The sequence below is a fragment of the Brachypodium distachyon genome, chromosome 1 (assembly GCF_000005505.3).
Source record: "Brachypodium distachyon strain Bd21 chromosome 1, Brachypodium_distachyon_v3.0, whole genome shotgun sequence".
NCBI classification, from domain to species: Eukaryota; Viridiplantae; Streptophyta; class Magnoliopsida; order Poales; family Poaceae; genus Brachypodium; species Brachypodium distachyon.
In genome coordinates this window covers 68,586,744-68,642,531 of record NC_016131.3, presented here as the reverse complement: position 1 = coordinate 68,642,531, position 55,788 = coordinate 68,586,744, and the positions used below count along the sequence as shown (strand labels likewise).

The window sequence follows — 55,788 nt, the reverse complement described above, 5'->3', positions numbered from 1 at the left end:
ATTCTCGTACGACGTGAATCCAATGGACTTCCTTGCTCTATGCTGCTCCATCGAAAGCTGCTATGCAGCGTCGTACGAGAATCGTACAGAATTGATCGTACGTATAGCAGCGAGGGAGCGACGCCATATATTGTCGAGGTACGTAGTATGATGCTGATGTGCAGTACTGTTCTGTCCGGTGCTCTGTTCGCCGCGGCTCATATTCAGGGGCACGAGGAGAATGAGGAAGAGGGCTCCACCATTTTCTGCTTTTTGGCAGCGTGAAGGGTATCTAGGCATAGCGGGCACACGACGTCCAGCTGGCCGGCTGGACACATGTCGCAGCAACCGGAACGCGTGGTGTGGCTGCCGAGACACCTCGGCGGTGCCGAGAGGCTAGTAGCAACGCTCGCTCGGGCTGGAGTTTCCTTGGGCGCTGTCCTGTTTGGTTGGGTTTAAAACTGATTTCTCAATTTTGGCTTATAAATCACAAAAGCACCAAATTAGGTGCTTTCGGCTTTGACTTTTGACATTTGACTTGATATTGTTAGATGATGGTATAAACAAAAAGCCAAAGTCAAAAGCAACTATTTAGGTGCTTTTGTGGCTTATAAGCCAAAAGTCAAAAAGCAGTTTTAAGCCCAACCAAACAGGACCGTAAAAAGATTGAAAACGCTATGCATGGAATTTGCACAACCCCTATTCAACAAAAAATTAGATTGTCCAGAAACTTACCTTCTTTGATGAAAGTATCATACTCCCTTCATCCAACAAAGGATGTCTCAAATTTTACTAAATTTGAATGCATCTATACACTAAGTCATATCTAGATACATCCAAATTTTGACAAACTTGATACATTTTTTGTTGGACGGAGGGAGTAGAAGATATTGTTTATAATCTATTCTCCTCTTTGGTCCGTCTTATGATTTGTTTTCTGCTGTTTCTACAACAGAAGACAGACAAAAGTAAATGTATAATCTTCTGGAAATAATAATAGTTTGAACATAAAAACATAGTTAAAAGGGACATAAACTTATGACTTTTTGAAGCATCAATTTCAGAAATTACATTGCTTCTCTTTTTTGAGATATGAGGCAGTATATGTACTCTTCATATTGAAGTTCATTAAAAAGACACATGAGCTATGACAAAAGCAAACCATATAAGCACTAGTGCAATTGGAATCAAAATATAGAGCACTTTTAAAAAGAAACCCAACCCTACCACTACTGCATAAACCACTAGTGGCGGTTCTAAATCGGGATTAGTGGCAGGTATATGACCCGTCACTAATCACGTGCCACTCGTACATTGAAACAACAGTGGCGGTGCTATGAACAACCAGGCTTTCCGTCAATAATAAAAAAAGAGGCGCTACCCACAAGCTCATACCCAAACCCATGGACCACACGGGCGGCAGGGGCAGGGGCAGGGGCCAGCAGAGAGAGAGAGAGAGAGAGAGAGAGAGAGAGAGAGAGAGAGGGAGAAGATACCGATAGATGGCCGGTGGCGGCGGGGGCAGTGGATGTCAGATCTATCGGATGCGGGCCCGTGGCGGTGGGAACCACTGGCTGCAGGCCTGTGGCCGGGGAGCCAGGTTTAGGAGGAGGAGGAGGGTCCGGGGCAGCCGGATCGAGGGAGGGGAAGCGTGGTGGTGGCTAGCTAGCACCGGCGGCACGAAGGAGGAGGGCCGGTGGTAGCGCGGGGCAAGGAGGACAAGGAGGAGAGAAAGGGAGAGGAAGGAGGAGGAAGAGAGAAAGAAAGGAGAAGGGAGGGAGTTGGCGGCGGCAGGGAGGAAAGAAAGAGAGGAGATAGAGAGAACTGGGAGGGGTTAGGTTTTGCTTCCTTTTATAGAAGGAAGGGGTGGGTTGGGCTTAGGTTGGCCCAAACTAGCTTTTGTGGTGGGTTTAGCTGTAAAATCCGCCATTGATGGGCCCAAACATGAATTTTTTGTGTTTAAAAAATAAATGGAAAAGCACCTTTTAAAACCTAATTATCATGAACCTCTTTGGCAATATTGTTTGCCATGAACAGACTCTATGCCAATGAATGAACTTTCTTGACATTTGCTTCATATTTTTTTGACTTTTCTCACTATGGGGTAGAAATTGACGTCTCATCTTTCCATAGGAAGGTTTTAAATAATTCAACACCCATTGTGAGTCGGATATAATTCTTACTTGATTACCTTAAAATGATATTTTGTATTTTTTTGACCGAACTATCACAAACTTGTAGTTCAAATTTGAATTACTTTTGGAAAATAGCTAGAAATTCTTTTAAATGGGGAAAAGTAGCTATAAAGCTAGAAAATTCAAAAACATTAGACACTATCAATTAAATATATTTTCTACTTTGTATGAAAATTGGATAGGCGTCATTTGAAGCATAAAAAATTGTACTTGCTTTAGAAAATACTCCATTTTTGCATTTAGAAAATGGAAAATCATTATTGTGGGAAACACAATGTCATATTATTGTTCCAACATGTTAAGCAATAGAAATGAAGACTTCAACAAAAATAATAATATTTTTTATTTTTTCTATGAATTAATTATGATTTTTTTCAAGTTTCAGTGGTCTTCGGGGAGTCATTAGTGGCGGGTCTTGGCTTCAAAACAATCTATTGATGGGTTGTCAATTATGACCCCCTTGGAGATTGCTGAAACTTGAAAAAACCATAACTAATTAATAAAAAAAATGATTCTTTTTGCTAAAGTCTTCATTTGTATTGGTTAACATGGTGGAAGTACAAATAACATGGTGTTTGTCACGAAAATGATTTAGAACCAAGATAATCATCATAGATGAAATAAATAAAAACTAATCATTTTATACCCCGTTATATCACTGATATTATTGCTCTAAAATGTTAACCATTAAAAAAATCGAGAATTTACAAAAGAGAATCATATTTTCTCATTTTTTAAATAAATTTTTTATGGATTTTACAATTTTCATGGGTCTCAAGTGACGGTTTTGTACCTAGAACAACTACTAGGGGGTAGGGATCACCAGTGGTGGTTTTCAACTCAAAACGACCACTTATAGGTGTCAGGGAATAATTGTTTTTTTCACAAAACGGCGGCCATTGAAGGGGAGCCAATAGAAAACGACCAGTAAAGGGGTACATGAGGGGTATTTTGTAGAAGTGGTAGACAAACCGAGTAAGCACAATACAACAAAAAATGGAGTTATTTGTAAGTGAATCGCAACTATAAAAAATGGAGAGAAGAAGGAATAAAGCAAGGATCGTAAAAACACTATGATTTTAAAAGGCAGTGACAATTTCAACAGATTACATGGAGTAAAACACTCAACCTAGTGCAACCCCAAATTATTTTAAAACACACTATAAAAATTAAAACAAAATTTTCTAATAAAGTATGGGTCATATTGTCACATACAACTTAGAAAAGGGCACATTTGCTTGATTGGATGCTCCATTAGGTAGAAATAAATAGAAAATTATTGATGAAGTAAAGTGTGAACTGAATTAGTTACGGTTGATACATCTGTGAACTAGATGAAATGAAAATTATACAGTGAGTACATAACTAGGGGCAGATCCACATGATATAATCTACAAACACTAGCATCAGGGATCGCGAACAACATGTCGCACCAGTGGCACCCGGGGTACCACCGTTGCGCGACGCGTGGGCTTCATCTCTGAGTTCTCGGGAGGGTCTCATCCCGGGCTGCAGCCACGAGCAGCCCGGCAAGCTACCAGCCTGGAAGGGCTAGCGGGGCTTCGGGGAATATTCCCGCCGGGACACCTCCCGGAAGCCACTTGCCGGGAGGGGGTTCCCGGATGTGGTCAGGCCTGCGCGCCTCCTGGGAAGCCACTTGCCGGGAGGAGGGGTTCCCGGGCACAGACTCCCGCCACAAGGGTGGGGCCCAGCAGGCAGAGCAGCGGCGCCACGCGGGCGCGTGCCAGGCGTCGAGTGTGCAGTCTCGTCAGGGCAAGGAGTGAGGTGCACGGCGCATTAAATGAGCCAACAGGAGGGGCGTTACCCGTCTAAGTCAGGTGAATAGTGGCTGTCCAATCCTACCTTTAGGGTTTTAGACCCCTAGCAGCGGAGTTGGCGCTCATGCACGCCCACCAGCGCACCGAGGGGGAGTTGCCATGTCTTCCTGCTCGACGCTTGTAATGCATGCACCGTGGCACCTGTGGTATCCCCTTCAGTATAAAAGGAGGACCGCCGCCGACGGTCAAGGGTGGGTGGTTCGTTCGTTGGGTTTTGGTTGGTTAGTCCGAGCCGGGCTCAGTCAGATCAGCTCACAGCTAGCTCCTAGCGATAGCAGAGAGTAGCAAGGAACACTTAGCCGAAAGGGAGATAGTGTCCGGGAATCCACCCGGCAACCTGTAAACACCTGGTTTTGTGGTAATACAAGCTCAGACAAGCAAGACGTAGGGTTTTACACCTCCGGGTGACCTGAACCTGGGTAAAAACGTGCATGCATGTGTCCTTAGCTTGCATGTATTCTGGGTACATTACTTTGCAGTTTGTGTACGCCATCGGCCACGCCGGCGATCGCCGGAGCGATCCCCGACGCAGCTGCCGAACCTAAAAGGGGGTGTGCCCGCACGCCCCCGGTGTCGGAGCCCCGTGCGACGACACAACAACAACCAAATCATAATTTAGTCAACAATCAACTCTGATGTTGATATGAAACACATAACCCGCACCAAACCTACTTCAACCCTAACACTGCGCATCCACTACAATTGCGGAGTCTGTGGGCACCGGACGTGGAGGCGCCATCCTCCTCATCTCCATGCCGGCGCGATGGGGACGGGTCCACGGAGCAGAGCCAGTCTCCATGGTGGCTGCAACACGGATCTGCAAGAGAGTGAGAAAGTGATAGGAAATTGATAGGGGGTGGGGATGAGAGAACCAAGAGAGCGAGTCGATCGACGGGCCGATTCACCGCCATCATACGCACCGTCTTCTAGCAATAGGGAAAGGTGAGGCTTCCCTCATCGCAGATGACTCGTGGGAGCAGGCCGGGAAGGAGAACTCGGTGGAGATGAGACCTAAGGAGGGAGAAGGGGAATCGTGTCCAGGGAGTTCGGTGGAGAGGGATATGGATAGATAAGGAGAGGGAGAAGTCACAAGTGGATTGGAAAAGGAAAGAGAGGCGGAGATGGAGAAAAGGAAAGGAAAATTAGAATCGGCCACCTCTCATCAATCCATATCTACATGCCTTGGCTAATCAGGGAGGAGCGCAGGGATTATGTTTTCTCTCGTGTCACCTCCAGTGGATGGTTAAATTGCAAAACTTTCACCGGAGGTTCCGACCTTTTTCTCTTTCTTCATTTTCTTTGTATCTATCATTTAAATGGAAAAAATGTATTTAGAAAGCTAGAAAACTCAAAATCTCGTGACGGTAGCTAGCCATTACACATGATTCATTTTGTGTGTAAATTGGATAGGTGCCATTTTGAACCATATTAATTCTAAACAAAATATCCCATCTTTGCATTTTAGAAAATGAAAATAGTTTTTTAACCAAAAAATTGTAAACCTCTTTGGCAGTATGGTTTTGCATGGCAAGATGCACCTTTGTGGAAAAAATGGATAAACACGTTAACATGATCTTAACAAATTATAAATAATTTATAAACAGTTGAAGACTTTTAGTCAAGATGTGACATACAATACATTGAAGCGACATGAGCTGTTTGATTTTGATGGTTTGATTTTGCCTCAGCCGTCAGCTAGTTGCCACACTGACGACGGACCTGGTCTCAGACCTAGCTAGGAGTGGGAGTTGTTAAAAGCCCTCAACAAGTGAGTTTCAGTCGCTAAAAAAAATGGTTCATCCTTGGGCAATAAGAAAGCAGCAGGAACAATAAGGATGACCAGAATAATTAATCCAACAATGATCAATCAATATATTATGAGCAGGAGCTATCTCCCACCATTTCCCCAGGTCTCTGGACAATAAGCCACTACAACTCAAGTCTGTAACATAATTCGCCCCTCTAAAACAAAGTCTGACATAAAGGCAAACACGATGGTGAGTTTCTCCTCTGGAGCTAAGATCAAGTCTCAAGTTCACGGTGCGCGCAGGTCTAGAACTATGGGGCGGCGGGTTTCATCACGATATGCTGCATCGCGTTCTCGACGTTGACAGCTCCAGCATGCTTCACAAAACCCTCCGGACTCTGGAACAAACCATGGCACAAGCAGACGATCACCACGTCGCCTGTCTTGTACTTGTACAGGAAGCCTTCGACCCTCCTGGGGAGCCCCGCTGTGCACACTCCGGGCATCTCCTCCGTCAGCATGGTCTGCACATCGACCATGTTCCTTGCTCTAGCTGCGAGACAGGGTTAGTAATTAGACAAGGAGATCTGAATACAACTTAATAAACCACTTTTGCTGCAGATCAAAACATTGTGCTGCTCGCAGCAAGAAATTTGCTACACTTCCTAACTTAAACAATGCAGCGGAGCAGCCAAATACCTTGTGCGGCTGAGTTCATCATCTCCATCTTCTTCTTGACCTCCTTGAGCCTCTTCAGAATCATCTGGGTTTTCTCTCTCTTCCTCATCTCCTGAGAAACTCGAGCAGGCCAGACTGAAATTGTCCTCATGGTGATCGTCGGGCTGTCCCTTGTATTCACTACACAATGAATATTCTTATTAGACCATTCTTGAAGTTAATGCGTGCTCACTTAACCAGAATACATATAGTAAATGACAAGACAATGTGTTAGACTACATTTGCTCTCCTGTGTAAAAATCTGAAAAAAAGTGTTTACTTAGTGAAATATTCAATGAAGTCCCACTGGACATTTTAAAAGTAACTGAAATTTTGAAACGAATAGATGGGGGAAATAACAAAAGACAAACTGGCATGCTTCAATGAGTAATGAGGTGGGCAACATATAACAAACTGGGAGACACCCCAGGAGTGACTCATGAATGCAAAAGACATATATAAGTGCTTTACTTGTAATTGTAAATTGGTAAAAAAGAACTTGACATACGAAAGGGATCGGATGTAAATAATCATGACATAACCTATTGGTTAATTTGTTCTCAAAACATTCATTATATATCTTCTACAATGTATCAAATTAAGAACAACGACCAACGGATGGGCATGCGGCCTAGTGGTAAGAGCGAGGTTATTTGTTTTAATTCGCACACACCCGGTTCAGCCCATAGGATTGATATTGTGTGCGGTACTCCCTCGGTTTTTAATGTAAGGCGCGCTCGGGTGCGCCTTACATTTTAAAAAATACAGAAATTTTGTATACACCTTACGTAAAAAACGGAGGGAGTATATAATCGGAGTATGTGCATGCATGTGTTCTAAGTGGGACAACACTGACGTGCTAAGTGAGGATGGTGATGCCTTCTGTATCTCCTAGCATACGTCTAGGAGATGCGAGGTCGTTTAATTTTGTGACATGAGTTATGTGTGTCTTCCTTGTACTCTCACATTATTAAATAATCATATGCTATGTAAAGTTCAAAGTGATTTGTTACAGCACAGACCATTTTTTAAAAGGTCACTAACCCTAAAGCAAAACATTTAGTTTAGCTTGCACGAAATGTGTTGACGCAAATATTGATGCCAAAGAAACAAAGGGAATAACGATTTGGAATCACCTAGTTGGTTAGTGTATACTGGTGCATGATCGATATGGATGCATGTGTCGGGGAAATCTCGTCAGTAATTAAAAATGCGGAGGATAGCCATTTGTTCCTCAAGTTTTTATGGTCAATCAATTAAGTAGGCCATTTCATCACTTGCCCACAGCGACCGATGGTGACAATTGGGTTTCGAAAGTCCTTCCTAGGCATGGTCTAGCTTCTCGGTGTGTGGCAGATTCATGGGAGCAGGGTGCAACGAACATTTGTAGCGTTGCTTGGCACCCTTCTTCTGACTTCAATTAGCTGCCATATTGGGCATCTCAAATCGGTCACAGGTCACGGAGTTATATTTGGCATCACCTGGTTTGTTTATTTAAGCACAGCGTCTCCATCATATGAATGCATCTTTTGCGAAACTCTGCCACGAAAAAAAGGATTGTTGCTTGTTCACTACATCTTCTAAAAAAAAAGTGATTTCATCACTTGGCCGCAACGATCGATAGTGGCAATTGGGTTGTGGAAGGCCGTATCAAGCATGGCTTTCTTAGCGTGTGAACAATCACGTGCACAATACCAATTTATGATGACCATTCTAGTTTTGCTCGGACAACTGTGCCTAGCTTTGGTTGCTGCATAGAAATTTATGATGTTCTAGTTTTGCTCAGACAACTACGCCTAACTTTGGTTGCCCGTATCGAAGGCATTATGTTGAACTGGCATGGATTCAGGTGTGTGATTAAGGATTGTGTGCATCACATGGGTGCATGTTTTGGAAATCTTGCCAAGGGAAAGGAGGATTCTGTTATGTTTTTTGGCAACCAATACCAGGAGATCGATCGATTTCTTCTATTGCCTACAACAGCTAACAATGATAATTTGGTTGCGAAAGCTCGTGTTGGGCATGGTTTTCTAGTTATGTGAGGCAATCACGATGCCAACATATGAAGAACATTTGTAGTGTTGCCGAACACTCATTGCCGAGTTTGGCTGCCGTTGTTGCTCGAACACTCATTGCCGAGTTTGTCTGCCGCATCAGATGCCTTAAATCTTCCATGGATTAAGATTTGACATCGCTTAATTTGTTTTTTTTTCAGAATAATGTGCATCGTATGGATGCATCATGCACGTTTTGAAAATTTGTTGCGTAGAAAGGGACGATAATCGTTTGTTTGCTATGTCTTGGCAAACAATTAAGTAGGGGATGTTATCGCTTGCGAAGTCGACCAATAGTTGCAATTGGGCTGCGGAAGCCTATGCTAAGCATGGCTTTATTAGTGCCTGAGACAATCCCAGTGCCAACATTGCTAGTGTTACCCAGACATTTATAACTGTGACCAAATTTTGTTGCCAAATCGGACACATTGATCCGGCACGGATTCATGGGTTATCTGTACGGTGTACAGAAATATTACTTCCAAGTTGGGCAACAAAATCTAAGTCAAAATTCAATACTACGTCACACACATCATGTTAATTGGGTAAGCGAGCACAAGGGCACTGCAAGGTACGGCAAAATAGCAATCGTCGACATGATGGTGTTCTCCACATTCATGATCACCAATCACCATACGCCTCACATTTTTGGATACAATGAAGGCGTTGTTTACTTTAACGTCGAGCACAAGGCTATGTCAGATGATCCAAAATGGCCAACACATTTGTGGCATACGGCTCACCGTGGCACTTGAGCTGCATTGTCGTGGCGAAGTACCTAGGTCTCAAGGGCATCAAACTTTCTTTGAGTTAATCTTCCAGGATAGGCTTCGAAAGATATCCACGAGTGCATCGATGGTGACAATCGTGCTTTTGTCATCATAGTTTATGTTTTTCCCTTCTTTTCTCAAAAAGGAAGTTGAAACCTCCCGGCCTCCGGATCCACGAATGCACACATCCATACTTTATTGAAGTTGATACAAAACAACAATACTACCAAATAACCAACAACTGAGTACATGAAAGAGATAGAAATGACAGATCAAAAGATATGACAATTAAACTCACTGGCACCGACATTGCAAATGTCCGGTATGTGTCGGTGAAGACAAGAGGATCTTCATTCTGGATGCCGCATCCAACCAATGAAAAACATTGGCATGACGACGACACCACGCAAGTCGTTGCTGGATTTGACCAGTAAAGGCCAGAGCGTGCGCTAGCACCGATAAAGTAGCAGTATTCTAGTCATCATCTTGACCACGAATCTAGCTTCCGAGAGCTGCACCACCAGTACTTTGTACGAAACCACTAGGGTGTCCTCCAAAGAACGCCATAGCAGGACACCACCGTAACTCCTTGCAAACATGCACCAAGTGGCCCCATATCAAGGATTGGGATCGATTGGTAGTCCGCTTCATGAGACGAGTCGCCGCTTGTCGGTGAAGGGACGACGCTACGCCAGGCCACCGCCGCATTATCACCATGAGATCACGCATGCTGGAAAGAGCCACCAAGCTGACCACTTCCAAGGTGACACTTATTTTTATGTATATATATCCAAAACATATCCAATAGGGAGTAATAAAGCTCCAATTTGTAGTTCAACCGAGAGGCAAATCTGCAGGCATCTATTTTTTAGGCTGAACAAAGTTGTCGAGATGATTAGACGGAAATTAGATGAGAAGTGAAAATCCATATAGACAAGCCAAAGTGTCGCATATATGAAGCGCTCAACCCATCTATCATCGTCAACATCTATCGCACTCAGCCCAATGACTCTGAGTTCACCACCAAGACCAACCACTACAATTGTCGCATATATGAAGCCCATGAGGACCAAAGCAAATAGCCGGCCAACTCCTAAAGAGAAAGGAGGCTCTAATTTTTCTAATAAGCCTCACAGGAGAAAGTTGCAAGCCTTTGCAACGAAGGCCACACTGCGAGTCTAGGACCCTACTTTTCTTGCCACCGTCGTTGCTGCTGCATGAGTTTAAATACCAAAGGATCAAGCGCACCTGAACCTAGAAGAACAAGCCACCAAACAACCAGTCCCTCCATCTGTAGTCGGCTTTGAGATGATGCTTCCAAGGAGTAGAAGCATCACTATTATCGATCTAAGAAGACCGGAATATGTGGTGTCCCCCAAAACCGGACCTTAAGAAGAGCCGAAGAGGAGGAGAATGCAACACCACAATGAGGAGGGAAATTTCGCTAGCAGGTTGCATACTATCTACATATTGTACGAGACAACATGCTTGTTGTGGCCACACAGCTTGATCAAATACTAGGAGTTGCATCAACCTCTTGTTGCACGCAACATCCAGTCATACCCACAGTCTGCCGCCTCCACAACGGCTAGATCCAGCCTGCATGCACCACTCCACCAGCCGTCGACACCCGCATCATCGCTCACCGAAAAGGCACCATTAAGCACTGGCTGGGAGGGCCTAATCCCTGAACTGCCACACTTTACAAGGACTCGATTGAACGATACATAAACCATCCGGACCGATGAAAACCACGCCGGACGGTGCATTAGACTAAACTTAGTTCAACGTGACTTTTCCATACTTCTTTCGGAGTCCGACAGTTTGAAGATTCAATAGCTCAATGCCGAAGCAACAGGTCTGCCAATTTCAAACCTTGTCGTGAAATGGGTGCTAATGGCCGATACCGCTGACTCAAATCTTGACCCCACCTGCTTTCACGAGGCTAATGCCTAAAGTATGACAAATAGTGAACGCCATTACTAAATTAAGAAAAAACACGCATGCAACACCTAACGAACCCAATCGAGCTACCAAAGTATGACAAATAAACATCTTTGAAATAAAGATCGATCGTCCTGTATGAAAACTAAGGTAACTAAAAAAATCGAAAAGACTTGGCTACACCCGAGCGCACTGCAACCCCTATCCCCACCGTTCCAATCCAAGCCTGGAAATTCGTGCAAAGAGAGATAAAACCAGTGCTCCGCCCGTCCGCCGCCGCCCGCAGTGCTCCGCTGCCGCTCGCCGTGCCCCGCCGCCACCCGCAGTACGCCCGCAGTGACTCCGCCGCCGCGCCGCGCCGCACCTCCGCCGGCGCCGAACTGCTCCGCAGCCGCTCCGCCGCCGCCCGCAGTCGTCCCGCGCCCGCCGCCGCCCGCAGTGCTCTCTGCCGCCGCTCGCCGTGCCCCGCCGGCACCCGCAATGCGCCCGCAGTGACTCCTCCGGGCTCCGGCGCCGCTCGCACTCCTGTCCCGCTGCCGCGGGGGCCGAGGAGATATGTGCGAGTGCGTGAAGCGTGATCTGTGGGGAGAAGGTGGAAGAGAACGGACTGATGCATACACGCGTTGTGGGAGCGCGAATCTAGATGCACAACTACCAACGCAAAACGAGAGAGAATCACCGGCGCCGTCCGCGCCGCCGGATCCGCTACCGGGATTCGCGCCGCCGGCTTCTTCCCCCACACCTGTCCCCTCCGCCGCACGGATCCCAGCGCCAACGGGCGGCCGATCTGTCGCCGGTATATACCGGCGCCGGTAAACAAAAAGAGATCGATTGCGCGGAGGAGAAGAAGACAACAGAAAAAAAAAATCCTTTGGAAGCTCCTGCCACGGCCGCCGCCGTTAGTCTCGCTCGCGCCCCCGAGGCAAAACCACTCGTGGGACCGGATCCAGTACCGGAACGGGGGATCGACCGAGGGCAGATAGAGATCGAGAGAGAGGAGAGGAGGAGGACGAGACTTACGAGGAGGATTGTCAGCCGAGGAGTGAGGGGGACGCCGTCACGCCGCCATTGCTGGAGTATGGGCAGACGCGTTGTTCGATCTACTGTTCTTGCTCTGACCCTGGTCGCCGCGGGGGTTTGTGCAGGACTAGTACAGTTGTCTTGCGCCTCACGAGGTACGAGGAGGGGATAACCAGGAAGAAGAGGTCTCCGCCGACGTACGTCCCACTGCCACTGGTGGACACATGTCGCAGCCACCGGGACACCTCAGCAGCGGCGTTACGTCAGGTCAGCCGAGCGAGGCCAGCGGTAACGCTCGCTCAGGCTGGAGCCTGGGCGGCGCGTGCTTTCGGAGTTTCGGGGCGCTGCCGCTGGCCTATACTGCTTTCGTGGGCGCGAGCGGTTCCGTTTCTCCTCCTTTCGTGACGGAAATCTGCGGCTACGTACGTTTCTTTCTTCTTTCGTGAAACGTGACAACATTTGCGGTTTGATTGGCTTCAGGCTGAATCCTCCAATTCTGGGGAAACCGTCACACAAGGACAATGATAATTGCATTTGTATACGATAAAGCCTGTTTTGGGGAACTCGTAGGTGAACGTAATCGCAATAATAATTGCATTCATGTATCTATGTATATCCATTCGTGATGTCTATCCATTTGAAAGGACCGGCGGATTTGCTTCTAGCAGTTACATACTCCTACGTACAAAACTACAAACAATGCCAATGCACATGTCGATCAATGCACAAAAACTTCCCGTGGAATAGACTTTCCAAGTGATCACCCCCGAGTAATTGCAAATTGCAGATGATTCATTGATATCAATTATCAATTAAGGGTTTCCAAAATAACTGATAGCTCATTGAAGGCTTTCCAAATTAGTCGCAATATTAGTTGGCGTTTTAGAGGGTTCGATGCCTACGGTTTTTTAGATCAGCCGACTATATTAACAAGAGATATGAATAGGATGTTGAGCTCTTAGTCTATATTATTATTACGTATAATACTAAGATGAACACATATGGTTGAATTTGTCTAAATATAGATGTACCTATGCATAAAAAGCGTCTAGATACATGTAATATTTCGACAACTAATATGGATCGGAGGGAGTACGCAGAGATTCAGTTATGAACATTCTCCACGTACTCCGTTTCACTGGCAACACCTTTACTTTTTCTTTTACAGAGCTAGCAAGTGCGTGTTTATTCGTTGTTGGGCCGAATAACTCAACCAAGGAAGGCCCAGACACGAGAAACCTAGAACAGCGTAAAAAAACAAGAGATATAAATTTGCTCTTAAAAAACAAGAGATAAAAATTGATATCTGAAAACAACAGTGTAATTAAGAATTCGTAGTGTTTGTGTTAAGAGAGAAGGTGAACACGTTGCTGTAAAAAAAAGAGAAGTATATGAGTTTATTACCTTTTGTTTTTTTGTGAAGAGGATGATTTTACTCATTAACAACGTAGTACAGAGTCCGGTAAAAAAAAAACATAGTACAGAGAAGAGCTTCAATAGTTCAAAGCTCTGATTGTTATAGACATTTCGAAGAGGACAACCGGTGAGCCTGTGTTGCCTATCAATACAGGAAAGTATAGGAGTTAATGCCCCCAACCTCCCGACGCTTAGTTCCAATTCGTGCGTTAATGCCCCCAACCCACCCCAGTTCACCTCCCTCGCCGATAAAAGCCGCCCGCAGTCGCAACTCATCGCCTCCACCGGAAACAAGCCGCCTCGCATCCTCTCCCCCCCCCCCCCCCTCTCCTCCGACAAGAACTCTATGGATCCTCCGCCGCCGCCTTCACCTCCTCCCGCCCAACCGGCAACCGCCCGCGGCCGCCGTGTTTCCCGTATTGTCTCCCCGCATTCCGGCTGGGTGGCGTTGGAGGAATTGTTTCCGGATCTCCGGGAACCTACCCGCAGATTCATTGGGGGGCGTCGGACTCATTTGGCCCCGAGGCGGGGGAACCAAAGGTCTGGCTTCTGTCGTAACCCCAGCCGCGGCGGATTTGGGGGATGCGGCAATCCGGGCGGCCGCCGCGTTGGCCCTATTGTCTCCCCGCATCCCGGCTGGGTGGCGTTGGAGGAATTGTTTCCGGATCTCCGGCAACCGACCCGCGGCATCATTGGGGGGGCGCCGGACTCGTTTGGCCCTGAGACGGGGGAACCAAAGGCCTGGCTTCTGGCCGGGTCGTAACCCCGTCCGTGGCAGATTTGGGGGACGCGGCAACCCCTACCAGGAGGAGATCTTCATGGAGAGCGTCAGAGAGTGCTCCGCGGGAAGCGGCGAGGAGGGCGACGCGGAGAGCAGCGACCGCATGTGCTCTCGGGCACGGGATGAGGCGGAGAGCGCCCGCGCCACGCAACCACGCGCCTCCCGCCCCGAAGACGGAGCCGCCGCGGACGATGACGGTGCAGACGCGTCCAAGTAGTTCTTAGTATTAGTATTAGTATTTTATAAAGTTTAAATTAATGCCTCTCCAGTGTGATCGGCTCTTTTAATTTATGAACATGGTAAGTATTAGTTCGATCCTAATTCGATTTAAATCTTCACATGATAAGTGTTTGCATGATTATTGGCGTGTTAATCTGCACCCGATGTGACCGTAACCGCCGGGATATTGTTTCCGCTTTTAATCTTACCCCATCGGGGTTACCTCGTATAGCCTTAATCACAGCTACAACGAACTTTATTTCGCCAGATTGCAAACGGGGTTTGCAACAATATAAATTTTTTGTTCTTACTGCTTGTCACAAGTAGACACGCGCAAACTGAACACCAATAATGATATGGACACCGGTACCGCTGCTTGAATGAACACCACAATTCATGTAAACGCCAAATATAACATCATAAATAGTTCATGCAACCAGCATAACGATACTTATGTTCTTCAAACTACTAAAGTGCTAACATCACCATAATTCTGTAATAGCAAATAAAATACGACGACAACTTCATGGTTTGATTCTCACTTCCTCCCCTTCTTCCTCCCCTCCTCACCTTCTTCTTGGAAGGCTTGGCGTCCGCATCCACCTCCTGGACTTCCATCTTCCTTAAGAACATGTTGAACGCCGCATGTTCTGCTAGAATGTGAGGCACCCTCTTAGACACACGTACAGTGTCTTCGGCGTGCTGCACCATGCTCTTAAAGTTGTTTGCGAGGATCCTCTTGTGACAGAACGTGCACGCCCATTTGTCACCGTAACGGTATTCGTACGCTCCATACTCCACTGCCTTAATTAAGGACATGCCGGCTTTTTGCATCAATCGACTCCTGGTCACTGTTGACATCTGAATCCTTTTTCTGCATATTATCAACAACAAGAAAATTTTACTTACACGTCTGCATTACGCGTAAATTCATGCCGAATCATCAAGAATATCCAATTCGTGGAAAAAGCTAATCATCGTATGTACAACGAAGAAAATGATTCTGAAATAAATTAAGCGATAATTTACCTCACCTACGAATTGTCACGGATCATGCCTACTAACTTAACAAGAAACCTAACATCAATAGTATATCCGACTTACCCTACCGGTGACAAACTAGATTGCATCTACTAACCCTAGAATAACATTGCATTGACCTCATGGACTAACACCAGGTTTGTTCGTACCTTTGGTTGCTCGTCGCTGACGTCCTCAACCACCGACCCGTGATGGATTGGAGCCCTGACGTAGTCGTCGGAGTAGTCCCAGCCGATCGGTTGCTGCATGGGGTCGACACCGACGCCGACGTCGTCCTTCTCCTGGCGGGGATTGGACCCCGTGGCGAGCACAGATGGCGAAGACGTCACCGCACCTGCCGATGCTTTTTCCGACGCGGTCACGCCTTTCGTCTCCTCCGCTAGATCTGCCATGATCATGGCCTCCTCCTCCTCCACTGAATCTGTCACGATCACGACCTCGTCCTCCTCCACTGGATCTGTCAGGACGACGGCCTTCCTTCACAACCTCCACGGCGTCGTCTACTCCACGTGTTTGCTTCATTGCCGGAGGTGGTTGTGCGCCCGGGATGGTTTTTTTTTCCCGTTAGATCAGAGGGAGGCGTGGGGCAGTCGATGCGGACGATGCGTGTTTTATTCCATAACGGGCGTACGCCGTCCGAGTACGTATACACGTCGACGCCCTCAAATACATATACACGTCGACGCCAATGAATACATCCGTGTACAACCCCTTGCGGCCCGTATGGGCTATTGTGGGCCATACGTTGGGTTGTAAGCGACTATATTTGCAAAAATGACACAGTGGGCGAACGGGTACGTGTCAATCCCAGCCATCCTTGTGTTTTCGCCCGTCCGACGGGGGTCGTATAGAATGACATGTGTATGAGTATAAGGAGCTTTGGTGGCTTTCCTGGCTAATTGATGAGCTACGACATTGTTGTCTCTTGGGGTAAAGATCATATTGGTCCTGAATCTCGAGTGAATATCGGTAATATGAATTATCTGTGATCTGATGGACCAATGTCCGGGATGATTGTCAATATCTCTTTGTTGACAGGCCAAAACAAGGCTTTTGTTGTCAGTTATCTGTTTTGCATCCTGCTGGTTAAGATGAGAAAGAATGAAGGCTGGGACCTTGGGCTCTCCTCCATGGTCCTGCTGCCACCGCTGCGAATCGTTGTCTTCAAACGGTAATTAGCCAGAAGAGGCTGATGATCGTTTACAATATTCACTTGGAGAAGTTGTACTTGGAACTACCACGAGGAGCTGCGGCCTCAAGTAGCAGCACCTACGACGTCCGTCAGCGTGCCCTCCAGCAGCAACATATGCATATGCTGGTGGAAGAGCTCGCCTTCGGGTCAATGCCCAGTCGGTGACGACGTGCCCTCCAGCTCCCGCTAGCGGCGCCCAATAGCTCCTTCGACAACGCCAGCGACAACAGGCCAATTCGGGAGGCTCCATTTGTCGTTCAGCTGAGCCTCGTGGGGATTCTAGGCCGGCGACAACTCTGACCCAGGCAACTACTTCAGTGGATTCCATTCACCGTTCAACTGATCCTCGTGAGGATTCTGGGCCGTTGACCACCCCGACCCAGGGTACTACTTCGGGGGGTTCCATTCGCCGTTCAGCTGATCTTCGTGGGAATTCTAGGCAGTCGACAAACCCCACCCAGGCAACCACTACAGGGGGTTCCATTCGCCCTTCAGCTGATCTTCGTGGGGATTCGAGGCCGACGACAACCCCTGCCCTGGCTTCTGCTTCGGGGGGTTCCATTCGTTGCTCGGCTGATCATCATGGGGATTTGGGGCCGGCGACAAACCCCACCCAGGCAACTACTTCGAGGGGTTCCATTCGCCCTTCCGCTGATCCTCGTGGGGATTCAAGGCCGGTGACAGACCCCACCCAGGCTTCTACTTTGGGGGGTTCCATTTGCTGTTAAGCCGATCCTCGTGGCTATCCAGACTCGGGGCTGGCGACAACCCCCACCTAGGCTACTACTTCTGAGGGTTCCATTCGCCGTTCAGCCAATCATCGTGGGGTTTCGGGGCCAACGACAAACCCCACCCATGCAACTGCTTCCGGGGGGGGGGGGGGGGTCCGTTCGCCATTCAGCGGATCATCATGGGGATTGGGAACCGGCGGCAACCCCCAACCAGGCTACTATTTCAAGGGTTTCCATTCGCCCTTAAGTTGATCATCGTCGGGCGTGTCGTCCTCCTCCAACTCCAGTGCCGCCTCTTCGCCCGTTGTTGGGTTTGCGTAAAGATCAATCACATGAAGACGCACACGATCGGAATTTTATTTGGCCAGAGGCACCTGTCGTGCCTCTCTTTTTATTTCTTCTCAATATCTCAAATCCCACGTTACAAAAGCTGACCCTGGTGCATCTATATATACACCCATAATCACCTAATCCTAATAGGACTAGGACTTAATGTGCAAAACTAATTAGACTCGTACTAGTGCTACTACTCGAACTCAGGACGGACAAGTCCTAAACGGACTCATACAACAAGATTATTCTAACAATCTCCCCCTAATCTTGACTTGCCGTCTCCTCGTGCTCCCCCTGAACTTGACTCTCCGCAGCTTCACGACTTGTTGACTACACTAAACGTATGATCCAGATCCCAGTCACGCTAGCTCCCGCATGGACTACACCGTCCACACCTAGCGCAATACGTGCTAGCTAAACCCATAGCTCCACGTAGAGACATGTCCTCATTGAAGAAACTCACCTTCACTGGTACACCGCCCCACCATACGCTTGAGCTTCCGTCTTCTCGTCGAGACACACAGATGACACCCGCCACCTTGTCTGCACGCACGTCTTCGCCCTCAGTGATACACCTCACCGGACAGCCCTTCGACCGTGACGTACTTCCGCTGCAACAGAGTCCCACACAAACGAGCACTTGGACACAACCACGACTCACAGACGCTGACCTAGACGCACTTACGCAGCTTGACCCGATGTCGAGTACTTTCCGACGATCAGGATGATCTCCCGTTACTAGGAGATCGGTCCACTGCGACGATAGTTCTATCTGATCTGCTGAACGTCGCTCCACTGCACAGGCACAGATTGCCCGATCTGATCCGCGGACATCGTTCCGCCACTGATTGACCGCTCTTATCCGCGGACGTCGCTCCGCCGCTGTTGCCCGCCCCGAGGCGCTAGCACATCGCCTCCCCGGGGCAAGCACGTCTTCAAATCTTTGACCTCGCTCTGATACCAAATGTTGGGTTTGCCTAAAGATCAATCACATGAAGACGCACATGATCGGAATTTTATTTGGCCGGAGGCACCTGTCGTGCCTCTCTTTTTATTTCTTCTCAATATCTCAAATCCCACGTTAAAAAAGCTGACCCTGGTGCATCTATATATACACCCAAAATCACCTAATCCTAATAAGACTAGGACTTAATGTGCAAAGCTAATTAAACTCGTACTAGTGCTACTACTCGAACTCAAGACGGACCAGTCATAAACGGACTCATACAACGAGATTATTCTAAGAGCCGTCACAGTATATCATCATCGTGAGCCACGAGCACCTCGATCAGGAGCTTGCCGGCAGCGGTCTCACACAACATGGCCTATTGCAAGTCCCACGCATGCGACAACCATGCCGCAGGGGTGAGATCTCACTTAGATCTTTCATAGATAGAAGGATTTGGTCTCTTGGTCAAAGCCTTCCATTTGCTCAAACAAGTATTTTTAGAGCAGTGCTGGACCTTACGGTAGATTTTTATTTCATTTATTTGCAGCCTGATGGACTTTTCATAACATCTATATATCTGTAACATGAACCAAAGTTTGATTCTCTCTGGTGAAACTGACATCATCTTAGAATGTATCATTTTATTTTGTTACGCGGTTGTAACGCACGGTCACTCAACTAGCCGTATAGTTCATTACTTAAGTAGAAACTCCACAGGAATTCGCACCTACACGTACCGCAGGGTGACAGAAAGTACCAAGGCAGAGGCAGAGAGCTCCGCGACGGTGAGACGCGTGGTTGGGATCGCGTGCTGGGCCGAAACCACCACCTGATCTGGCCCACCAGATGACCACCTGATGGCCCAGACGGACATCCGGCCTAGAACAACTGGGGCAACCCTGCGGTATACAGATGGTCGGGAGCTATAAATCTGTGTTCCCCTTGCCTCGGCTTATTTACCTTTGCTGGCCTTTGCCTAACAACACGCAGGCGCCCCGTAAAAGAACACAACTTGTAGTTTTTTTTTCTGCGGGTGAACTTGTAGTTTTTGTTAACAGATCACGGCCTCACAGGGATATAAAGCCGCACTTAGGGCACAACTAGCATATTAGGATCGCTGCCCTAGAGTTAGTTGTTCACCTCATGTTTTGATCTCTGCGTTGGGGACAAATTTGAGTTAAGAATTTAAAATCAAAGGAAGTATTACATGGTCTTTTTAGAAATCCGGTAACGAGTTCCGGCAGAAAATAGTCCTTACTTGGACGACACTTTTATGGATCGGAGGGAATTGAGGATTTGAGATTTTCCGGTCCCTTTTATTGTCTGTATATAAAGATTTCTGCCAATTGAACAATTGAGGGAAATTGCCAGCTGTGTTTTCTTGGCATCTTTGGGTCTTTGGTGGTCTTTGTACAAACTTTATGAAAGATACATTTTGAAACTTATGGAGTAGTATTTTATATATGTATAGTCCATTAGTTGAGTAGAAATTCCACCGGAATCTACACCTACACATACCGTAGGGTGACAGAAAGTACCGAGGCAGCAGACCTAAGAAAGAACTGAAGAAGCGCACACCGAAGCAAGAATTACAACTGTTCACCCGACTATTTCCCTCACCTAAACTAGCACTCAATCTACATCACAATATACTGTACCTTGCACACAGTGATCAGGGTAAACAATGGAAAAGCACTAATTCTTCTGGATTTCTTGTTAATGTACACACCTGGCAATGAAGCAATTCAACTAGGAGCTCGAGAGGAAAGTTACAACTGTCACGTCATAAGCTTCAGTTTCAGTCTTTTTCTCTTGGTGGGAGAAGCCAAGCCAAGATCTTTGCGCAACTGCTCATCAGGTTGCAGCGTCTTTGGAACAGCACCGAAGGCGCAACGGGTCACCTCCAGCCCTGAGAGTGCCTGGTGCAGGTAAACTGATGCATCTTCTAAGCTTTGTGTTAGTTTACGAGTCCTCAGAAAGGTAGGGAAGTAAGCCCTGGAAGCTTGGTGGATTCTCGGTTCTGCCACAGAAAGGTTTATCTCAGCAGCCTGCATGAATCTGTCAGTTGCTGCCTCCCACGACAAGTCATACATCTGCATATCTGTTAATGGAGCAGGCTGCTCTGCTAGAGCATTCAGCGTCACTTGTACAAACTCTTCATCGTTGTTATAGATACGGCAGTTGGGGAACTGCTTGAAGAACTCATTCGAAGGGTGATTGGCACATATCACAATCTTTCCCATTGCAAGGGCCTCAGCGGAGGTCGTACAGACCACATCTGTTGTGCTGGGGTTGATGAATACTTTATAACTGTTGGGAAACAAAGTGTTCCACTATTAAGTTTAACACAAAACATAGTTCTATCCTGAATACAGTACAAATAGTAAAAAGATATTGCAGCATTTATATCATCGCATTGTAGACATGCAGCCTCATTAATTAGCTACTCTAGTTTTGTTCTGATCAGTCAGCTCATGGGATTGAAAAGAAAAGGATTAGTAAGCTTAAATTTTACCTAAATATTTTGATAAAAGGGTGAAGAAGAAACAATATAGTTGTCTCCATAACGACATATAACTATGTACAAAATTACAAATCTCGAACCAGCATATTGATAAATAGGAAGAAAAAAAGTGTGAAATAAGAAGATGCATGAAGTTTTTGGTAAATAAGAGAACTCACTCATGGAACAAGGGATCTGCATGATCACGTCCAGGATGAACCTTTACAGCCAAATTCAAACGTTCAGCAGATTCTCGTACTTCATCTGAATCTTCACCGCTACCATATAAATCTACTTCAAGACCACCCAATCTGGTCTGATATTTGGAAAGAAGGTCAAGAAGCTCCCTGTACCCCTTACTCCACACCATCTTTCCAATGTAGTATGCCCCTTTTGTGAAGGCTGCTTCCCCAGTCTGCAGTTGCTTCAACTTTAGCTTGCCTACCTCAAGAAACTTTGGATTCACACCATGGACATTGCATATAACAGATTTGGGTAGATCTTGAGTGGCACCTGATAATCTGATAATCTGTTTTGAAACAAGCCAAAGTTAGTATTGTATGATTCCATTGGTCAGGGCAGGACGTTTCTTGGTTGTAGGGGTTATATATGATTCTAAAATTCAAAAGAAGTTAATGGAGCAGAAGGCGAGGGAAGCAAATAAAAACAAACAGGGAAATTACAGCTACAGAAATGTCGGCAAATTAACAGCAAGATGCACACTCAGCTGTACCGCCATAAGATACATTTTGGCATGAATGAGACCGCCATAAAAAAATGTGAGTAACTTATAACTGAAACTATGCTTTGTTCCTAAATCTACAAAAATCACATCCAAGTACAAAAAGGTGAACAACATAAGATGTTCTAGTTTTGTCATAAATTTAACTTCTCAAGGGTTGACCAAATTTATAGAAAATGTACTAATTTTTGCAATATAAAATGAGTATACTATGAAGATATATATCATGACCAAAACTAATTTAGAGTTGTAGATGTTGGTAGATTTTCTACAACTTGGTCAAACTTTTAAAAGCTTGACTTAGGACAAACCTAGAACATCTTATATTTAGGAACGAAGGAAATAGATAGTAAATTTCCGGCATAGCAGATCATATGAAATTAAGAAAAAAAATACAAAATATTGCAATGTGGCTAAAACAAGAACCACCATGTAGGGTTGCAGGATCACGAAAAAGACATCACGTCAACTGCAGAATCACAAAAAAATTGTGCACGTATTTTTAAGGATTCTATCTAAAAATGTAAGCAGGTTCTTTTATCCATGTTGCTGTGAGATTAGAGGCCAGTTCTTTTCGGCTTCTTGGACCGGCTTCTCCGAGAAGCTGCCCTCACCTACTCGCCGGCACCGATACGGATACAGAAACGGGGATACGTCAGTTTTCCAAAATGAGGATACGCGGATACGTTTGAGTAATTTTAAAAAATAAAATAAAATCAATATGAACATGAAATTGCGAAATGATCAAATGAAGTTCAAGTTCAGCAATGCATACAAGCACAACATAGCAAAGTAGCAAACACAAACAGCAGGTCTACCTAAGTACTTAACTACTTCTATACAACATATCAAGTTTAATTAAGTTTCAGCTGGGCCGTATCCTTGAAGACTCCCAGATGTATCCACCGAGTTTCCATCTTTAAAATCTTTATTTTTTTCGTTTATTCCACCGATACTCTAGGGATATGTATCGAAGTGTATCGGATGTGTACCCCGTATTGGATACGTATCGGACACCGGTACGCGCACAAACTGAAGTATCGGTGTTTTCGAGCTCACTTAGCTTCCTGGAGAAGCCGCCACTTAAATTTGGTTGGACTTTCAAACTAATTTGGCCTAAACTACTTTGGAAGCCTAGTTAAATTTGGGATGCGGCTTCTCCAGGAAGCTAGGGGAGAGCAGCTTCTCAGAGAAGCCGGTCTTAGAAGCCGAAAAGAACACAGCCTAAGTTCAGCTTAGTATATTCATGGCCATCTTCACAGGATTTAAGCCAGCAGATTAACAGAGGTTAGAACTTATTTCATCACAAGTTTGTAGATCTTATATATCAAGCATGTACATGAGACGCACATGGACAATGACTGAATAGTAATATGCTTGGTCCTGATTCGTGTCATAAACATAAATTGTGTGGTTTACAGAACAGAGGTGAAATGTCTGACTGTACATATTCAGGATGTTACCTTGTGGCAATAAATTCGGGTAACCCAGGTGTTCGCATATCTGAGGAAGCAGGCAATAACCTGCCCATTTTTTTCTCTTCGCACATATGCTAGATAATTTGTGTGAACCACACCTATCACTCGCCTGAACTTTTTTTTCCATCTTCGCCCATGGTGGTACCAATTTAGATGCTCAGGCTCCTCTAGAACAGCAATGTCAGCCACTTCATCTGGAATGCAGTCTGTGATATCTCCAACAGGTAGGATGCTTCTCATTTCTTTCGAAAACTGAGTTGTAGAGAAAAGGCTGAGTTATTTCGAAATAGGATGGAGAAATTTAGATGCAAACATGAAGCTGACAGCTATAAGGTCTACCTAACCCTACAAGGACAAAATCAGCATGTATTGTGTGCTTAACTGCAGGCAAGTAAGGGCTCAAACTTCTTTCGAAGTTGAACAAATATGTCCCAACTCCCTAGTCCATAGTTTAGATCGTACTCCCTCCAATCCATAGTAGTTGTCTCAAATTTGCCCAAATATGGATGTATCTATGCATAAAAAGCGTCTAGGTACATGTAATATTTCGACAACTAATATCGATCAGAGGGAGTATCAAGTAGTTTTAGTCAACTTCAGTTAGATTTTACTTGAAAGGAAACCACTTGTGCAAAGTAAAGGATGGAAATGACAAGATAATCTTAAGAAACACACGGGGCTACAAGAATCTGTGTACCTTCCCAGGGTAGAATTTGATACCAAATGATGGCTTGAAATCGATTCTCTCCTCGATCCATCGACGCACATAGCCCTCATGCTCTAAAAGCGAATCAAACACGATCTTGTTAGGGTAAACCAACTCCTGGTCCCTCAGAGAAAGCCAGGGGATCACCAAGGTGACATCTCTATCCCCGTCCTTTGCAAGGTAAGCTGCCCGGAACAACGGGTTGATGGAAGTCCCCGTCATCCATGGAAGGCTCGCGGTGGTGAATATCGCAAAATGTCGCCTCGTCGACGACATGGCCACAGCACGCTGCCGTCTTATGCCGTAACTGAAAAGACACAAGAACCCAGGGATGTATAAGCACCAAATTGGCGTTCGCGGTCGCTGGTACTAACAACTAAGGCAAACCACCAACCACGGGCGAGGACCCAGTAGGGCAAGGTAGGGCGGCCGCCCTACCTTGATTTTTGCCTCAGTTACGGATTGGCGAAGATTATGAAACGGGGAGCTAAAGGGCGGAATCCGTTCGTGGGGTGATGAGAGGAGAAACGGTCGGGAGCGAGAGAATCGAAGGGGAGATCAACCTGCGTTGGAGGCGCTCGCGCGAGGAGGAAGACGATGGGCGCTCGGCAGCGGGATGGGTGGCGGCGCTCGGCCGAGGAGGAAGAAGATCCAGGAAGCGAGGGGACTGGGTCGCTCGGCAGAGGGAGGAAAGAGTAGTAAACAAGCTCGTTTGCACAGTTACACGCAGTAAATTACTCCAACACTTTAGTCCACAACAGGAACATGGTTAAAAAAAGCATCTTAATCGCGCAAAAGCTCTCGCCGATCGGAAAAGGCTTCGCTTACGTCATGTTCGGTCCTTTTTGACTTTTGTCTTTTAAATCACAAAAGTACCTATTAAGATGTTTTCGGCTATGGTTTTTGACATTTTACTTGATACTAGCAAAAGAACCCGTGCGATGCTACGGAACAACGGAAAGTGTATCAAGCACGAGCCGGTGGAGGCGAAGTCTGGAAATTGATTTTTCGATTGGATTGATTTTCATACTGAGATTGATACCGAGATTTTTTGTTTGGGTTCGGATTGATTTCCATACTGAGATGGATACGAAGAATTTTGGATTTCATGCTAAGGAGATTGATTTATTTTAGATCTGTTCGTATTATGTTGTGACAAATTTGGACCGTACCATAACTTTCGGTAAATCTAAACCGTAGAATTTCTGCTACTGAAATCGTGAATAAGGCGGGAGGGAAAGAAAATAAAGGGCAGTGGCATATTGATTATAATTTTAACGAAGTTGACCGACCAACACCGACCAACGGCGCCCACCCATCACCACCGATTCCAATTTAATATGTTGTAATAGATGTAATAGATTTTTAGATGATATTTTTAGATGATGGTATAAGCAAAAATCCAAAGTCAAAATCAGCTAAATAGAAAAAACACCTAAATAGGTGTTTTTGTGCCTTATAAGCCAAAGGGGAAAAATAGTTTTAAACCCAACCAAATAGGGCCTTAGGCCCTAAGCAGCTACTTAAGGACTGATATGGTTCATTAGCACAATTCTCTGCCGCAGGGGCGGCTACTCTCTCTCCCGCCTGTTTTCCTCCAAGTATCCCGCCAATTTTCCCTAGGCGAGCAACAGAATCCCGTCGATTTCTCCAATTCCCCTGGACTCCCCCCCAAGGATCCTACCAATTTCTCCTAGGCGAGCAACAATGTCTCTCAAATTCTCCAATTCCCCTTGAATTTCTCCAAGAATCGCGCCAACTTCTCAGAAACAGAGTCCGTACGGAACGTTTAAGGTTCAATTCCTCTCAACGGTGCCTAACCGCTCGCTTAGCGCTTTTTTGAACCATGGTTCACAAACTTATAAAACGCAAGAACAACGTATTAAACTGGATTAGTGAAAGAATACATGATAGATGAAAGAATGACAAACTCATGTTAGATACCATAACCATTGCATCAAATTGTTGGCTATTCAGATTAATTCTAAGACAAATTATTAAATCTTTGTTAGATGTACACATTTGTTTGCGCCTTTAGAATTTGTATATGTGTCTCTGTATAAAATAAATCTGCAAACTTTCAACTAATTTAACTACTCTGGACAATAGAGGCAACGATGGCGATGACTTGTCAAGCTACACATTTGGACCGGGTCCGAGAAAGACGTCGTAGGAGATAGCGACGACGGGTCAATTGTCACGTACTTCGACGGCGATGCCCGCGTGAGGCGGTGCGTGTGCGTTCCAACGTGCCTTTGCGCAATGACGACGATATGGCCAACAAAGACCAGCTCTTCGAGAGACACAACTTCCCGCACTCTTAGTTATTTTGGCTATCTAGTATAGAAATCATCTTAGTTGATAACAGTAGATATGATAATCATGCTCAGGTGGCGTATTTTTCTTTAGTGAGTTCTGATTTTGACAGACTATGTTTCAGATTGTGTAATTTTTGCTGATAAGATAGCATATCTCTCCAAGTATGAAAAAATCGTTGTTTATTATGCCAAATATCTACTTAATATTTTTAGGTCGGTAAGTATGAAAATACCTTTGGAAATAAAATTTAACTATATACTTACTCATAAAAAATTGAGTTGTTGGTAATCTGCTCACTCCGTTGAAGAACTGTTTGCATCAGAATAATATCCATATATTCTATGTTGTAGATATGTGTTATTATGATCATTCGATCATGGTTGATTTGACATATAATATGAGAAAAATTAATATTTAACATAAATATCAGTAGAGTATATATATCATAAGATGTACAATACAAAAATCCATACTAAAGTCTGAAAAATCAATTTTATTAAAATATATTTTGCAAACCTAGAAAATTAGTAAATGCGAGGAATTTGTCATATCTCAAAAATTTCTCTCATCCGCCGATGCTATCAACTAATCTAGGCTTCAGAAAACAGAGTACGAGTGTCGTAACCACACAAATCGCATGAAAAGCTAGCGTACGCCAGCTGCTAGCTTAATACCAACAAACAAACTGAAACTGGCGTCTATCCTAAATGTGTGCACGCAGACTGGACGGAATCGCGCCTATTGCTTAAGGGGATCGGGTGTCGCTTACCTACGTCCCGGGCTGGCAGAGGTCAGCTCGGTGGGAGCGTGGCGGCGATGGCGGCTGTGTCGACGAGGAGGCGGCGGCGGAAGCGATGGTTTGGTGCGGGTGGCAGCGGCAAGCTAGAGGTAGCGAAGCGGAGGGGAAAAGGAGGTGACCACTCACACCTGTCGTGTTCATGTACTCGTGTGCGTGTAGGATGGATCTCTCTGGAGCCGGAGGCCGGAGCGGTTTTCCTTGTGATGTGACCTCCGCCGTGCGGTGGCGTGCCGCGGTCGGTAGATGCGGGTGGGCTTCACCCAGCCCAGGAGGCATCTCTGGACGAACGGGTGACGCGGCCCACACGTGCATTGGTTAGTCTTTTTTTTATTGAGGTGATTGTTTAGTCGTTGGTAAACTGAGATGCTGAAAAAGAAAAGAGAAGCTATGAATGACCTAGAATATTCCTCTCTTGACAGTGAAGACCGAATCCAGGCTCTAGCTGTCCATATTTCGAGGGCCATCGTGCTAGCAAAGGATCAACCATCTCGACCGAATTGTCTTTACTCCTGTTATCCTATGCTACTCGCGGACAGTGCTGGCTAACGAGCGCTTGATTTGTTAAGAGCTCGGATTCTTTAAAACCGTTATCGTTAACAATCTAAGAGAGCTCGCGAGCGCTCGTTAAGCTCGTTTAATACTCGTTAAGATAAATAGATGGCATGTTGATTAATTTTTTTTGGTATGACCTATTTGCTTGGGACAAATATTGGCAGCAAACAAAGTATATTAGAAGCTGAACATGGTTATATAGATTGAAAATAACACAGCACAGTTCCAGTAGCAAAATAAATTACAGTAGTCACTCACAAGTGCTATACGAGACGAGCTCGCTCATTAGGCTTAACGATCTGAAAAAGAAATTCGGTTTGGTTCTTTAGTTAACGAACCAAGCCTTTAACGAACCGAATTAGCGAGCGTTTAATAAAACTGTCGAACTTCGATATTTTCGTCCAGGCCTACTCGCGGTGATGGCGATCCATAATAGTAATAGTAATGTACTATACCTGTATTGGATTTTAATTTTGTCACTTGTTTTGACTTGGATCATTAAGATGAAAATGAGTAATCCACGTACTCTGGGTATTAGTTTTTTTTAGGTAAATGGTATTATATTTTATTAAAACAAGATGTTGACCAAGATTTACTCTCTTCGTATGCGACTTTTAATACATAAAACTACAACTGCTCCCTCCGGCCGAAATTATTTATCACAAATTTAGTACAATGAGGAATAATAAAAAGTATTTTCTCCGTTTCAAAATAAATATTGCATTTTTTTCCAAATGAGCGAATTTACACAATGAAACTTGTCTATCTCTAAACAAAATCAAAACGTGTCTATCTCTAGACAAAATTGCGAACTTGCTATCCATGGCTTAATTTCTCCTTCCAGCCTTTCAGTTCAGGTGCACATAGTATCCGGGTAGGCACCCAGGAGGGCATCTCAGACTTTTCCCTCGATCCTAAGACAAGGTAGACAAGCCCTAGGGGTTTTGAACACGCGAAAAAGAGGGCTTAACGGGGCGGCGGCGGCGCGCTGTGGCATAATTTCTCCTTCCACTACACATATCGATCACGATCGATGGCTCTCTCTGCTTTGTTCAGGGCCCGTTTGAGCTGCACCACCGGGATCGTCAAGGCCATCGGCGTCGCCGGCGCCGGCAACGACGTCAGCAAGGCCGGGAAGAAGGCCATCGGTTACGGCGCCAACTTCGGCAACAACGTCCGAAGCCTGTAATAGGAGGATTCACTGCATTGCAGATCCTTGCCGGGTGCCTTGGTACAGCCGGGTGGAGCTATGCACTCGTGAGCCTTGCCGAGAAAGACTTGGACAAGAAGTTGGCTAACTTAGAGGACAAGACCAATGCCGATCTGCGCCGGCACGTCGATAGCAAGTTCTCTGAAGCAGATCCGAGGCCAACCCAATCGAAAGGCACGCGGAAATTGATCGACGACGCCATGTCTTCGTTGGAGCAGACACGCAGGTCGATCCAGGCCGAAGCCAATCTGGCGCTGCTCCAGATCCGCGGCAGCCACGACGAGCTCAACAGAGACATCGCGGGGATCAGCAGCAAGATCTTAAGCTGCGAGCGGAGGTTAGGCTCCGTGCTGTCTCAGATGAACTCGCAGGCGGCGAATGGGGGGATCTACGCCGAGTGCACTCGAGAAATCGCCAAGCTAAGGCAGGAGGTTCGGGATATCGACCGGAAGGTGAACTCGCGGCCGGCGAACGACAAGATGTCCACCGACTGCACCCAAGAAATCGCCAAGCTAAGGCGGGAGGTCCGGGACATCGACTGGAAGGTGAACTTTTCGCAATGGCCAATGGCGTTCTTACTGAATTTTTTTCAGTGGTTTCAGTGGATGCCGAAATAATTCTCTTTCGGTCAAAGTATTTCTTTGATTTCAGTAACACACACCAATTCAAACAATTTTCAAATCCTTTTTTTTAATCAAAAATTGCGTTCTGACTTTCAACGATGTTTCATTTCTGAAACCGAAACTGAAAACGACAGCAGTTGAACTCGCGGGCGGCGAACGAGGGGGTCTCCGCCGAGTGCACTCGGGAATCGCGAAGCTAAAGCAGCAGGTTCGGGACATCGACCGGAAGGTGAGCGAGGGGAAAAAGAACTCCGCCGGGTGCAGCTGCAGCCAAGACATCGCGAAGCTGAGGCAGGACCTCGGGAACACGGACCGGAAGCTGAACGCGGGGCTGTTCCAGACGAACTCGCGCGCGGCCGTGGGCAGCGACGAAGTTGCCCAGTTGCGCCAGGAGGTTCGGGACAGCAGCCGGAGGACGACTAGGCTTCAAGAGACCGTGGAGGCGTGGATCGGCTCGTGGCAGACAGTAGGAATCCTCGGTCGGATACTGGTGCTGGAGGATTGGGTGGGCTGAGTGCGAAGAAAGACAAGCAAGATTGAGTGCTTCGCTGAAGCGTGCGGGTGCCTCCTTCAGAATTTGGGATGGTGACAGTAGGTGCCGCTGGAGCTTATCTGTAAACTCAGAGTGGTCAGTCTAGATTAGTGGGGATGAAAGCGTCCCGTAGAAGTCTGGCTTCTAGTGTAACTTCTTAATCCTTTAATCAAAATTTCTGAAAATGTCGTGAAATTCGTACTTCTAAGTCAACGATCCGAGAAAGCATGCAAATCACCAGACTCGCTTGCTGATATTTGATAGCTAGCAGACAAAAGGCATGCACACTTAATGGAATTGGGATTACACTGATACTGGACATGAAACATTTTTCTGCTCCTCCTCATCGTTCAGTCAGGTGCTTGTTCACTATACCGAGCACTGTAAATCCAGTAGCAGAAATGGCCCGTCTGCAGGAGAACCCAAAAAAGGATATCGATAGCCCGAAAAGGCACGACAGAGCAACAGGAAGAATGACATCGAATGATAGCCAGTTTGTCATTTTAGAGCTGTTGACCTTCATCTGATCAAATTCTCCCATGATAAGCATCTCAAGGGGGAACAGCATCAGAGCCTTGAGATTGTTGTAAAGAACAAGTCCCCATGTGTTCAACCCAATGGTCATGACGACGTGCTTGATATATACAAAATCAACAGACATACTCGCTAGATAGGCGATTGCCCAGCTGTAAGCAGTCACAGTGAACTGGTTGTCTGTGAAAACATAGATCACACTTCCACCAAGTATAGTGGAAAGTGAGAGCCATGTCTTGAATGATGGGCAAGGTTGGTGAAGGTACAACGTCTCTCCAATGGCCACAAATATTGGCACAGCAGACCGGAACACGATGAAAGTGTCCACATTGGCATGCAGCAGGAGTTCACTGTTCGTGAAGATGGAGATGTAGAACATCACAGCAGCAGGTAAGAACTTCCACATGGTCCACAAATTCAGGCCATCAGGCTCAATAAGCTTTAGCTGTCCACATAGGATAACTCCAGCAACGCTAGTGAGGTACTGCAGTGCTGTCAGTGCTCCTGGGTAAGGAAATTTCATAATTGCCCATTTGTTGATAATGGAGAGCAGGGATGCTGATAGGCAATAACCAGCGGCCACACCATAGACTGAAGCATGGTGCATAAAGGAGCTTAATGCCTTATTCCAAGGTCCACTTTTCTGGAACACAACTGAAACATCGGTTGAGCCATCTTCTTTTGAGGGCTCTGAGAGATTAGACATCTGCAACCATCCAAAATAGATTTATTAAATATAAAAAATCATGCTGCAGCTGCCAAAAACCAGATGAAACAACCCCCAAAATATTAGATGTCATATACAAATGTAGTAATGGACATTTGGAAGAGCAGAAAAACACTTCAAATTTTTGTGCAAATATATGATTATAACCTTGATAACTCTACCTATACTCTATCCTGTCCCTGGATCTGTACCATGAAATCATATTTCATACTCCCTCTGTCCAGAAATAAGTGACTTGGATTTGTATTTATACAAAGATCCACAAAAGTAATAGTGAATATGGACATACTTGCCTGCTTTAGCTCTACAGCCCAGTAACTCATGCAACTGAGGGCGGTGCAAGCAACGAAAGCTAATTTTCTAAAGAAAAGAAAGAGCGCTGATTGAATGATGCTGACAATGTTGAAAAACTTGACAGAGAAGTCACATTCTAAAGAAAGCACATATCCATTTACTGTGTCAAGCCATACCTATAATCATCTCAACCAAACAACCATTTCTCTGATTTAACCTTCAGAACTATCTCTGAAAACTACTCCTTCAACATTGACCTATTTGTGCTGACTCTGCACCTTCATATGATTTGCTATGGTCTTCAGAAATTTTTCTCAGCTTGACCATGGTAAAGAGTACTCAAGTAGGGTGAGGCCCAAATGAAAAAAAGAAACAGTCAGTAAGTACTAAAATCAGGTTTCAACCTCTGCTAAGATAAAGTCAAGGACAAGTCCCTGCTATCCATGAAGGCTCGTCGCCTTGTTGTCAACGTGGCATATCATTACACTCTGAATACCACCCAAATTTGGCCCACAAGAGGAGAACCCAGGAATGTATGAGGACCAAATTAGTGTTCGAAGTCGTTGTTACCATAAGCCATCAACTAAGTTAATTTATGCTTCAGAAAACAGGGTATGAATGTTGCAACCACACAAATCGGTTACCTAAAGGGCCGTGAGGAGGCGTGCTACACGCCAGGAAGTCCCGGGCCGGCAAAGGTCGGCTCGGTAGGAGCGTGGCGGCGCCGGCTGCCGTGTCGACGAGGAGGCGGAAGCGACGGCTTGGTGCGGGGTGGCGCCGTGGCGGCGGCGGCAAGAGCTAGCGAAGCAGAGGGGAAAGGGAGGCGACCACTCGCACCTGCCGGGCCGGGCACTGTACTCGTGTGCGTGCGAGGATCTCCCCGGAGCCGGAGGCCGGAGTGATTTTCCTTGCGACGTGACCTACTGACCTCCGCCGTGGAGAGCCGCCGTCGGTTGGTGGAGCTGGGCCGCATCAGGCCCAGGCGTCTCGGGACGGACGGCTGGCGAACGGGTGACGCGGCCCACGCCCAGTCCAGAAGGGACAGATCGTATTCGTGTCCTTTTTTTTCTGAGGGACATATTCGTGTCCTGTTTGTTCACGTCGAAAGAGATACTCGTACAACTTCTTAAACCAAAAGACCGACCTTCGTGCTGAACACGCAACAGGATTTTAAAAGGTTGCCAACAGATGGGTGGTCAGGTCTCAAAATTAGTTAGTTTCTCCTTCCAGCAGGCAGGCAATCTCGAAAGTCGTCCATACAAGATACAACCATGGCCCTCTCGTTGTTAAGGGCGCGTCTGAGCGTGCAGGGGAGGAGCTACGCCACCGGGATCGCCAAGGCAGCCTTCACCGGCAACAACGCCACCAAAGTTCTCAGAACCAGCGGCAACAACGACCACCGACGACACTTCTCCGCCGGCGCAGCAGAGAACAACTCGTCCGAGGGGATCGCCACCAAAACCACCACGAAATCTAGAAGAGGATACACAGGCCTAGCATTGCTCGGCTTCGCCGGTGGCCTTGGTTTGCACTACTTAATCTCTTCCCATACCGACAGGAAGCTGTCTGATCACTTGAAGGGGTCTGACCACAAGTGCCTGTCGGAACAAACCAAGGCCGAGGTGCAGCGGTGCGTGGACAGCAAGCTCTCTTCTATCCAGACCCAAGTCAACTACGACGTGCTCCAGAGCATCCGGCGCGTCGACAACGCGATCTCTAGGTCCAGGTCCGAGGACCCACACTACCTGCTGCAGCTCAGGGCCGAGATCAGGGAGGAGCTGCTCACGATCCGCAGGAGCTACCACGAGATGGAAGAGAAGAACCAGCGGACGCTCCCGCAACTGCGGGCGGCGGACGAGGCAAAGCTGGCTGGACTCCAGAGAGAAAGCGCCGAGATGCGCAAGGAGATCGGAAAGCAGCCACGAAGCTAAAAGCAATACTCAGTACGTAGGCGGTGTTGCAAGGCTTTGAGTGTTCCTTTTCTTATCTGAACTTTGCAGGCTAGTTTTGGAGTCTGTACAGTGATTTCAATTTACTTTAATTTCCAACAAAGGCAGCGTACGATTGATCTTTTTTATGTTTCACCGCGCGCACTTCAGTTACATTCTCATAGGATATGATGTTTGATGGTTCTTCTCTCTAATATCAAAGCAATTATGGAGTTTGATAGAATTATCAGTTGGTTTGTGTTCATGTTGTCCTTCTTTGAACCGCACGATCGGCGTGCGCGAAGACCATTTTCAGCCGATCAAGCACATCCCGACTTATCATTGAGATGCGTGGGCAATATTCTTTGAGAAAAATTCAGAGGTAAAAGAGATCGTAGTCACACGTTCCTTTATTTGATTTTCAACGTGTTCTTTATTTAGTTTTCAGCACTGATGTTAAGATGAGAAACACCTCTTGATGTGGTGATGAAATTGTGGATGCATGACTACACCCACCAGTTCGGGTGCTCATAATTATGTTGTAGGGGTTTTTCTTACTGTACGGTATCATTGTTATCTTCAAATGCGCATTTCTTCTCTATTGTTGATACAGTTTTTTGTATCTAGAACAAAAATATACACCCTCCGTCCCATATTAATTTTTTTTTGAAACAATGGGCCCCCCATCGATTTCTATTAGAGAAACCGCCAGCATAATGTCTTACAAAAAGGTTCGAAAAGAAAAACTGAAAACATGCCGCCCTCTATCGGAGCAGACATAAACTTCTGTCATGATAAGCAACCGCGAAAGACTAAGCACAAATAAAAAAAGCCGGCAGATATGAGGCTCATTACTAAGCATATAGCCCAAACATATAACAGCAGAACACCACTGCCCAGATGGGGCATTACGCCGTAATCCTTCGACGCGTCAGGTTCCATCCATGGCTTCTGGAGTAAGCCTCATTGACCACCATCTTGATTCTGCTAATCCCTTCCTTCAGCTTTCTTCGCTTTGTTTCTTTCTGTAGACATGCCCAGGTAGACAAAGTATTACAAATCGTAAACATAAGCGCTGCAGGATCACTAGGAAAAGTATTGCGAAAGCAGGCATTATTCCTAGCTTTTCAGATCGTCCATATTACTGCGGCTGCCCCACACAGCAGCAGCTTCCTCTGGTCTGCTGGAGCGAGTAATACCAGTTGCCTAACATATCAGTAGGATCTCCATCCCATATTAGATGACTTTCTATTACATGTATGTAGACGTATTTTAGTATATAGATACGTTCATATTTAGACAAATTTGAGCCACTTAATATGAGACGGAGGGAGTAACAATAAATAGGGTATGCTACAAAAAAAATCAAACAATTGGGTCCATATTCAAACATACATTAGTATGACCATGATTTTGCATACAATTAACAGAAAAATATTATACAGAAAGAAATTAGAGCCAAAGTTCAAATTTGTGCAATGTATCAAAAAGAAACCGGAAGACTCTCTCTTCATTAGAAACCTGAAGAAACTTGCAAGGATTGAGAGTTCTTTTTCTTATCTGAACTTTGCATGTTAGTTTTGGAGTCTATACAATGATTTCAATATATTTTAGTTTCCAACAAGAAAGCGTACGATTGATTTTTTTTATGTTTCAACGCGCGTCCTTTGGTTACATTCTCATAAATATGATGGTTCTTCTCTCTAATATCAAAGCAATTATGGAGTTCGATAGAATTATTAGTTGGTTGTGTTCATGTTGTCCTTCTTTGAACCGCACGATTGGCGTGCGCGAAGACCATTTTCAGCCGATCAAGCACATCCCGACTTATCTTTGAGATGCGTGGGCAATATTCTTTGAGAAACAGAGGGAATTTAATACAGAGATAAAAGAGATCATAGTCACACGTTCCTTTATTTGATTTTCAACACGTTCTTTATTTAGTTTTCAACGCTGATGTTAAGATAAAGCGTTTAATGGTACGGTATCATTGTTATCTTCAAATGACGTGGTACGGCATCATTGTTACCTTCAAATGACCCATTTCTTCTCTAATTTGATACAGTTTTTTGGATCTAAACCAAAAATATAACAATAAATAGGGTGAAGTCTTTACATACGTGCCACAGACTCTGGGACAATCTTTTGTTTCAAAAATCATTCAGGTTGCAACTTACTACTAGAATACAAGCAAAAGTTGTGAAAATCACCAACCTGCCAAAACACAAAAGGATGACATGCCCAGGCGTAGATGATGTCACTGCAAGCAATTGGTTGTAGACAAAAATTCATTTCACCGCAAAGAACTAAAAGAAAACTTCATTCTGTGGCAGACCGGATGAACGCATAGACCGTAAAATTTGATAAATAGCAGACTTGCTAGCTTCCGTATACAGAGTATTCAACTCTAGTGTGTTTGAGTTGTCTGGTACCCTACACCATAACAATCCTGTCTAGCTAATGAAAAACAGTGTACAATAACAAAAAAATGTAGAATGATAAGTAGTTTCTCTCAAATGACAGATGTCTACAGCACTTCCAAGAATTCTCATCTGAGATATAGTCTTCGTCAGTACTTTTGTTTCCAATGGTTCAGGGAAGCTGTTGAGGGATGGAAAATATTAATGACAAACTCCATGGATTAAGCTTATGAGGAGGAATGCCTAGCTGAATTGCTCTCATGCCCTGGCTGCATCTGCAGCAACCTCTGCTCCTCCTCGTCGTTATCTTCCTTCGGCTCAATCTTGGGTGCCTTGGGTTTGGTGGTGGATTGCTGGTAGAGCACACCACCCGACATGCATATCAAGAGCCCAATTGTCCCTACAAGGGAAGCATGCTTGTCCCAGATAAGCAGATTAATCACGACGGTCAGGAGTTTGTTCACTATACCAAGCACTGTAAATCCAGTAGCAGAGATTGCCCGTCGGCAGGAGAACCCAAAGAAAGATATCGATAACCCGAAAAGGCACGACAGAGCAACAGGAAGAATGACGTCGAACGATAGCCAGTTTGTCATTTTGGAGCTGTCGACCTTCATCTGATCAAATTCTCCCATTATAAGCATCTCAAGGGGGAACAGCATCAGAGCCTCGAGATTGTTGTAAAGAACAAGGCCCCATGTGTTCAACCCGATGGTCATGACGACGTGCTTGATGTATACAAAATCAATAGACATGCTCGCTAGATAGGCAATTGCCCAGCTGTAAGCAGTCACAGTGAACTGGTTGTCTGTGAAAACATAGATCACACTTCCACCAAGTATAGTGGAAAGCGAGAGCCATGTCTTGAATGATGGGCATGGTTGGTGAAGGTACAAGGTCTCTCCAATGGCCACAAATATTGGCACAGCAGAACGGAACACGATGAAAGTGTCCACATTGGCATGCAGCAGGAGTTCACTGTTAGTGAAGATGGAAATGTAGAACATCACAGCAGCAGGTAAGAACTTCCACATGGTCCTCAAATTCAGGCCATCAGGCTCAATAAGCTTTAGCTGTCCACATAGGAGAACTCCAGCAACGCTGGTGAGGTACTGCAGTGCTGTCAGTGCTCCAGGGTAAGGAAATTTCATAATTGCCCATTTGTTGATAATGGAGAGTAGCGATGCTGATAGGCAATAACCAGCAGCCACACCATACACTGAAGCATGGTGCATAAAAGTGCTTAATGCGTTATTCCAGGCTCCACTTTTCTGGAACGCAACTGAAGCATCGGTTGAACCATCTTCTTTCGAGGGCTCTGAGAGATTAGACATCTGCAACCATCCAAAATAGATTTATTAAATATAAAAAAGCATGCTGCAGCTGCAAATAACCAGATGCAGCTCCTTTATAAAAAACAGAGGGAGCAAACCCCAAAATATTAGATGTCATATACAAATGAAGTAATGGACAATAGACAGAGTATAAAAGCACTTCAAATTTTAGTGCAACATATGAGTACAACCTTGATAACTCCGTCCAAACTCTACCCTGTCCCTGGATCTGCATGATGAAATCATATATTTCATACATAATTTGTACAAAGATCCGCTCACGTAATAGTGATCATGGACATACTTATGTGCTTTAGCTCTACATCATTAACTCGTGCAACTGAGTACAATTTGCATCTTAGCTAGCATTGAGTATGAAAATGAATATTCTTTTCTCAAGGAAGCAGCTATGCATGGACCTCATATATATCAGGAAATGACGCAGTTCTATGGGATGATCCATAAGATGCAAGCAACAAAAGTTGGTTTTTCCAATGAAAAGAAAGAGTGCTGATTGAATGATGCTGACAAATATTGAAAAACTTGACAGATAAGTCACTTCTAAAGAAAGCACGTATCCATTTAGTGTGCCATGCCATCCCTATAATCATCTCAGCCGAAAAACCGTTCCTCTGATTTAACCTTCCTGCTGAAGGGCCAGAATTATCCTTGAAAACTACGCAAAGAGTACGCAAAACATATGAAGGTACTCCTTTAACATTGATCTATATGTGTTGACTCTGCACCTTCATATGTTTTGCTCCGATCTTGAGAAATTTCTCAGGTTGACCATGGCAAAGAGTACTCCGCAAGAAGAGTGAGGCTCAAATGAAAAAAAGAAACAGATAACACAAGTACGGAGTACTAAAAACAGGTTTCAACTTCTATCAAGGCAGAAGATGAAGCGATGGCAGCAGCATAAACACTTCATGACAGATCCAAGTACAACAGAACCAAATTAACGAGGCCAAGATCAGGCAATACCTTGAGCCGGCCAACCCGAGTATTCGCCATGGTACAAAACCCAAATTGGACAACAACGAACGCTCTAGCCTCTAGCAGTCAGGCATGCATCATTTTAAGCAAGCTGGCGAGGCCCTAAGCTGGCGAGGGAGCTAGGAACGAAGACCAGTATGCAACAACCACCTAGCCACAGCCCAATCAACTAAGCTCATATAGCGTCATAGTGCATTCCCCCCACGACGGCCATGTTAGACATGTGAGTCAAACAAGGTAGGAGCACGTCACAAGCGCATTCAGCCAGTAGCCATCAGCCAAATCAAAGGATGGGTTGGAAATATCAGCACACCACCACCTATGCGCTTTGTCCAAGTCAAGCGAGACAAGGTCGCAATAATGCTAACGTGCTAAGCAGCCAGTTGCTCACAAGAAAACAAACGTAACGACGCAATACAGGAAGACAGGAAGCTGCTTTCCTCGCACCTGTATGCGGATGGGGAGAAGCCTCAACTACTACAACGTGACAGCTCCTCCCTCTCAGGCCTCCAGGATGCAGTTTAAAATAGTTGCGAGCACACGGAGTGTTCCCCTGAACTCAAGCTGCTGAAGAGTCCTCGCGATCGAGCCAGCTCAACCGACTGTGTTCAGCTACATCACGATTCAGAACAAAGTGCTGGAGTTAGTTGCCGAAACATGCAGCGCATGTGACATATAAGTAGGAGTAGCATAAATGGAGCTAAACGTCGCATCAAAGGAGAGGAACTGGAAATTGTTAGGTAGGAGCAGCCCCATCATCAGGACCACGGAATATTCAGAAACAGAGCACGGTTAGCAGTTCCGTGCACGACCAGAGCACATCGCAGGGAAATTATGGTTAGCAACTTAGCAAAGCGAGAAATTTCAACTGTAACGACCAACAGAATTGGATTCTGATTAACGGGATGGAGCCTCACCTTTGGGAGGACTAGCTCGCTCCGCTCCGCTCCTGAGGGCAGATCCGCCGACGCTCGAGAAGGGTGGGGGAGAGGGAACCAGGGGGTGGTGCGTCGATATATCGCTGCGTTGGGGGCGCAATTGTTTTTTGCGCGGCGGTCGTCGGAATAGGGGAAGCCCGATCTGGACGCCCGGGGAGGGTCAACGCGGGATCGCCTCCATTGATTGTGCGCGAGGGTTTTCGCGTTGATTGTGCGCGAGGGTTTTCGCGGATTCAGCGCGGGGGAGCGTGTGATTTGGGATTCGGAGGGAGACGATCGAGGAGGGAAATGGAGCCTTGGTGGCATTGACCCGCGATTGGCGGGAGGGAGGAGCTCTCGAGGGGCCTCGTTTGGCGTCGCGACGACCGACGGGACGGCCGAGCTGGCCGGCCGCCTGCCGCGGATGCCGCTTCCATACTCTTTTGTTTGTTTTTCCTCCTCTCACTTGAGCTTCCGCACGAGGAGATCCGCCGGATCTAGGAGCGCATGATACTTCCCGGCTGTAGTCTTGCAACAAATATAAACTTCCAAGTCAAAAAAGAAGATCTAAATGAGTAGCAGCACATTTCTTTTTTAAGATCCCACATTTCTACGTGTTCTCCTGACATCAATTTGATCATCCAACTACGAGAATGCGCAGTTCCGGTATCAGGAGTTCAGGACCAACAACAAAACAAAGCGGGCATTTTTCTATCCACGTTGCATCTTTTGTACTAGTGGGGAAAGAAAAAGAGAACGATCGGGCCGACTAGGAGGATTCCACTTCCACGCGAGCAAAATTTGCCAATGCGTTGCAGTGGACCATATTAGAGCAAGTTTCGGGCCTCTTTTGACCATAGGAATTGTAAAACACACAAATAGAAAAAATGTAGGAATATGATGCCATGATGTATTAAAACCTACGAGAATTCGAAACACGGGAATCAGTAGTGCAATTTGTTTGGTTGCAGCATAGAAAAAATACAGGAATCTTGTATAGCTATTAGTATAAGCCATAATTGTCATAAACACATGGAAATTTTTCCATGAGGTTAGACCTCTTGCTAAAATTCCCACGGGTACAGGGTGTAGGAAACCAATCCATAGAATTTTAGGAGGTTGAATTCCTTTGAACCAAAGAGTCTTTATAGAAAAAATTCCTATGGGTAAGAATCTTACCAAAATCCTATGAAAATCGTTCAATCCAAAGAGGGCCTTCATGGTTGGATGACTAAACTGAGCATGCCAAGTTTTTTTTTTTTGACAGCTACTGAGCATGCCAAGTTTGTAGGCTAGACAAACATTTTCATAGTTGGATGACTAAACTGTGCACGGTGTAAAAATTAGGTTCTGTTTGGTTAGGCTTAAACGTGGCTCTTTACTTTTGGCTTGTAAGTGACAAAAACACAGCACCTGAATAGGTGTTTGAGTGAAAAGTTAAAAGCACATTTAATCATAACCAAACGGAGCCTTAACACACATGGGGAGGGGGTTATTATTGTCCTAGCAGTAGCTCGCCCTTTGCCGTGCTTACTTGTAAAGAATTCTTGTTACAATTAGAACATGTCATCACCAGGCGCTAGAACGATTAGAACATGCCAATATTACTTGTAAACAATTCTTACAAAACACTAGAACAAAAAATGAATCATACTACTATGTAGTAGAACTAGACCACGGGCTAACTAGAACATGCCTTCACCAGGTGCTCTGGAACGATTTGAACCGTACCTTCTCTCTTTCATTATTCATCGAAGACGATGTTTTTTTGGAATAATCGAAGACAATGAAAAAAATTCTGTATTTGGAAAATCTGGCAAAAGAAATGGAACAAAGAAGTGGCCTGGCCCTGTCCCTTCGGGGGCATCCGATAGAGAAGAAGGAAGAAGTGGCCTGGTCTGTAGCGCAAGCCCATCACAGAGGCTGTGGGCGGCCTGTTAACCAGTTCGGGTTTGAGTAGTCATAACACGTTCTTGGTACGGGAAAGCCCAACCAACAACTCAGCCCAATACAGGGTGGTGGAGATAGCACGTTGTTGCGAGTTGCGACGGGAAAGCCCAACGAACAACGCAATACAGCCTGTTAGAATCTGCACTAGGCACGTAGCCCAAACGAAACCTCCGCGCATCTCAAAAAACGGAGCCCCCTGATGGCTGATAGATAGATTCTTCCTGCAAGGCCTGCCGTCAGGGTCACCGCGGTGTCAGTGTGCCTGCCGGCTTTGCCGCCGCCAGCCCCGACCCGGCCAGCACCAGCGGCAGCAACCGCAGCGGATCCAGCCGACACCGCGCCGTTCTCCTCAGGCAGCAGCGCCGGCCGGCGCGCGCGTGATGGTTATTTGGTTTGTTTTTACGGCGCGGACATGAAGTGCAGGCCGGCCGGCTCTGAACTTAATTAGGAGCGATCAGATCGCTGGCTACCTAGATGCTGCATCGCTGTGGTATCAGCCTGGAGGTGACATGATAGAAAGTGTAAAAGATTGCTCTGCCACGCTTCTCCGCCTCAACACGCCATCTCGAGGAGACAGCCAGGAAGGGTGCATTGACTTGGCTGGGTCAACTCCTCCAAAGATGGGCCGGCCGTTTTTACGCACACTCCACTGGCTTCTGGCCGCTCTTGAAGTTCTTCTAGCTGGTTAGAGCAATCGATCGGATGAATAGCTAGCTATCAATTAGAAATTGCCCAGATGATTTAACAACAGTATGCATGCACCTATGTACAACATCTGAGGGGCGCTCATTCGGTTAACTGAACGATTCTCAATGGATTTTTAAATAATTTCAACTTTTACGATTTTTGTCCATGTGTAGCGTTCGTTCTGTAGGAACAGTACGAAACAGAGATTCTAGATTTCTAAGGATTGTGTACAAATTAGCCTAATTCCTAAGGACTGTAAACAATGGAAGTAGATGTCATTCAAAAATCCTAAGGATTGAAGTACGCATGACATTTCAATACTCTACTTTTCTTATTCCTGTGATCTCAAAATCCAGTGGAACGGAATAAGCAATGGGAGTAGATGACGTCTAGAGTACAATTAAGTGCCCACTAGCATATACTTTCATATACTCATTCATATTGGTAAATAATAATAATATTAGATTTCCACGAAATAAAATTCCATGTCAATTTATATAATTTTTTTTACTAACATCTTTATGCAAAATGTGAATTTGTGGATGGGAGAGTGCATGCCCAAATGAAAATGCTAGGCACCATGATCCCAAAATTTTGGCAAGTGGGCGGGTATCAATTTTTTTCTTCTCAGAACTGTGGATAATTTCTGATTTGTTTCATTTTGGTGAGAAAAAAAACTGATGGGTAAATAAGGATCCCCTTAATTTCCAAAACTAAGAAATAACACATTTCTGAATTTTGAATTTTTTTTCCAAAAAACTCATACAAGTAAAGACACGACTGAAAATTGCTTTTGTAAGTTTCATAAGAAATGAGGGCTTTCAATATTACAAAAATTACATGATTAATGTTTGCACAAGAATTTATTCGACTTTTATTGTAGTCTTCTGTATAACTTGTTTTGTGAGTTTTTCGCCTCTCTCAAATAATCATTTTCTTAAAAGAAAATATACAGGACAAGTTTCTCCTAAGTACGTACATTCTCGGAAAAAAATCTCATAATTCAACACATAAAGATTTGATCTTTATTAAGTTTGAAAAAAGTGTTAATATGTACATATACCCATGTTCTTAATTTGCTTTAACATGCTACCAAAAGCAAGATTTCAAAGGCAGGATAGTCATAATCACCATTTGTTTGGCCTGCGATAAGCTTATAAGGGAGCTAGGCATGCATAATATTGGAATTTAGAATAATGAGCATTGGAGAGGGGCCCTCTCAAGTTTGGCTCCAACATAATTCCTTTTCCTCATCATTGCATGTTTAACATTCCAATAGTGTCATCTACCTTAATTTAGTTCTTAATCACCAGTATGCCGACAGTTTCCTAGCATATGCACCTTGTCATATCGATCGATCAGCAACTCCGTTCACATCCACATACTCATTGGTATTTTGTCGAGACAGCTGCCAGCTAGCTAGCTGCGCTGTCTCATACTTTAATTAAGAATCTTCAAAACATACGACACGCACGCATAGTACCAAGATTTCTGCAGGTAGTACCTTCTTCCCCTCGCTGTCCCCGGCCGATCGAGATCAGATGCGCGCCCGCGCGGCACTTTGCTCTTGGCGCGAGGTGTACGGGGCCGTAAGCGCGCAGCTTTGGGCCACACTTTGTCTAATCTTAGGAGCGGCGGCAGAGTTAGGTTTCAACCAACCATATCTCAAATCCGCCAATGCCGTCCATTGATCCAATGGAGACGCTGTTGAACACTGAGAGTTTACATGTGGGGGCCGACCGGCCGGGCATGCACGACGTACTGGACCAGGACCAGAGAGAGTAGATCGATCGATCTCGCGGAGAAGTTTTGGGAGCTAGCTCGATGCGATCGCCTAACCGACCGAGCAATAGGTACAGCGCCAATGCTTAATTTGGGGCAAGCATGCACTGCCCGCGTGGCGGCCCCCACGTGAGTACGAGCGATTGGGATTGCCCGTAGTTTCGTCTTTGCATGCGGGGTCTAATTACTTGGCTGTGTGTGTGGTCCAAGCTCTGAGCTAACCCAGGCGTGATGGATAGATAGAAATTAAAGCTGAAGTGGTTAAAAGGTAAATTTTGCAGGGCCGCCATGCAGCAGAATCTCGGGTCCGGCGGAACTGCGTACGTGTAGTACTTCCGATCGAGTAGATGCGCGTAGTACAGGAGTATAATGGATTGTGTATGTCTAGCTTAGGCCTTATAGGGTGGTGCCCGGCTAGGATTGCAAAATGCTTGTAATTTTGGAAATTTGGAATTAATTGTCTCCGGCCGCCACGGTGCGCTTGTAACTTTGACCATGCATGCGGGAACGTAGTACTCCCTCTGAGGGAGTAACATTTTACTCCCTAGCTTATAGGTTGTCGGCTACTCACTCCATTTCTTTTCTTATAATAAGACGTTATAGTTTTGTAAGTATTCCTTCCGTTTCATAAAAGATCTCATATAATGTTTTCTCCTTTATTCTCTAATATAACTTCTCTTGACTCCCGCATCCGGCCAATAACTGCTCACACTCATTTAATTTCCACTCAACATGAATGAACAAACACGGTAAACGAGAGCTTTCTTGGTCGAAGTGCACAAATCTATATAATCTCTATGATACAAAACTCCAAATTAGCTTTATTAAATCGTTATGATATAGATCTTCATAGTACACTTATTTTGTATTGTATAGATATTAGCGCATTTTTCTACAAACTTGGTCAAACTTTAATGTTTTTGATTTAGGACAAAGAGAAACCATCTTTAGAAAGGAACAAATGGAGTAGAATGCATGCACACGGTGTATTGTTTTTTTAAAAAGCATTAGTTTTAATAATAACATAATATACTACATCGTTTTCTTAATACATGACATATTAGGCTTTGATAAGACATGTCTTTAACAAAAATTACTTCATTAATATTCATCTGTATGATACAACCAAATTTATCAGTGAATAATTTTGAAAAAGGATCCAGTGCTATAAATTTCACGTCATGAAAACCACATATTAACAAAGTAATTATTGGTCAATGTCTTTTCTTAATGAAACCTAATACACCATGTTCATAAAAAAAGAGCTTATGCAATATACATTCATTTGCAACCTCAATTTGGTATACACCTATACATTACGGAGTACTAATTTTTCATCAAACGTACTTTCAAAATCTCTGTATATTCAGGCTACAAAATAGTCTCTATATATTCTGCCATATGTAACAACTAATTGCAGTACAATATAGGCCTAATTAAACAATACTACTTCGGTGAGCACTTTAGTGAGTACTCCACTAGGGAGTGCTGGAGGTAGCAACACGTAAAGTAATTAATATGCTGGAAAATAATCCACTAGTGTTATATCATGTATATAAAGTTTGCAAAACTGTCATTCATGAATGTACCAATAGACTTACCCGCAAAAAAGAGAGTGTACCAATATATAGACTTATATGGTTAAATCAATGGGTGCACTGTTACCTCTGATTTAGAAATAAACTTATGGTGTGTAATTTTTTTTTTGAAATAGTATCGTGTGTAAAATTAGAAACCTCAGAGGAAAGTGTAGAGTAGGAGTAATGTTAATAGTGCAGCAATTACTTTTTAACGCAAGCGTACAATTCCAGGTGTAAAGGTTAGGTCCAGAAGCAGTCAGAATAATTTGAAGCTTTTAGCCGACATACCATGCTGGTGAGTGACGCGCAAGCTTATCATAAGTCTGGCCCTCCCCTTAACTATGTCGTAATGCTACTTTTGTGTACAGTCCATTTCATAGGAAACCCTTTGCCAAGCCTATCCGTTTTGAGTACGTACAAAAATATTTTTAGAAGACGAAAAATATAATGCTAAGCTTAACACAACCCTCTCAATAAATTTTGAGTATGCTATCGTTGGCTTGTTCGGAGGATCCAATTTTTACTTGTTTGAAAACAAAGAAACACTGTCTTTATCAAACCTTTATTTGCATAATTATAGCTCTAAAAATAACAAATTTAAATTGGCCATTTTATAGAACTGCTGTACAACGGAGACAAAATACGTGCAATTCAAAGATAAAGAGCTTCGCAGCTCGGAAACCAATGGATTAAGCATCTTATCCCCAATTCAGTTGGTTCACGCTCATTGGCCATCTTGTTGTGCGAGTGCTCCCTTTGAGTAGTACAGCTGCATCTATCTGGTACAAACACCGTCAAATCTAATAATAATAAGAAGACATGGCCAACTCAGGTTTGTTGCAAGGACCATGGGCTGTTTTCCCACATGCGTCCGGTAGATGACACTTTCTGTGTTATCCACATCTGAATTGTGGATCTTATCTTCTTAAGCCCAACTAAGACATTTTCAATGGCAAGAACCATATATACCTGGTGAAAACCACCCCTACAATGTAAATTGTGCAAGAAGAGCATATGTTGTAGGTGTGATGCTCTGTAAACGTGCAAAATTTAAAATAAAAAATCAAACCTACACATTAGTATTACATATAAGATACCATGCATTAGGGCTCATTCGATTAATTTGAAGGATTCTTAGAGGAAGTTTACATGGTTTTAACCCTTAAATTTTTCCCTATGCGTAGTGCTAGATTCTTAATACTTGTGTCAAAATTGACCTAATTCCTAAGAATTCTAAAACGTTAGGTGAGACCTCATTGAAAAAATCTAAAGATTCAAGTGTGGATGTCATTCCAATCATCTACGTTTTCTATTCCTGTGTTTTCAAAATGGCAGATTTTACCGTACTTAATACTCCACAAGAGCTAAATGGAGTATTAGATATGGGCATTCTAGTCTTTACACATTAATAAAAAAAATGCTTCCCGTCTCCCCGATCTGGACTGGCGCCTTCCTTGCGCGCGCTGGTCGCCTCCCAGCCTGTGCCAGCCACGGCGCCTCCCAGCCCGCGCCGGCTGAGCCGCTGCCGTCCTTGCCCACCGCCCTCATCCGAGCCCGCGTGGGCCACCACCAACCTCCTGGCATGCGCCAACCGCTGCAGACCGTGCCGGCCGCCGCCATCATCCCAGCCTACGTTGGTTGGGCCGGCCTTCCTCCGCATCACGACGGCGGCACGGCCATCCTTGCCGGCGTCCTACTCGCTGGTGGCCAGGCTGCAATCCTGTCATTCTCCCCGGTACGTTTCTGCCGTCGTTTCCCTGATACTCAATCCCATCTATGGCGATGCTCCATCCTGATACTCCACAAATTCAAATTGGAGTATTTAGGAGTAACAACTAATCCGAGCCCCTAGATCGAAGAGAATGGATGGTGTAAATTATTTTCGAGGTACTGGAAAAGGGCTCTTCAAAACATCCTCTGCGTTTTCTATTAATAATATTGGTTGACGATGAAGACGTCTACATACATACAGTTTATACTAGCAAGAGACCCATGCGTTGCAACGGAACAACAGAAAATTGTATCAGAACGTCAAATTAATTGCCTCAGGCTCATCCCATCACCGTCCAAGTCTCGTGTGGAGCCACAGGCGCGCACGAGCCGGTGGAGGCGGCGGTCGGGGCTCGTGACGGATCCGCGGGTCCGCAGCCGCCTTCCTCACATGGACAACGCCGACGCGCACGAACTGGTGGAGGCGACCAAGAGCGGTGGCGGGCGCTAGCGAGATCCCAAGGGCGGCGGCAAGATCCGGATCGGGCAGGGGGTTGGGGGTGAGATTCGTAGGAGAGGACGAGGAGTGAGGAGGGCCCTGTTTTTTTGGGCGGTACGTGTTTTTTCTGCGCTTGAGGACCGTGGGAGCCGTGATTAAAAGGCGTGTGGGGACAGTGGTGGTAGATTCGTAATTTCGGTGAAGTGACGTACCGTGACGGCCGTACCATCACCACCAACTCCAATTTAATAGATAGTAATAGATTATTATTATTAGTATAGATTAATTGCTTCAGTGTAGCCAATTTCGGTTGCAGGTGTGCCCGCGCGTTGCTACGGGTCAACAAAATCACAAACTATTTATTTTTATTTTCTGTGTAGGCAACTCATGGCGCCGTTGAGGTCGGCATGCGGGTGTGATGACGTCGGTTGTAAGACGGAGTAGGAGAAATCGTGAAAAAAACTGAAGGACAAGAAAATAACGGACAGTGACATATTGATTATAATTTTAACGAAGTTAACCTACGGCGACGACCGCGACAATACCTTTAATAGATAGTAATAGACAATTCCAATTTAATAGATAGTAATAGATATGAAAGTGCCAGATTTTTATTAAACCAAGGTTGGGGCGACGACCTTACGGAGTACACAGAACATACACGCACGCTCATGACCAAGTCCAACGGTCGATCGGTCCTTGTTTATGTATACAGACTTCTCTGCAAATTAAGGTGTGTTGGAAATATGGCGATCCGCATATATGATGGGACATATAGCTGAAATGATCAAGCATGCTGTGTACGTGCGCACGCAGGGGCGCAGGCGCGGCATGCGGCAGGCGATCAGCGGCGGAGGCAGGCAGGCGGATGGCAGGGCAGGACAGGACACCGTCGACCGAATTGAATCTGGGCTTTAGCAATTGCCCACGGGCGTCAGTCAGCAGCCGGTGCTCGTCTCGTCCGGCTTCGAGCCGCGCACTCAGATAATGGGACCGGGCGCGCGGGCGGCCGGAGAGAAAGCTAGCCGTCCTGGCTAGGCCCCGCCGGCCGGCCGGCGGCAGCGCGCGCTAGCTGCCCAGCCCGGCAGACCCCATGCATGCATGTCGCCCATCGAAATAGCGAAAAACCTAGTCATGTGTGCAAGCTAAAGGAGCGTGCCCACCGATCAATTACCCGGTGGGGTGGGGAGGGGGGGGGGGGGGGGGTGGGCGGGGACTAGCTTGGCAGGCAGCTGGGAGATCAGATCAGTTCACCTGCCGCTCTGTGTTGACCGACCGGATCAGCTGATCCATGCATGCACGCACATGAGACAGTCGATCTTATATATCCTGATGCAGCATCTCGATTATAAACTCACGTACGGTACCCCGTACGGCCGTACCCAATACGTATGTAGAGTGATCAATATGAGGGTCGAAATTAGGTGCACGTTTTCTCGCTGGACATATATAAAACCGATCGGACCGGGCCGCACGCGCGGCCGGGCCTTCATTTCTCGTTGTGGGTTGGCCCCAATTGGCTGTATATATAGCAGGAGACCGGTCTCCTGTATGTTGCATAATTCTCACTGATTCCGTCACTTTCTTTTTGCGGAGAACCTAGCCGTCACGTTGTCAATTGTCAGTGTTCCGTGGAAACGATCTGTTTACTACGCTCCCAAACATGTTATTTGGCTTGGTATTTCTTTCATCCCTCACATGAGTTTTGTGAAACATGATTATAATAGACCAATTGCACATTAAAAGTATGATTATAATACTTCTCGTCATTAAATCTAGTTTAAAGTGTTATACTAGCTAGGAGAGTTAAAAAAACATATTACTATTATCATTACATTGAGCTTAAATATAATATCATCATAATCATGCTTTGACTTTAGTCATAAGTCGTATAATTTCTTCACTAAATTCAGTAAAAGATCGTGAGCATCAGCATAAGGAGTCATCTTAAACTAAGCATATAAAAAATAATTAAAAGTTAATTATAAGTTGTCCTCGTGTCGGAGGGATAACCCCGGGTAGGGTCATGGCGACACAACTCTAGCCGAGATAACGGAGGCAAAGCCGGCATAGCAACGTATGCCGGCATCATAAAGTTAAACTAACGATAAGCCGGCATCCCGGGCGTATGCCGGCATAGTTTTCTTATCTTGTAAGTTTGCAGAATAAGGACGAGCCCCTGGACGTCAGCGGTGCCGAGATCCTTCAACGGTCTTATTCTGACCACGCGGTGCAAAATAAAGCAGCGCCATCATCATCTCAGAAAAGCAGTCAGCGCCTGCGTACCAGTGTCAGGTGACCATGCTAGAGAAGCACCGAAAGGGATTCTATGACGGAAGCCGGCAGAGGATAGCTGTACCCATTGCAGGCTGGCAGGGAATAGTAAAGTTGTCTTGTCCCCCGCGGTACTGCCGGGAGGGAACCGAGTCGCGTGCCCGGCGGGGCCCAAGGAAGGTGACGTTAGACTCGGCCCGCATGTCAGTGTGACATGCCTGACCCATAAATAGAGCACTACACCTCCCTGGAGAGGAGATCGAGCACTTAGACATTTTAGGGTTTCCCCTTCTTCTTCTTCCTCAAGAATACAGCTCAAGGAGCGCCATTGTAGTGCTTGCCTATCTCGGCTAATACAACAAAGCAGGAGTAGGAGTCTTACCTCGAAAGAGGGTTCCGAACCTGGATAAATCTGTGTGTTCTTGTGTGAATCGTGCGTGTTCTTCTTCACGTCCTCCCTCCTCCGGTTCCTCCTTCGTCCATCAGCCCCAAGTTAAGCCATCCTATGGCATCTGCCGTGACACCACCACGACATCTTAGGAACGAGTCCTCTTACAGGAGTCACTACGCTAATTAGCTTGTCCTCTCGATGATATTGGGGATTTGGCTACTTCTATTGTCACTATTCTACGCATTTCAATTCAGTTGAGACTCACATCAACACAATACCTATCGTGCACTTCGTAAAGGAGAAAAATATTTATTTTGGAACCTGATGTTGTCATTGGCGTTAATTGTTGAAATTGAAACACCCTTATGTAGCTACACTTAAAGAATTAACTGATCAGGGCAATGACTGAGGAGATATTGGTAGACCTAGACAAGGAAGCCTCTACTATAGTTCATGGTAATAAAATGGGAAGTTGTGGCATGCCTTTTATTCAACTTCTGTTGGAACCTCTTTTACCATTATTTAGTGCTCCCTCTATTCGAAAATTCCTAAATGTAAGACGTTCTAGTTTTGTCCTAAGTCAAAGTTAATAAACTTTGACCAAGTTTATAGAAAACCTACCAACGCCTACGACTCTAAATTAGTTTTATCAAATCTATGATGATATATATTTTCGTAATATACTTGTTTGATATATATTCTAGATAATACACTTTTCAATAAACTTGGTCAAAAATAATAATTGAAGTTTAACTTAGAAGCTAGGATTTCTTATAGTTCCTCCGTTCCAAATTAACTAACTTTCAGTTAATTTGGGACGGAGGGTGTATTTAGGAACGGAAGTAGTATGTATATGGTATATGTTCGAGTATTAGTGCCATTCCTCCTATTATTTATATGAAGAAGTTAAGGATATGATATAGTAGCTCTAGCAGAAATCATGGCCTTTCTGACTTGCTTGAGATATTATAAGAGCCAGTACAAACACTACGCTAGAATGGGTTACTGGCGCATGAGCTCCAGTGGCGGTACAACTGGTCCAAAAAATTCACCGCCACTGGACGTCGTTGGAGGAATCCAAAACGAATATCAGTGGCGATGAGCAACCACCGCCACTACTAGTATAGCACCGGTGGCGGTGAAAGCACTCGCACGACCAGCACCGCCACCGGTGCTCTGGCACCCGTGGCGGTGGTCGTTCACCGCCACTGTAGCTCTTTAGTGGTCACCGACGCACGATCTACAGTGGCAGTTAAAGTGGTCGAAAAAACAAACCGCCACTGGTAAGTCGTTGGAAAAATCTGAAACGAGTACCTGTGGCGGTTAGCTTCCACCGCCGCTGATACTGGAGCACTAGTGGCGGTGCGAGCGCTCGTGCCGCTTTCATCGCCACTAGTGCTAGTAGTACCAGTGGCCGCATCAGTTAACCACCACTAGTGCTCCTCAGAGTTTCCCATCCCGGTTACCAGTGGCGGGCAGATTCTTTGAACCACAACTGGTAAGTTATCTATAAAAGCAAAGTCACTGTGGCCTTATCTTCCTCAGCTTGCTCGTCTCTAGACCAGCTGCGGCTCCTCAACACAGGCGACGGTGAAGCTCTGCCAAAATTCCATGGCGCCGGCGGCCGGAAGGTTGCTCGCTCTCCTTTCCTCTAGCTCCTTCCTCTCTTCTCTTCTTCCTCGATGTGGCTGAAATGGCGCCTTCGGCCGGGAGGAGCTCGATCTCTCTCCAGGAGCTGCCCCGGTCGGCCCCCTTGCTCGGGAGGTCCCCCACTCTTCCCCTAGCTCCATTTCTCCCTCTTTTTGTTGCTGGTTGCTGCGCGCCCCCTCCCCTCTGTCTCTCTGGTCCCCTCTCTCTCTCTCTCTCTCTGCTCCCCTCTCTCTCTGTGATTAATTAAGCTCTCTCTCAATAAAATATGTATTGAATGTGCATGTTCCGCAGCCATCGTGCCGTGTTTGTAAATTTTTGTTTGTACATGTATACGGGCCATCGTGTTGTGTGTGTTCACATGTGGGTGTGGGTGGGTGTTTATTTGGCAATTTTTGTAAAATTTGTAAATTTTATAGCAAAGGCCAAGTTGAAATTTTGTGTGATACTATATGTAACTTGATTTATGTTTGTTTATCGTGTTTTAGCTCGATGAGTCGTGCTTGGATGTACGAGGAGACAAGAAATTGTGAAGATTGGATAAGAAAACTGAAGGACTTCACTGATGTCGCCACCGAACATATGCTGAGAAAAGGGGACGACATGACATGTTGTCCATGTAGCAATTGTCATAACACAATGATGCTTCTGCCAAGCAATGTGGAGTTGCACTTACTCCTACACGGTTTTGTGTTGGGTTATTCACGTTGGACTTGTCACAGCGAGGATGCCATTGAAGTTGAAAGCGACCCAAAAATGGAGAACATGGAGCATGATGATGCACCCGATGAACCATGCCGTTGCGAAGATCAAGAAGTTCCGCAAGGCAGGGTGGCCAAAATGCTAGATGATGTGCACCTGCGGAAACAGTTAGATGACGCAGACGATGAGATAGTGTCCCGTAAATTCTAGAAGCTGAGGGAGGACGCAGAGACGCCGTTTTATGAAAATGCAGGGCTGGACAAAAGTGTGCTGGAAGTAACGCTCAAACTTCTCTGAATGAAGGCAAAATATAACATCGTGGACTCAGGATTCACGGATATTTTGAGTTACCTTTCTACGGTTCTTCTTGTGGGTAACATGTTGCCTAAGAGCACGTACGAAGCGAAGAAGGTTGCATGTCCCCTCGGGTTAGAGGTTGTCAGATACCATGCTTGTCCGTTGTACTGCATCATATCCAAGGGTGAGTACAAAGACATGCACAGCTGTCCAGTATGCAAAACATCCCGATACAGGAAGAAAGACCCCTATTCTTAGGGCCTCCCGGAGGAAGAAGTGACTCGTGGTCCAGCGGCGAAGACGGTATGGTACCTCCCGTGTGGTAGTCGGCTGGAGCGTTGGTTTCAAAACGAGAAGGAGGCTAGGTGGTTCATCTTCCACGACCCGACTCAGAAAGATATCGATCCTGATGGGGTGTACCGTAACGACGATGGTGTACTTAGACACCCCGCCAATGTGGCTCAATGGAGGACCCTGGACGAGGAGTTTTCAGACTTCGGCGCAGAGCCCAGGAACATCAGGTTCGGGATGAGTACGGACAGAATCAATCTGTTCGAAAACATGAGCAGCAAACACAGCACATGGCCGGTGATCCTGTTCATATACAACCTTCCTCCGTGGCTTATCGTGAAAAGGAAGTACATCCACCTATCCATGCTCATACAAGGCCCTAAGCAACCGGGAGCTGATCTGAACGTGTATCTGGAGCTACTGAAAGATGAACTTGCAGAACTTTGGAGTACGGGCCGAAATGTTTGGGACGCTCACAAGAAGGAGAAGTTCACCCTTCAGGCAGCTCTGCTAACATGTGTGCATGACTACCCTGCGAACGGGAACTCATCTTGCCAACGCACACATGGGTACAAAGCGTGTACAAAGTGCGGGGATGAAACGAACTCACAGAGGCTGCCAGTTTCACAGAAAATTGTGTACATGGGACACCGAAAGTGGTTGCAACCCGATGACCCATGGAGGAAAGACAAGAAAAACTTCAATGGGAGGTCAGAGCCTCGCCCGAAGCCCAGGGAAAAGACTGGGCACAAAATCTATGAAATTGTTAGGAACTTGGAAGTTGTTGCCGGGAAAGCAAATCCGCAAGCGAAAGAGAAGGATAGCGATGGACCTATGTGGAAAAGGAGGTCGGTGTTTTGGGACCTGCCTTACTGGAAATTCTTACAAAGCCGTCACACCATAGATGTCATGCACGTCGAGAAGAACGTGTGCGACAGCTTGTTGGGCTTGCTAATGAACAATGCAGATAAGACAAAAGATGGGCCGAAGGCACGGAAGGACCTGGAGTTCTTGGGCATAAGGAAGAAGCTGTGGGGGGTAGAGAAAGAGTCACCGGAAGACCACAATGGTGAAGTCACGGTAACGACACGATGTAAACCTGCGTGTTACACCTTGAGCAAAGCCGAGTTACACAGAATGTGCCAGTGTCTCCATAGCACTAAAGTTCCATCCAACTACTCGTCCAGCATCAAGAGACTCGTTGACATGAAGAGTCACAAGCTTGTTGGTATAAAGTCTCATGACTGCCACGTGATTATCACGCAGTTAGTTCTAGTTGCAATAAGAGGTGCCATGGAGCCATGGGTCAGAGAGACGGTCATGAAGCTTTGTGACTTCTTTGACACAATCGGGCAAAAATCCATCACGGTGGAACGCTGCCTCCAGCTGAAGGATTCAATGATACAAATTTTGTGTGAATGTGAGATGTTCTTCCCTCCAACATTGTTCGATATCATGTTACATCTGATGGTCCATATCACCGACGAGATAATCCTGTTAGGGCCCTCCTTTCTGCACAACATGTATGGGCCCGAATGATACAACGGGTGCTGAAGCGGTATGTTCGTAACAGAGGGCATCCGGAAGGTAGCATCATGCAAGGCTACCATGCAGAAGAGTGTGTGGAGTACGCCACTGATTGGTTGGCGGATTGCAAACCCATAGGAGTACCCGAATCACGACATAAAGGCAAACTAGAAGGTGAAGGTGGGCTTGGCTGGAAGGTTCTGGATGTGTATTCACCGGGGAGAGAGGACGACTATATGAGAGCACATACAATGGTGCTGCAACATATGTACGAGGTCCCGCCTTTCATCGACATGCATATGGAATAACTTGAAAACCGGTACCCTAACAGGAGTGCTGATTGGATACACAAGACCCACAATGCAACATTCGCCATGTGGCTCAAGAGTTTTTGGTATGCCAGGGTGGCGGCAAATGAAGAAGAAAGGACCGATCAAAAGTTCTCGCTGCTCCCCGACGGCTGCGTAGTGACTTACCAGTCGTACGCAATGAACGGGTATACGTACTACACCAAGGATCAAGATCGTAAGAGCAGTTACCAAAATAGCGGTATAGTGCTTGTTGCTGAGACTAGTTCTAATAAACAAGGCACTACAGAAGCATACTATGGCGTGATCGAAGAGATCTGGGAGCTTGACTACACCTTCACCACCATCCCCAGCTCCATACGGATTACCAGCGGCGGTTGTGCAAACCGCCATTGGTGCTGGCTAGCACTAGCGGCGGGTATCATTACCGCCACCGGTGCTCGTTAGCACCCGTGGCGCAGGCTTAGTGGCGTTCCGGGTTACCGCCACCGGTGTGTAATTCGGACCGCCGCTGCTAACCTTTTTCGGAGCAGTGAAAGAAGACATTTATATATGTATGGTGATTAGATGAGCCTAACATGGAGAAAGGTCATTTTTACCGGC

The 55,788-nt window shown here is 45.7% G+C and overlaps 4 protein-coding genes and 1 long non-coding RNA gene across 12 annotated transcripts; 1 reads left to right on the top strand and 4 right to left on the bottom strand.

Moving 5' to 3' along the window:
- Positions 1 to 9,504: 9,504 nt before the first annotated feature.
- Positions 9,505 to 12,597, bottom strand: LOC112270013. The gene is made up of 2 exons (XR_002962285.1): positions 12,265 to 12,597; positions 9,505 to 10,055 (listed from the first exon to the last, which is right to left on the bottom strand). It is a non-coding gene; the product is annotated as an uncharacterized LOC112270013 (long non-coding RNA).
- Positions 12,598 to 20,451: 7,854 nt separating this feature from the next.
- LOC100845054 (digalactosyldiacylglycerol synthase 2, chloroplastic) lies at positions 20,452 to 25,079 on the bottom strand. 3 transcript variants are annotated; one of them, XM_010230672.3, is made up of 5 exons: positions 24,919 to 25,079; positions 24,347 to 24,662; positions 23,635 to 23,901; positions 21,609 to 21,958; positions 20,452 to 21,236 (listed from the first exon to the last, which is right to left on the bottom strand). In XM_010230672.3, exons 2-5 carry the CDS (start codon positions 24,629 to 24,631, stop codon positions 20,705 to 20,707), a joined length of 1,434 nt encoding a protein of 477 aa, XP_010228974.1. In that variant the 5' UTR covers positions 24,632 to 24,662; positions 24,919 to 25,079; the 3' UTR covers positions 20,452 to 20,704. The 3 variants fall into 3 exon arrangements, with proteins under 3 accessions (XP_010228974.1, XP_014753085.1, XP_014753086.1); XM_014897599.2 differs by lacking the exon at positions 24,919 to 25,079 and adding an exon at positions 24,750 to 24,783; XM_014897600.2 differs by lacking the exon at positions 23,635 to 23,901 and having other exon boundaries at positions 24,919 to 25,054.
- A 2,058-nt stretch (positions 25,080 to 27,137) lies between these two features.
- On the top strand, positions 27,138 to 30,589 carry LOC106865901. Of its 2 annotated transcripts, XM_014897602.2 has the most exons (3): positions 27,138 to 27,787; positions 29,082 to 29,780; positions 29,993 to 30,589. In XM_014897602.2, the coding sequence occupies exons 2-3, from the start codon at positions 29,436 to 29,438 to the stop codon at positions 30,056 to 30,058; spliced, it is 411 nt and encodes a 136-aa protein (XP_014753088.1). In that variant the 5' UTR covers positions 27,138 to 27,787; positions 29,082 to 29,435; the 3' UTR covers positions 30,059 to 30,589. The 2 variants fall into 2 exon arrangements, with proteins under 2 accessions (XP_014753088.1, XP_014753089.1); XM_014897603.2 differs by lacking the exon at positions 27,138 to 27,787 and having other exon boundaries at positions 28,849 to 29,780; positions 29,996 to 30,589.
- A 20-nt stretch (positions 30,590 to 30,609) lies between these two features.
- Positions 30,610 to 33,027, bottom strand: LOC100834740 (GDP-mannose transporter GONST3). 2 transcript variants are annotated; one of them, XM_003558451.4, is made up of 2 exons: positions 32,590 to 33,027; positions 30,610 to 31,630 (listed from the first exon to the last, which is right to left on the bottom strand). In XM_003558451.4, exon 2 carries the CDS (start codon positions 31,628 to 31,630, stop codon positions 30,734 to 30,736), a length of 897 nt encoding a protein of 298 aa, XP_003558499.1. In that variant the 5' UTR covers positions 32,590 to 33,027; the 3' UTR covers positions 30,610 to 30,733. The 2 variants fall into 2 exon arrangements, with proteins under 2 accessions (XP_003558499.1, XP_014753087.1); XM_014897601.2 differs by lacking the exon at positions 32,590 to 33,027 and adding an exon at positions 32,122 to 32,583.
- Positions 33,028 to 36,205: 3,178 nt separating this feature from the next.
- Positions 36,206 to 39,948, bottom strand: LOC100834436 (GDP-mannose transporter GONST3). Of its 4 annotated transcripts, none has more exons than XM_010230669.3 (3): positions 39,541 to 39,681; positions 39,071 to 39,235; positions 36,206 to 37,627 (listed from the first exon to the last, which is right to left on the bottom strand). In XM_010230669.3, the coding sequence occupies exon 3, from the start codon at positions 37,625 to 37,627 to the stop codon at positions 36,521 to 36,523; it is 1,107 nt and encodes a 368-aa protein (XP_010228971.1). In that variant the 5' UTR covers positions 39,071 to 39,235; positions 39,541 to 39,681; the 3' UTR covers positions 36,206 to 36,520. The 4 variants fall into 4 exon arrangements, with proteins under 4 accessions (XP_010228971.1, XP_010228972.1, XP_010228973.2 ...); XM_010230670.3 differs by lacking the exons at positions 39,071 to 39,235; positions 39,541 to 39,681 and adding exons at positions 37,819 to 37,856; positions 38,612 to 38,951; XM_010230671.3 differs by lacking the exon at positions 39,071 to 39,235 and having other exon boundaries at positions 39,541 to 39,948.
- Between the last annotated feature and the right edge of the window lie 15,840 nt (positions 39,949 to 55,788).

Coding starts and splice junctions, on each gene's coding strand:
- LOC100845054 (XM_010230672.3), bottom strand. CDS start 24,631: ATGTCGTCGACGAGGCGACATTTTGCGATATTCACCACCGCGAGCCTT. Junction 21,959..23,634: donor CCCGAATTTATTGCCACAAG/GTAACATCCTGA, acceptor GTTTCAAAACAG/ATTATCAGATTATCAGGTGC. Junction 21,237..21,608: donor GCAGATCCCTTGTTCCATGA/GTGAGTTCTCTT, acceptor GTTTCCCAACAG/TTATAAAGTATTCATCAACC.
- LOC106865901 (XM_014897602.2), top strand. CDS start 29,436: ATGTCTTCGTTGGAGCAGACACGCAGGTCGATCCAGGCCGAAGCCAAT. Junction 29,781..29,992: donor TCCGGGACATCGACTGGAAG/GTGAACTTTTCG, acceptor TGAAAACGACAG/CAGTTGAACTCGCGGGCGGC.
- LOC100834740 (XM_003558451.4), bottom strand. CDS start 31,630: ATGTCTAATCTCTCAGAGCCCTCAAAAGAAGATGGCTCAACCGATGTT.
- LOC100834436 (XM_010230671.3), bottom strand. CDS start 39,867: ATGCCACCAAGGCTCCATTTCCCTCCTCGATCGTCTCCCTCCGAATCC. Junction 37,628..39,540: donor GCGAGCTAGTCCTCCCAAAG/GTGAGGCTCCAT, acceptor GGATGGTTGCAG/ATGTCTAATCTCTCAGAGCC.